The 68,992-nt window shown below is 47.5% G+C and overlaps 3 protein-coding genes and 1 long non-coding RNA gene across 4 annotated transcripts; all 4 read left to right on the top strand.

Annotated features, from left to right (window-relative positions):
- Nucleotides 1-15,632: 15,632 nt before the first annotated feature.
- LOC144179965 (neprilysin-1-like) lies at nucleotides 15,633-18,062 on the top strand. Its single transcript, XM_077708381.1, has one exon. It carries the CDS (start codon nucleotides 15,633-15,635, stop codon nucleotides 18,060-18,062), a length of 2,430 nt encoding a protein of 809 aa, XP_077564507.1.
- Nucleotides 18,063-42,574: 24,512 nt separating this feature from the next.
- On the top strand, nucleotides 42,575-49,752 carry LOC144180526 (uncharacterized). The gene is made up of 3 exons (XM_077708855.1): nucleotides 42,575-43,513; nucleotides 46,050-46,198; nucleotides 49,397-49,752. Exons 1-3 carry the CDS (start codon nucleotides 42,861-42,863, stop codon nucleotides 49,549-49,551), a joined length of 957 nt encoding a protein of 318 aa, XP_077564981.1. The 5' UTR covers nucleotides 42,575-42,860; the 3' UTR covers nucleotides 49,552-49,752.
- Nucleotides 49,753-53,069: 3,317 nt separating this feature from the next.
- LOC144180525 (oplophorus-luciferin 2-monooxygenase non-catalytic subunit-like) lies at nucleotides 53,070-67,760 on the top strand. Its single transcript, XM_077708854.1, has 3 exons — nucleotides 53,070-54,321; nucleotides 65,653-65,801; nucleotides 67,017-67,760. Exons 1-3 carry the CDS (start codon nucleotides 53,666-53,668, stop codon nucleotides 67,283-67,285), a joined length of 1,074 nt encoding a protein of 357 aa, XP_077564980.1. The 5' UTR covers nucleotides 53,070-53,665; the 3' UTR covers nucleotides 67,286-67,760.
- Nucleotides 57,116-59,173, top strand: LOC144180524 (uncharacterized). The gene is made up of 3 exons (XR_013324451.1): nucleotides 57,116-57,169; nucleotides 57,609-57,695; nucleotides 58,374-59,173. It is a non-coding gene; the product is annotated as an uncharacterized LOC144180524 (long non-coding RNA).
- Nucleotides 67,761-68,992: the final 1,232 nt, after the last annotated feature.

Genomic DNA, 68,992 nt, shown 5'->3' with positions numbered 1-68,992 from the left:
TACCCTCCTTCTCTCAAGGCCATGAGAACATTCTACCTGCAGTGCTTGGACCACTAGGGTTCACTGAGTACCTGGGTGTTTGCTAGTCACTTCTTTACAGAGTAGAAGGGTCCACGGCCGAAATGACCAAATGTAGTTGCGCGTGCGCCCCCTTCCGCCACAAGCGAATTCTGAAAGAGCCATTCTTTCAAAAGTAAGATTCATTCACTTATCCAGCGATTTCGTTCTTTTCTCATACAGTGCAGTAGACGATTCTGTCTCCACGGTTAATGTTGTTTACATAGGGTTCGAATGTGCACAATTAGGAATTTTCCGCTGCCCTCAATACATGGCTGTATAAACCTTAAAAAGAAGCGGGATTTTATTGAATAAAATACAAATTGCATCGCTTTTTCCGATACTAAACGAAAAAAAAAAAAGAAAACGCGTTAAAAAGTCGTGTTAATGAGTCGCATACTGTCCCAACAGATATGGCGTGAGAGCAGTGTGATCGCGGGAAAATTGAACTGAATTGAGTAAAACTTTATTGCATTCATCACGGTAGTTGGAAGAGGAACATAAAATTTGTAATTTTTGCTGCTCGTGCCTGTGCTTAGCTTCCTCAACTTCCTAATCCATAACAACAGAATGGCTCGCGCTCACGCTTCACTTTATCTACGCTTACGTGCGTACGCGTCAAATTAAATATTTCGTTCTGCCCTCATTGCTTCGAGGTTTGCGTTGAACATATAACATATATTCAAATTGTGACCCCGCTTCTGTGTCTGCGCGAGCTAACAGCAACTAGAACGGCACCAATCAGAGACTGACATTGGGCATAAACCATCGTAAATTTCATATGCTAGCCTCCTCATTTAAAAAGCTGGTATGCAACCAGTCTGTACTTGTGGTAATGAGACATGGCGCCGAAGTGTGTGGTATTACTAAACCCCTTGAAAGGAAACCTAGATAGGCCCAATTGGGCATGGAAAGAAGAATGCCGCGGATCACACTTAGGAATAAGAGAACAGCAGCGTGTATTAGGCAACGAAGAACGGATTGAGGTGGAAGACACTCTAGCTCAAATTAAGCGGAAAATGGCAGCATCTCCACTCCGTGGATGATGGTGAAGGCGCGGAGTACGAGGACTCAAAATGACATCAAAGTTGCGCCCCGAGTGGCATTCGATTTGCGCCCCGACCGTCATTCGATTTGAGCCGTGAGTTGCACCTTGATTATTCCCTAAAGGAAACTGCAACTCAAGGCTCAAATCGAATTTCGCTTGATTTTCGCTTGATGGTGGTGTGCGCACGGATGGACGCGGACGGACACTGGGAGGTACTAATGCATTCCACACCGTTACAGCCGAGGGAGTAAGCCGTTTGACCCTCGGGCACTAACTCATGGTCGTAGCCCAATGGGTCAGACGACTTACACTAACTCTGTCTGGTCGACGAGACACAGGCTCGAATCCTGCTGGTGCCTGTGTGATTTTTTGCAATTGTAAATGCTATACGCACGGATGCGGACGGACATTGTGCGTTCCTAAGGTACTCCGCACCTAAAAGTGGGGTTGGCTAGGACAGGTTATGCGTATGAAAAAAGACTAGCAAAGTGCAAACTAAACGAACACGTAACCGCAAAAATGGCTCGTAATAAAAAAAAAAAAAACGAGCAATTATGTAGACATTTTAGCGGTTACTGTAGGACTATAGCTAAGCCGTAGCTAGCACGAGGCAGAAATACCATATATATTGAGGACTGTAGTCCGGCTTAGATGGTAATGAAGGTCTGGGCTTCGGCATAACTACGCTTTATCACACATAAACGGCCGATTTCCAGTAGGACGGATGGCAGGGCATCGCGCCTAGAAAGTTCTAGCCCCCAACCCGCCGAACGCTTTCGCTATCTCAGCCATTAATCACGTCCTGCATCTTCCACAAGACTGGACGGCGAACGAACCAGCCGACCACGACTGATGGACATGAACCGGACCCAAATACACCAAGTTTAATTTTTAACCCAATGACCTCAGCTTCTTTATAAATGCTTTTGTGCTTTTGTTAGGAGTTCGACGACCCTCCGAGAATTCTTTCATCTGTTTTCCTTTATTCGCTGAGCCTTCTGTCGTTCCGTAGGCCATCTGAATTTTCAACCGACGAGAGGGCGAGTATGTTTTTTACCAAATAAATGTTGTCTTTGCTTAATTTACGTATCTACCTCCTCATTTCTATTATGCCTAGGTCATCTGTAATTTTCGATGAATGCGTGAACACTGCTATCAATTTTGATTCTTTTCGCTTTTTCATGCTAGTCTAATGAGCATTTAGGCTTTTTAACCACATTTCGGCAATTTTTTAGTTTTATCGAGGAGCGACCTACAGTGCTTCATAGGGGCGTGTCTATAACAACTCGCGCAGTAAAATGTCAGTGTTGCGTCATTGACGGCAAAAATGTGCAGAAATTTAGAGAATTGTGTACTTATGCGTAGCATTCTTATGCTGCTTGTCTTGAGCGAGAGTTCTTTACAGCCAAATATTTTGTTTTTTCTAAATCCTATCCGACCAATTATCTCCATTTACGTTATTATAACAATTACATGTCAAATCTCCGCAGAATGCGCATTATTGTGGAAATGCAGGGCGTTACACGCTTCGCCATTTTCCATCTTTTTTTTTAACTTTTCCTGTGTTTCAGTTTTCCGAAATTTTCTTGGACCAATTTGTCCTATTTACGCTACTATAACGATTACAGGTGGAACTCGCGAGAAATATGCATTATTGTGGAAATGCAGGGCGTTAAACCGTTCGCCATTTTTCGTTTTTTTTTTTTTACATTTTTCTTGTTTTTTCAGTTTTTCAGAATTTCTGTCGACCAATGTAGAACTTCTGCGATTATTGTGGCCATGCAGGGCGTTATACGGTTCGCCATTTTCCGCAATTTCTTTTACATTTTTCTTATTTATTACTTTTTCAAAATTTTGTTTGACCAATTATCTCCGTTTACGCCGTTATAAAGATTACAGGTGGAACTTCAGCGAAATCTTCATTATTGTGAATACGAAGGGTGTCACAGGGGTCGCCATTTTCCCCAATTTTTGTTATATTTTTCTTATTATTTTGTTTCGTTTTTCAAAATTTCGGTCGACCAATTGCCTCCATTTACGCTATTATAACGGTTACAGGTGGAATGCCCGCGATATCTGCATTTTTGTGGAAATGCAGGGCGTTACACAGTCCTGGCTGGGGGGGAGGGTACTCGGCAAAGAATGCTAAGCATTAATAACCTATGCCGTATCGTATTAAACTAATGCCCCACCATTAAGCCCGTCGCCGTTGCTACTATACTCCTGCTACTCCATATAGTACGGGTACACCAATATACCCTACATTTTCACCGCAATCAAGCAATAAAGGGAATTCCTGCCAGCGCGGACTTCAATATCCAGCCCAACCTGCTGTCCCGTGCGAGGACAGCCAGTCGAAGCCAAGACAATCCAGGCAAGGAGTACCTTCACTGGGGGAGGCCCGTACAAGGTGTTTCAGGGAAGACTCAGTAATTTTTAAAAAATAGGTTGTCGCATGTAAAATTGTTTTTATTGAGCGAAGTGACCAGGGGCCGTGGTGGAAGCAATAAAACGTGTTGGCGTAATTCAGAGCACACCGCGCTACTTCCCGTTCTAGCCCGGCCGTGATAAAGCTTGGCGCGCGTATGTGTTAGGCCGGGTTCAGACTGTTGCCGCGACTGTCGTAATAACTTTAAAGAATGACGTCATTTCACGTCTTAGCCAACCGAACTGCGTGACACGCCATTTTTTCACGTCCATAGATCACGATATGGCTTTGCGTCGGTAGCCTGAACATGGCCTAACATGTGCAGCTCGTAGTTACGTCAGCAAGTGGGATGGCTTTGCGGCACGTTGCAGCCGCCGAGCTCTAGATGCGCGCGTCCGGAGGACTGCAGTACTCAGCCTATAGGTCGGCGGGCAATTACATTTCCGCAAATCTAACGCTAGATATCGGGTTGACTGGTGATCCTCTACAATTTCCGCATTGCAATTAGACGCCTAACAGCAATAACTGAAAAGTTAATTAACAAGTGTCAGCCAATTGTTGCCCTAAATGGCAATTGCAACTCGTTTTGTTTCGTCCGCCACGGCCCCTGACCACTTCGCGCAAAAAAAGAGAGAAAATTTTACTTCCGAAAACCTTTTTTTTTTTTACAATTACTTCGTCACCTGTTTATGCTGCAGTCCTTTTGCTCCATCAGTAAAGATTGATGCTTCACCTCTGTGCGTGTCTCTTTACCTATCTCTCTCACTATCTCCCTCTCTATACTTGTTAACTTTTTACTGTATTCAGGATAACAGAAAATGTAAAAAATAACATTTCGGGAAAGACATGTTGTCTTGTACAAACTGACGGTATCTTAAACAAAGCCCGGTAAAAGGCAAGGAAATCATGACAGGTATAGAGCCCGAAGAACTATGGCGCCCAGCTGGGCAGCAAAGACCTGGTGAAGTTGGACAGGTCGGTCCGGCGCACAAGATCATGCAGGTCGCTCAGGTGATATTTGCACTTATCTACCTGCTTGACTATAGTGTCAGCGATGTCGGACGTACTTCTCGATGCTCCCGAAAAAAGGTAGGCACATGTCGTTGTAGAGGTCTAGCTTCAGCTTTTTGAAGAGCTCAAGATGGTCGGGAACGATAGGACGTAGGCAACGTGACTATATTAAACATGAGGCGATGTGCAGGCTGGTCCAAGCTGTGAAACGGCTACACTTTTCTGTCTATGGGATCGAAGCGCTTGACATTAGAGAGTTTTAGCTTACCGTGTGTACCGTGTGCTTCATGTGTACCGTGTGTAAAGAGACCCGAGTGGGCATGTGCGCATTTGTTCCGGTATGGTGATTTCGTTCCGCTAACGGGTGGCCGGCCCTCGGCGTGCCCGCGCATTCGTTCTGCTGAGGGATAGCCCACCTCTAAAAGTCCCCGCGCGCATGCGAAGTCGGGTCCCGGTACACACGGAAGACATCGTACACCCGACAAGCTAAAACTCTCTATTGTCGGGCGTGAGTCCCGTCTCTGGGGACCACGCCTTTCAACACACCTCCCGGAATCTTGGGTAAGTGACTGTCTCACAAGTTGAACCTTGCAGGAAAAAATTTCGCAGTGACCATCACTGGCGATTGCTTGGAAGTATTAAAAGGGGTGGCAACTCCTCCTTTTGAAAGGAAATAAAGCTGTTTGATTTGATTTGATTTGTGACATCTGGAGGGACGATAGCGCTAGGTCTTGGCTACTTTCCACGAAGACGCAGACGTTCTGGCTGCTGGTCAGTAAGGAAAAATAATTAGTGTACTGTGCAAACCAGAACCGCACGTGGGTTACGTTGTGCGCCGTAGTGGAGGGCTACGGATTAATTTAGACCGCTGAGGATCTTAAAAGGGGTGTAAATCTCGCCACACGGGCGTTTTCGTTTTTCGTCTAGGTGAGACGAACAGCCACAACGCCTCGGTACGTGAGCCGCTGAACCACCACGAGTGTTTTAAAACATAGTACACCAATCAATTGGCCACATGTCTGTCCGAAACAGCTCCTGTAATCGTATGTTGGTTACCAGGTGCAGAGAACTTGAACCTACCCTTTAATCATGGGGGTGTTCGCTTTATGACGTGTTTCTGGTGTAGCGGCGTCAGTGTCTGCTAATGCACCACGAGAAAGCAGCATTACATTACGATGTAGGTGTAAGCCAGGAACTGATGATGATGATGCTTAGCGGCTTCCCCTTTATAACGGGGTGGCGGTGCACAGCGACCTTAGTCTTAACGCCACTGTACAATCACCTCGCCAGAAAAAAAAAAAAAAAAAAAAAAACTTTATAGAATTTTTGTGCTAGTCTGACTTCAATGTTCCCATGTCTTCCCAGATTGTTCTCTGTCCTTTTCCTACCAAAATTCTAACTTTCTTTTACTAATTTTTACTGCTGTCCAATTCACCTTCCCGTTAACCTCAAAGCCAAGGGCTCCCGAAAGCTGGATGTCTCCTTCACCGAGGACTGGACGGATACATTTGCCCTCCGTATAATATGTCGCATAATTTCTGGCTTTCTGCCGCCACCTGCGCACAGTTACTCCTGTACCGGCTCCCGTATAAGCGTTTTTGTCTGCAAGCAAACCGCCCGGGCTTTAAAAAGCAGTGCACTCCCTTTGGCATTATCGAATAACTTTCCCCTCGTGGTCTCCCGCTTCCCGATTTTGTATATATCTAAGGACTTTTTTTTTAAAACCTTCCTTTAAAACTTAGCGCCATCTACTTATTCTCTTTGAAAGCGTACTTTATTGCCTTCAGCAGTTGTTACAACGAGCTTGCAATTAGCTCTCGTGGGATCGAGGTAAAGTGGCGGTTGCTAACGCCAAACGCCTGGTTCCGAGTCCAAATGGGTTTTACAATTCTTTTGCTTTCTATTTGAAAAAAAAAATCCTAAATCAATTCTACGCTCTTTTTCAGTGTATAAAGGTGGTTTGGTAACATTTAGATCAGTTTAGTGGCGGAGCATAGCCGATCGCCACGTTTCATTGACGTTCTGCGTCTTGCCGGAAGTGTTGCGGGCTTGTTTGTACGCCGTGGTTTGTACCTGCATGCGCACGGAATATCACCACAAGAAACCCGGTCGCCTGTTGCAAGCGGTAGACGGTAGCTTAGCTTAGGGCCTGATATTATCTGGGTTCCGTGCCTTGATAAAAAGTTAAAGCCGTTCCACTCAACGTGAAAGCTGTCAATTGCGGAGCAGTGGTTTGCCACCGGGGCTGTGGCGCCGTTTTACGCTCTTTGATACCACCCCTCACTGTCTGGTGAAAGGTTCCACTAGATAGGTTCCACGTTCTGCTTGGAGCGCTCGTGGAGTAGGGCAACGTGGTTCTGTAAACGTTGTAGTAGGGTTACTCGATTCACGCGCGTCTCCGCCGTACGGCAGCGCTGGCATCGAGGCACCCGACTTGGAGCAGTAGAACGCGTTAAATTTAAATTGACATGAGCAAACCTCTAGCGTGTTATTTTGGGAGGAACGATAGAGGAGGGAAACAGCACGAGAGGTGAGCGGGAAAGAGAAGGGAGGCATTTACTTGCCAGGGGTGACAGTCGACTATCGTCTTTCTTCGACATTTGCAACGAAAGGAGCGGAAACGCGGCCAATTTTTTAAATGCAGAGCATTTCAGTAACTCACGATGTCACCCGCGTTGACGTCCGTCGTAGTCCGCACCGTCGTTGTCCGCACCCCTCCCCCTACACTATATAAAAAAAAGCATAAAGAAGGGCGATGATCCCGCGCCGGCGCCGGTGCCCGCGGAGGCCGCAGACGCGGCCGCGGAGACGCCAGCGCCATCTCTCGCCCCCGCCGCGGATCCTCCCGCGGCGAAGTGCGAGGAGGTGGCGCCGCTCGTCGGCACCCCAGCAGAGAAAGAACTGAAACTAAAGCGTGGCAAACTGTTCGCATGGCGACGCAGTGAAACATCCCCCTCGCGAGGGGCACGATCAAATGCAGAGCATTTCCTGGGGCGCACGACGTTAAGTAGTTTGCGTTACGTTAATGTCGTTGCACTTGTGGCAACTGCTGACGAGAGAGCGCTCGTCAGCAGTAATTTGAATGAGTCAACAAAATAAGGCGCGTTCGTGCGTCCCATTCTGTGTCGGCTTTGTGGCGCAGTGGGTAGAGCACCATGTACATTGCGTTCCGCCCGCAGGGTCGAGGAATCGAAACCAGGCGCCGGATAGTATTTTCTTTTATATAGTGTAGGGGGAGGGGTGCGGACAACGACGGTGCGGACTACGACGGGACAACGCGGGTGACATCGTGAGTTACTGAAATTCTCTGCATTTAAAAATACTATCCGGCGCCTGGTTTCGATCCCTCGACCCTGCGGGCGGAACGCAATGTACATGGTGCTCTACCCACTGCGCCACAAAGCCGACACAGAATGGGAGGCTACGAACGCGCCTTATATCCTTGACTCATTCAAACTACGTCAAGAAGCTGCTGATATAACGCATTCACTACCACCAACTCCCCAAAAACTAAACGTTAACGCAATACACCCACCCCCTATGCGACGCATTTACTCGAGTCCCCCTCGCGGGGAGATGGGCTCAATTTTTTGTTTTCGGTGACCACTTTTTTCGCTTACTATCGTAGAAACCAACGCAACGAGCATTCCTTACTAAATGAACGCGGGGACTGTCGGTTAAGTACAGATATTTTACCCCAAATGAACCTACAGTATTTTTTTGCCTAAATAATAGGGACATGTATGACCAGGGTCAGCGGTTCCAGGAGTTTCGAATGGTTCTGGCCTGTATATATCGCTTGTTCAAGTATCCTGTTAACTTTTGGACGGAAGGCTGAATAGAGGGACAAGCGGGTATCTTTTCGCACTCTCGTTAACCCTCACCGAGCTGCTCGTTGTCACCCGCTTCCGGAGATTGCGGCGCGAGCCGCAATGTCCGTACGCCTCCGAGCGTACTATCGTGCAGCGCGTGCAACGTCGTCCGAGCTTATGCGAATACTATGCAAACACTTCTACGTAGCCTTCCTTTCCGACAGCTTGGTATCATTCAACGCGTTCCCGGTATCAGCCGGCACAGCGGTCCTATTTCTTTCAAAGCTACAGGCTTCGAATATAGGGCGAAAGTAATCGGAGCTGGCAGGCGCAATCAGCACTGAGATAAAATGAGGGATTCAAATGGCATAGTAACCGGCACGTATCTGGTTACTCAAGCTCTCGTAGTCTGATTCGAGAGAGGGCTGGCAGTGTGAATTGTATGCGAGCATAGATTTCAGGTTGCAACAATATTTAAGATTATCCAAAGTCATATTTCATGTGCGATTTAAAAGTGCCCTTGACCGAAAAAAAAATGAGTAACGTCGTTAGGATTCCTAAACACATTTTTGCCTTTTAGCCGTGCTCCATCAATTAGCGACTCTGATCTCCAAGTTCGAGTTTGTCCAAGGTTTATGTTCGTTCTTCAGAATGACAGCCTATACCTCAATACAAACTTTCTGCTGATTAACAGCGGAGCTGTTGTTACTGGCCGTAAGTTCGCCGTTCCAGGAAAAAATACAAAAAAAAATGCGAGCGCTCGTGAGCACGTGTATCGCGGCGGCCGCCGAGCGTACTCGGCACGCGCAGTGGCTTAAGCAAAAAAAATAATAATAACTGGCAAAAACCCCGAAGAGCGACAAAATGGCGAGCGCTCGTGAGCGTGTGCTTCGCGGCCACCGCCGAGCCCCCGGCTCGTGCAGTGGCTTTAGCAGAAAAAGAACTCCAGCGCTGTCGTCAAGCGTTACCGCACAAGTAAGAAACTCCAGCGCTAATGCTAAACATGAAAAGACAACCTGCATGGGAAAGGTCACCGCGGCCGCCGAATTCTCGAGAAACCATTGCGGGTAATTGCAGACATGGCTACGGCTGTGCCAGTCCTTCCCGAGACGACTTGAAGATCCCGCCAACGCTGCCTCGAGTCGATGACGGAAAGCTGGTGGAAGTCTTGAATGCTGAGGATCACTTGGCATCCACCACTCGCTGCGAAGACGCTGACGACCTCTTCGATGCCTATGGCGACGATTACTAGCACCGCAACTATGCAAATAAACAACGATACTGAAACAACTGCGCAATGCAATGCTCACCTGCACAACAGTTTCGTTGTTCAAGTCTCATGCGTGAGTGCAAGCTTCCCTAAATTTTTCTGGGGAATGACAGCCAAAACTTAAGAAAAGAAGCTTCTTTCAAGAACACACTGACTTAAGAAATTCACAGTTCACAGCGGTACTGTCAGGTATTCATACTGTCTTCAAGTTACCAGATGATTAAGTGTGTTGCTATACAATGTTAGTGCTTATGATAAGTGGTACCACCTGGCAGCAATACGTGGTTTAATTTTTTTTATCAAAACTGTTTAACTGTAACCATCGTTAACAATAGCAATATTCTTATGTTAGTTAATGCCGCTTGGACCCCGAGCACGAGTCCTGTATTAGTGTCATCGACGTCAAAGGCGCCTTTGACAATGTCAAGCACGGCCAGATTTCCGAAATTCTAAATATTTTCACTGTTGGCCTCTAAGCTTACAACTACGTCCGAAGCTTCCTCACGAATTACACCGCGACAGTGTGCATTGGTAACTTCCATGGCGATAAATTCCACCTACCCTACAAGGGCATGGATCAAGGCTCAATGGTCTCACCGTTCTTTTTGTAAGTTCAAGTTCGAGTTTGTTGAATTTAAAGTTTTATATTGCACATTGAGTGCATATACCGCAGAGGCCCCACAGTTGCGAATTGTCGGGGGTCACCGCTGATCTCTATGTTCGAGTTTGTTCAATTTCAAGTTCATTTCGTATTGCGCATTGAGTGCAAATGCAGCCGAGGTCCCAGAGTTGAGAATTCTCGGTGGAACCTCGTTAGATAGTGTAAATAATATTAATGACGAAAATGCAGCAAGAAATATACGACCTGTTAGTAGAACGTACGAAATCATGATAAGGTAACGCAAAAGAATAACATGAAACAAGATCTATGGAATCCCCCTCCACCGAATACACAAAGATAAATATCTCAAGCGGCAATGATACGAATAAAAATGGGATTAAACATCTACTTTTGCATGTAGTTCTTTAATGCGGTGCATTTTAAATAGATAAAGAAAGGAATTTAATATCCAACCTAATTTCAGAAGCAATGTTTCTTAACTTACTTTCACAAACAAACACACCAGGAAATTTCGAGGTCAGTTCGCCTTCGTTTGCGAGTGCGTTTGGTGTCAGAAAACTCCGGGGAGCACAATGGGATGTGATTAGTGTCTATCTGGTTCTTCCGTAACAACCCTTCGATGTAGAGATGGTTATGAACAAGTCGATACACAAATACAGCAAGATTTAAAGGAAATTGTTAGTTTACAGTGAGCACGCCAAGGGAATGTAAAGGCACATGGAAGGAGATCGTAAAAGTTAAAAGTAATGAGTCAGAGTGCATAATTTTGAAGAATGGCTCTAGATAGGTGGCGTGTTTCTTGCCTCATGAGGGCATGCAGTAAGAAAGACCACTGTGAATATATGCGCAGATAATGATAAAACTTCGCCAGTCTCACACCTGCCCAAGAAACGTGAGACACTCGAAGTTCTAAAGCATGCTCTTTACGCGGACGATCTCACGCTATGAATGAGGGCACCTACAACTGAACAGCAACCGGAGCAAAGTACTTAAACCACTGCTGCTCCCACTGCGCTCAGTTGAAGCCCGCACATCTTGTGCTGAAGGCTCGAACTCGAGGACAACCCCCCAAACTTTTATGTTCGGATCCCTATGCCACTCATTACAGAGTAAAATTACCATGGCGGACTATCTTCGTGTAACCGGCCTTGCCATACACAAGGATGGATCGAGCGCAGCCATTGTGCCCGAGCCGCAGGAAACAGTAACGCAAGTCACCTACCTCGCCAGCAGCATCGCGAAGTAACGAAGGGGCTCAAAGAACATGACACCTTATGTATCATTGCTACCCAACAGGATCACATACGGCACCGCATCCCAAGCGTTTAAAAACGCCGAAATAAAAAAAATTAACATGATTAGGAAAGCAACCCAGACCGCTGTGGGCCGTACTTCCATGGTATCGGCAACCAAGCTGCTCCATTTAGGTGTACAACTCAAATGGGTAAGAATGACCGAAGCCGAAAGAGCCAGTCAACTCGAATATCTCAAACTCAAAGGCTTAGAGGCAGCGTAGCATCCACTGTGTCAACCAAAGCGACATGTACATCGCGGGAGCATAAAATGAAACAGACTTCATACTATGCGATGAACCTGGCGTCGTGCAGGATGTGGAAGTGCTCGAAAGGGTGAGGTGTAGTGAACACAGGATGGCAAGATCTCGAATTAGGGTAGACTGGAAGAGGAACCGTAACAAGCTAATACGAAAGAGGCCAATCAATGAGCTAACAGTAAGACGAAAAGTTGAAGAATTCAGGATCGCGCTGCAGAACCGATATTCAGCTCTAACAACGGAAGCAGAGGAAGCGAGCGACAATCTTACACGCATTATCAAGAATTTCGCAATACAAGTGGGAGGTATACGATCTCCAGACAGGATACTGCTAGACTTTCCCAGGAGACGAAATATTTAATTTGGAAACGGAAAAGCATGACAGTCCGCATCCCAGCTGACAGAATAGAACTCGCGGAGCTTTCCAAGTTAATAAATAAGCGTAAGAGAGCTAACGTACGGGCATATAGTATGGAGAGAATTGTACATGCTCTAATAGAACGGAGGCAGCCTCAAACCAGGGAAGAGGCGTCTAAGCATGGGGAAAAATTAGATTCATGCACTAAAAGGCAAGAAAGGCAACGGCATCACAAAAAGGGATAAAATATTATCCGAGGAGTTCTATAGAGATCTGTACAGTAGCCGTGACATTCAGGATAATGCCGAACGAGGAAGTACCGTAGTTCAGAGAACGTAGACATCCCCAACAGTAACGACAGAAGAAGTAAAAAAAGGCTTTGAAAGAAATGAAAGCGGGCAAAGCACCTGGTCAGGGTCAGATAACAGGAGACCTCTTGAAGGATGGCGGGCAAATTATACTAGAAAAACTGGCAAACCTGTATACGCAATGCCTAATGACCGCGAGTGTATCCGAATCTTGGAAGAACGCGAACATCATCCTAATCCATAAAAAAATGTGACATGAAGGACTTGAAAAATTACAGGCCGATCAGCTTACTGTCAGTCGTGTATACAAGGTATTTACCAACGTAATCGCTAACAGAATTTCTTCAACCTTAGATTTCAGTCAACCTAAAGAACAAGCAGGGTTCCGTAAAGGTTATTCAACAATGGACCTTATTCACACGATCAATCAGGTGATAGAGAAGTGCACTGAATAACCTGAACCCCTATATATAGCCGTCATAGATTATGCGAAAGCATTTGACTCGGTCGAAACCCTAGCAGTTATTCAGACATTACGGAACCAGGGAGTAGATGAGCATTATGTAAGAATCCTAGATGATATCTACAATGGGTCCACAGCTAACATCATCCTCCATAAGCAAAGCAGTAAAGTACCTATAAGGAAGGGCGTCAGACAAGGAGACACAATCGGTCCAATGTTATTCACAGCATGTTTACAAGAGGTATTCAGAACATTGGATTGGGAACAGTTGGGAGTAAGGGTTAATGGAGAATACCTCAGTAACCTCAGATTTGTTGATGACGTTGCCTTGCTAAGTACCTCGGGGGATGAATTGCAAAGCATGCTTACCGCACTGGACAAACAGAGTAGAAACGTGGGCCTGAAAATTAATATGCAGAAAACTAAAGTAATAATCAACAACCTCGGGACAGCACAGCGGTTTGAGATAAGTGGCGAGGAAGTGGAAGTGGTAAACGAGTATATCTACTTAGGCCAAGTTGTGACCCCAGATGCCAACCATGAGGCAGAGATAATTAGAAGGATAAGTGTTTGGTAGAGTCCACTCGGCACGCATTCTCAGATAATGAATAGCAGCCTACCATCGTCCCTGAAGAGGAAAAAAATGTAGAAGAGCTGCATCTTACCGGCACTCACCTACGTGGTAGAAATTTCGAGGCTCACTAAAATGGTTCAACTTAAGTTTAGTACGACTCAGTGAGCAATGGAACGGAAGAATATAGGTGTAACGCTAAGGTACAAGAAGAAAGCGGAGTGAGTCAGGGAAAAAAACCGGTGTTAAGGACATATTAGTAAAAATTAAGAAGAAATGGTCGTTGGCAGGGCTTGTAACACGAAGGTAAGATAACCATCGGTCATTAAAAGTAGCATAGTGGATTCCTAGAGAAGGCAAGCGTGGCAGGGGCTGATAGAAAGTTAGGTGGGCAGATAAGTCACCGAGCCACCGCAGCGGGTAATTATAAAAAGGGTGCCGCCGTATAACGAGCAATGACAAACACTGATACGTTACGTGGGGGATTGGCCAGAAATCTGGCGTGAGGAGGGCTAATGCGCCCGCTTAAAACACCTGAAAATTATGAACGTAGTGATTTATACGCAGAAAAAGAGCATTATTACAAAATAGAATTGGCTGAAAGTTGAAAGTAGAGTTTGGGATAAAAAAAAATGAGCTTTTTGAGCCGGAAAAACTACATTCAAGAATCAAAGTTAACAGGGAAGGTGCCTGGTTTCGGAAACGTATGCATGAACGGCTGCAGCCACCCCTTGGTCACAATATCCGAGTGACGTGGCCCCAAAAGATAGCAGTACGGGCATGGAAACTGGAAGACCAATTCGTCACAATGGCGTGGCAAGGTGTCGTTGCCTCACCATTGAAAGACCGCACCGGTGTAAACGCCAAAGGTAGGATCTGGCTCTCTCTTACCCCCGTTGACCACCCTCGAGGTGTTCCCATGGAGTCCCCGATGTTTACACCGCTTTAGGGGCGCCATAGACTCGGTTCCGTCACGGGGATGTATATTCGGTTCCCGAGATTCCCTCTAGATTCAAGACGACCCCTTAACTTATTTTTTTCTCATTACGATTATGTCTAGTTTAGTTCCGCCACCGCTTCCTATATTATCAGTGGGGCTGTTTAGCCAGCCGTAAGTTGCCTAAAGCGAACAGAAAAGCTCTAATTGGAAAGACAGAAACGCTTCCCATGGTGGGAATCGAACGTTGGCTCCTCGCGTTATAAAACCGAAAAAAAAAAAAAGAGCTATCATAGCATTCAGGGCACGCAGCATTATTTCCTTTGGGTTATTCGTATCGTTGGCTTCGAACAGCCAGGTCTCTGAAGGAAGAAGGGCCGCGATCTGTTTCTCCAGCTTTGAATGACTAGTGCAAGCTGCGCTAATTCTTTCGATAATTTTTGTAGCAGGAGCTACAATGGCCGTATTCTCGCCGTTTCTCTTTGACCGGGGGCCGCACCTTGGTTCCCTATCTGGCAGCGGTTGCTAGGGAAACTGCGGCGGCTGGGGAACCTCGCGGTTCCCTAGCCACCGTAGCTGGCAGAGCCGCTCTCCGCGCAAAAAAAAAAAGATAAGAAACATAATAAATAAAATAAAATAATAAATATAGAAAGTAAAAAAGCAATACAAATTGAAAGTAAAAATACAACAATTAAAAATAAAAATAAAGGGACCAAAGGAATAAAAAAATCGTATATTTAGGAGGGGCGGCTCGGTGGGATTCGTCGTCAGGCTTTGTCGTCGGAATAAAACCAAGAGGAGGCAGCAAGCAGAAGAGACGGAGGGAGTACGAGCCGCACGCCCCGAGAAGCGTCGTAACCATTCAGAAAATCGGGCTAAACAATAACACAAACCGTACCTCTCGACACGCACACCCACGCACAACTGAGTTAAGCCATGGCCAATTTTTTTACCTTTTTTTCTCCTTTTAATTCACTGTTCAGGATTCACTCTTTTCCATCGGCTATTCCAAGTGTCATTTCAGCTGAGAATAATATTTTTGAACCATGCTTATTAACCGATGGATCCCTTTTTTTGTTCAACGAGCTACATAATCACCGTCGTCCTCACCACAATAATCATCGTCATCACTGAAAATTGGGTGGCCCGGATGTGTGGAGGACGAAGCTCTAGGAGGAAGACCGCACCGTCAGTTATGTCACGCAGAACCACGTCCCGGGAAGTCGACCTGCAGGAGGGCCTGTCCGAGACCGCCGTTTCGGACGAGAGCGTGGGGAGGCGTCCGGGCTCCCTCTCGTCGCCCGCCACAGGCATGCCTCGATCAGAAATACAGCTGCCCCGACCACCCAGCCGCATGCCGTACCTGGCAGTTTGCAGCGTTGGCGTACTCATGATCGTCGTTGGCATCGCTGTGACAACCTACAAGCTGCACGCAGGCGAAGCAGTCGTCACACTTTTCAACCGCTCTATGGGACTCATGCGGGTAACCAACCGGTCGCTGGCTTACAGCGTTGATTCAGGAGCCGACCGCTGGCATCTTACCAAGCGTGAGAAGAAAGTGTTCCTCACTGAGCAAAGCTGCAAGAACGACGTATGTGTATGGATTGAAAACTACCTGCGTGGACGGCTGAATTCGAGTGCGAACCCTTGCAATGACTTCCACGCCTACGTCTGCTCCCGGCACTGGGCGTCCCGTGACCTGGACGTGCAGTCGAGGGCATACCGGGAGAGAGCCTCCGGCGTGATGATGATGGACGTAGAGAAGTTCTTCCGGAATTACCTGAAGCAGAACGAAGAGCACTACCACAAATACCCCGGAGTGTTCTTACACCAGGCCATCTCGCTATTTCCCAAGTGCCAATCTGAAGAGAAAAATGACAGGAACCTTACCTCCATGCGGAACCTGCTGCGAGAGTATAATCTAGGCAACTGGCCCTTCAAGAAAGCCCCTCGTGGCGCTAACATCGTCGCTGTGTCGGCTTTTCTGGACCGAGACATGGGAGTCTTCCCATTCGCGAGGGTGTTCCTACAGAAACCCTTCGAGGATGACCGCAGTTACACTATACATATCGACGCACCAAGCCTGACGATGAAGAGGTACAACCTGGCGTATCTTGACGAATCACCGGAGAACTTCACACAGAAGGTGGCCTTAGCGTTGTCTCTCTTCGATGCTAAGCAGGACGTACTTGAACAAGCGGAAGCCATCGTGCTTTTTGAAAAGCAGCTGCACAATGTGGCGACTGTACCCCACTTTATCGAGTTTCCGGCCAGGGTTAAGCGGTTGGGACAGCTGATCCACAAAGGAAAGTGGGACTGGAAAAAATATCTAACAATACTGTTCCAAGACATCGAGACATTCGAGAACGACAAGCCTGTCGCCATTATGGATCCCGACTACATCAGCAAAATGCCTACGATTCTCGATGAAACAGACACCGTAACTCTGTTAAATTATGTTGGCTACCGCCTTGTTGTGCACGTGTCTCCGCTGCTGGCAAAAGTTGCCAGCCCACTTCTGCGCCTCAGCCACGACCACTACCTCGAATTTGTCCCTGAACGGCTGCAAGCTTGCATGCATATGCTCGAACGAGTCTACAAACACGGTATGCGCTTCTTTGGTCGGATGACATTCAGCAGAAGCAACTCTACGCTGATGTTGAAGCACTATGACTACAGCATGGCCAGTCTCGAGAGGCAACTTAAAAGCAGTATCACAGATCGCCTTCTCTCCTCATCATCGTGGCTGGATCGCTCCGCGATCGGTGTTGGCGTCGACAAACTGGAAAACATGCGCCTCATCTTCCTGGGCAGCGCCGACGACATCAACACTCTCGCGAGCTACTACAACTTCAACGCCCAACCTCTGGACCCCAGCCACCTCGTCGAAAGTTTTCGAGAGATCCAGTCGGGAACAATGAACGTCTACTGGGAGACCAAACCGCCGAAGGATGACCTGGACGCGAGATACGACCACACCGCACTGTCACCCGGACATGAGTACTTCTTCGGCCGAAACGTTCTTTTTATCCCGCACTCGAACATTGCCTTCCTGAACGACATCACCGAAACCATCGACCCTCTCCTGTTCCCCCTCATCTTGGCGGAAGTCTTCCGAGGCATGTTTGCCGCTGTGGACAGGCGCGGCTCCTCTGTGGACCACAACCTCGCTGTCGCGACTTGGTGGAACAACGACGAGATGAGCAAGTTCTCACAGTTGGAACTTTGCTTCCAGGACCAGTATTACGTAGTGATACGCGAATTGATCGGCGACAATTTTGAGGCGCGGATAAGGTTGGACGAAAATATTGCGGACAATGCCATCCTTGGCCCGCTGTACGACATGTATATGAAGACACTGACGTCTCAAGATGGTGCGGACCGGCTCAAGGTGTCCGTCGATGGACGTCAGCTAGACATGCAGCAATTATTTTTCGTTTTGTACGCAGTTGGACTTTGCGATAACCCTAACCGGGACGCCTGGGTACGGAAGCTCAAGTTCGGCGAGATTCCAGGCAGGCTCAGGATCAATATCCCGCTGATGAACTTCGCCAAGTTTTCGGTTGCCTTCAGCTGCGCAAAGGGCATGCCAATGAACCCCGTTTGGAAATGCACGATCTGGTGAAGTGTCCTGCCGTTCTTCTAAGACAGCGCATACAGAATCTAACTTGCGCTTATGTTTAAAAAGTGGCATCACTTGCTACTCTTATTGTCTGTTGCTGAAAATATATTTCATGATTTTTCTCCAACTTATGTGGTTCATTATGGGTCCCATTAAAAACCGTCAATCCTTGAGAAGCATGTCTGCTGAAGAGGCCTCGTGTCTCTCTTCTATGCCTCTGCGTATCAAAAAAGTGTTACACCATGTATATCCATTCTTTGAGGAGAACGTATGAAGAAATATAACACGTTGATGTTACTGTTCGAGTGCCCGAGTCAACTAACAAAGTTGCAAATAATGTGGTATTGCAAACCCAGAGGAAATTCGAAGTCATTTCAGGTGAAGAGGCTGTTTTGCGAGTGACACGCCTTTTTTTTTTTAAAGAGAAGTGCCGCGTACCGCCAGAGGTTTTTTCCGCGCTGTGTCGATTTCCGTTTTACGCTAAGAGTGGGAATCACACGCGTACGCGAGAGAAGCCGAGGGAGTGACCACCCCCCACACCGCATAAAAAATTAGCAGTGGCTTAACTCGGCTACGCCAGGATATACTTTGCGTGAGCTAAGTTTCAACTGGTTATTCTTAGGTTTCCTGGTTGTCTAGGATTAGCTGATTATCATGCTTACTGCTGCTAAAACGATTTCAAATCCAGTCCAGTCCAGTCCAATCTAATCCAGTCCAGTTCGGTCCACTCTAGTCGCTGCTCCTCGCGCATGCGCAGCACGGCTCTCCAGGAGCCACGTGAAATGGCTATCAAGCGGATACTGCGCAGCCTCAGACTTGGCTACTGCTCAACGGAGGCGCACAGCTGGGCACGCGCCGGCACCAGTGCGCCTGCGCGCGGCAATGACGCCACTCCTCTGGAATGCGCAGACCATCGAATGTGCATACCCAGTTCTCTACACAACCGTACTCCAATTGGATTGGATTTCCAATCCAATTCAATTCAATTTAATTGAATCAAATCCAATCCAATCCAAATCCAATCCAATGGTCCTCGCGCTTGCCCAGCACGGCCCTTCAAGGTACGCGCGAAACTGCTCCATTTCGGCCAGTGTAGCTTACGCCACAAAAATGATAAATTCGGGCCCCGTTTAGGAATTGGGCAATGTCACTAACTTTGCCTAACCTAAAATGACGACTATAGATAAGTATGTTTTTTTTTTACTTTAGAAGCAACGCACCAAATATATCGGCTTTCGATATCGAGGCAACATTTTTTTCAATTCTGCCAAAAAACATAAACAAAACAATAGAAAGGTATTATGTAGAGTATACGCTACGGCTTGCTGAAGATCTTTATTTTAAATATTTAATCGATGCCGTTCTTTCATTTTTTTCTTTAGTTTTCTTCTTTGTTGCTGTCTTACTTTTTTCATCGTCTTCCTTTCCCTTCCTGCCCCCCTTGAACAAACGAGATCATGCGTACGCAACCGGTGGGAACCGAGGTAGATAATAAGAGATCTGATTGGTTGTAGGGTTTAACGCGCTGACGCAACGCAGGCGATGAGGCGCGCCGTAGTGGAGGCCTCCGGATTGATTTTTACCACCTCGGGATCTTTAGCGTGCGCCAGATAATAAGAGATACCCACAGAGAAAGCAGGCACACCAAAAGTGAAAATAAATGTCCCAAAGCGTGCTGAAAGTGGGGCCGATACCCAAACAGTGCGTCCCTGCAGTTCCCTGCTGTATTGTCTTTAGCTTATGTGCGAGACGGTTACTTCACCTGAAACCAGATGTCCCCGCGACAGGGACACCCGTAACGGTTTCGGTATAAAAGGCCAAAAGCACTTCTATTACATAAGCTCAATGGTTCAGAATACCTGTTATGACACTTCAATGGCCAAAAATATTACTGGGGGAACTGAACTTATCTTATGTGATTTGAATGTGAGAGCACTATGGTAACGCGGTTATGACAGCCGCTGACGTCTTCGCGGGTCCATTCTCCTTAGTGGTCCGTGGCGTGGGAATTGTGCGCGAGAATGTTGACATTGCTTCCAAATAGGGAATTGGTGAATTGGCCCTGAGCTTCATTCAGGTACGCTACCTTCCGAACACCGTTCGGAACTCTACACTGAGAAGGTAGGAATCTGTATTAAGATAGCTTCGTGGGAACAAGCATGACACCTTCGCGATGTAGCTGAAATACCGCCGCCAACGGCCGCGAGATTCCATGACGCTTTCTTATTCAAGACACTATTAAAATAGATTCAAGTGTAGTTCTCAAGCCGTGTTCGTTGTTGCATTAAAGTGGTAAAATCACTCTCCTGTCCCCGCGCGTCCCTTTGTTCTATTCGAGTTCCTGCCCATGACGGCAGTTGTTCTCCTCACTGGCCAATCTTTTTGAGCGGGTGTGTGACGAATCCGAAGATAACTCGGAACTTCTATGGAAAAGGCAACAGATATTCAGCCCCATTTGCCCCGAACTTGCAAGTGGTGCACCCAGCGAGCCACACTTACACACATGATCTGGGCTTGCGATGCTCAGCCACGAAGTCTACTAGCACACTTACGCACAACCAGTGCGGAGCAGTGGGAGACCCTTTCGCTCAGCTCCGACCCCGAAATACAGATCAAGGTCGTCCAACTGGCCGAAGATGCCGCTTGCGCCCAGGGGCTGCTGGCTGAAATCTGAGATTATGACATCCAGGAAGACTCCCACTTCCCCTCCCTCTTTTCACCCATTTTTGGGCAAAATCAATTTTTATCATCATCGTCGTCATCATCATCGGTATTAGCGTAAATTCACGGAACAAGTGCAGCACACGCAATGTCGCACGAAGTTATCGCCAGGAGGAAGCCAGCTTTCGCATTCGAAGCCCGTAGGTAGACTTTTAGGGGCCATGAATATGAAATAGAAGTTCATTTCGTTGAAAAGGCTGCTTTGTCTCGATAACGGTGGCACCAGTTTTATCGTAAATGAAGCAGTGGCGACTCTTAAAGGGACACTCAAGTGAATTTGTCAAGCTCCCGTTTTTGCTTGCACTGCGTAGACTGGCTCAAATTAGCACACTTTTCATCGTTTATCCGGTTGACAAATAGGTAATTATTTTACAAAGCGCGAAAGAAGAAAAACTACCATGCGTGGTTTGCGGCGGCCGCACCAACTAAAGCTGTGACGTTGGGAGGAGCGGGCACCGTGATTGGACGATGCCCAAGGTGAGCAACCAAACAAGTTTCGGTTTCGGTTTCGGTTCTGTAAAACACAACCGGTGGCGTTGTTAGATGGGCATTCTCAATAACTCAGTAATCATCGTACCGCGCTTCTGCCATGTTGTCAGCTGTGAAAATGCATAAAGATAAGCCTCCCAGGACGGCTTGGAATCGTAGCATTCACTAGCCGAGACCTACGCAGTACATGAACGCCCTCCGCGTACCCGCAAACGCCCAAATGCAATGCGCTTTTCCCCCATATTTCGAGCTTGCCTCCCTCATGCCTGTATCGTAAAAAGCGTGTTCGCACCAGGCCAAGGGTCTGTTCATTCTGGCCTGTACCCATTGCCTGCAAGCAGTCGGTGCTTATGGCAACAGCACGCCAACGAGAACTCGCTAGCGCGCCAGTGCCAGCCTGCGCGCGTTCTGTGAACTAGTTCGTGGAGCCATGAACGTTGCGGCCCAAAAAAAGGTGAACTCAATGTAGAAAACATCGGCGGCAAACGAAAAAGTTAACTACAAGTTAACTTACAAAAAAAAAAGCACGTACTCGTGGGGATTCGAACTCGTGACTTGCAAAATACTCACGGTGACATACCTAGCCACCTAGCACGCCAGGCCACTCGTCCACGGGCCGGGATCTGCTGGCCTTGGTAATATAGGGTATATATTGTACAACCAGTGTACACATTTATTTAGTTTTGGCATTTCAAGCAGCTTAGGTGACTATTTGTTGTATTGCGCTCGTGCAGTAAGCGTCGCCCGAGTTTCCACAATAGCTCACGTCTAGCAATTGCATTTCGTAGACGGAAAAGCGTTCGCAGATGCGTAGTCGTGCTGCTGACCGCTGTGCTTGTTCGCCCAGCGCAAAAAAAGTGCTTCCCGCACCCTAGTTTTACGCTGTACGGTAAAAATATCAGTTGATTTTATTTCCTTAGTACCTATATTGACTTCGCTGACTCTTCTCCCGCCTTCAAGAGGCCTTATATTTTCCTACTGGCGTACCAGTCAGCGAAGCGTCGCATGTGCGCTTGTGCAGCGCTTGTGTGAAGCGACCTTGACTTGGAGCTAGATACAGTGTACAAACTAACCAAGTAAAGAAAGGCACATTCTTCCATTCACAAACGTGTCCTGGCTTCGTTTCAACTGAACGAACGAATTGCGACGACCCGTCGTTTGCCGGCGGACGAAACGCTGGGCCGACTGACTCTGTCTGAAGGCCGGGGAGCCGTGTAGTAGCGTAGCCAATTGCGAGCTCGGCTCCTCTCGACGTCGCACGAAAACGCCGCAGAAAATGGGCGAGCGTAAAGAGAGGAGGACAGCATTTTCGAATTAATTTTTCTACTAAATAAAATCGCGTAAACGCGCCCAGGGTGGTCGAAACATGGCCTGGGGACTCCGGACTACAATTTGCGGTAGTAATCCCGCAATGTTTACATATCACTTCAGTGTCCCTTTAAGACACTTTCCAGAGGTGTCAGAGAATCTTGTTTCTGCGACTGGTGGCCGCCCATCTAAGCCACTGCCAAGAAATTATGACTGGGTGAAAGTTCAGTTTGATTGTACCACTGTTATGCGAACGTATTGTTCAAACACTAAAAAAGCATGTTTTAGTGCTTATACATGCATTACTTCACTTCTGCCCATATTCCGTCACTGTAACGCGGAATTTGAAAGATTTGATATATCTCTTCTGGAGTGGAGCTGTATGTGTTACCAAAAGCTAGTTCTTTCAAACTGAACAAAATTATGTTTTGTCCTTTTGGGTGTACCTCGAAAGCCATGTGTCGTGTGGCGTTGGTGTCGTTAACGGGGACTACAAAATCCTAATTATGCATCGTATCTTTCTCAGCCATTAGGGCAAATATATATCCTCGGGGAATTTGTTTTGACCAGCAAAGAGTTGCTTAAGTTCTTCCTCTATTTGCGGGCAGGGTTTGTCTGGTCATATCCGCAAAAAAGCAACGTACAGGTGCCATCAAAATAATGGGAACACGGTCTCGTAAATTTACAGGAATCTCTTGTTTTGGAAACTTCCTGGCTGCATCGGTGTGCGTTTGAAGGAGTCCTCCCTAACAGAAAAAAACTTCCTGCAAACCGCTAATTGTTGTCATAAAGCCAGTAAGACAAATATTTTGTGATATTCACCAATACGTGAAAAATCCCAAGGCGGTCAAAATTAATCCGGAGCCCTGCACTACCGCGCGCCTCATCGCCTGCGTTGCGTTGGCGCGTTAAACCCTACAATCAATCGATATTCACCAGTCCTTGTTCCAATGACTTATGACGGAACCTGTACATAGACAGGTACATACATCATGTAAAAGGTTGAGAGATTGGTACGGGCACGGCAAGACAAAAAACGTCGATAATTGCTCTTAGTACTGCTGCAGTAGGCACAAACCTAGGAAAATAAGAAGACCGGCTTGTTATGCCACACGCCTGCTGTCCGTCCGCCGTGCCCACTGAAGGTGAAATCCTGCAGGTGGCCGAGTTTCAAAGGGGCGGTACTTGACGTCACATGGTGAGGAGACGGTGCACTTAGCAAATCGTCGATTGCTCGAATGACGGGGCACCAGCCACGTGGACAGTCCTTGATTACACGCGAATCCGGTGTGTAGATCCGCTTGAACGAATGCACTGGCAAGACAAAGCATAAAAACATAGGCAAATGTTCGTGTGGACAGCAGTGAAGTCCACTTCAAAGGACTAAGTGTAAAGCTTTTTCTAGCAATACATAAGGTGCAATGAAGGTATACAATGAAAACAGATTTGAGACATCTTACTTTGACATTGAACCTTATATTAACCACCGTGCAGCGTTGCCAAAAATAAATACCAAGAAAAAATATCGAGTACACGTAAGCGTGCGGCTCGTGAGGAGCGCCCGGCGTCGACCAGCTCAACCTTTGAGAGCCCTTTGTCCAGCGTTGTGGCGTGATCACTCACGTGCTGTTCTCCTCTTCAGTTTACGTGCGTCCGCGCCTGAAGTGGGGAGCACGCCGATTTCACGCTACAGACGCTGAGCTCACGAAACTGGTTGCCGCGGGTCCTAGCGGGTGCTAACGCGGTCTACTTTCGGATAAATGTGAAAGTCTGCGTACAAAATGATCTGGGCCTTCCAGTCACGAAGAACTTTCATGGGCAAGTTCGGATATCCATGTGAGGGGCAACAGACGCGACTCCGACGAAGGGAGCGGGACCGCCAGCTCTGCTGTTTCTCCAGCCTTGCAGCACTTGTGCAAGCTGCGCCAATTTTTCTTGGCCCTGAAAAAAATGTCTTCGCAGCATTGTGTTTGGTAGTGAAGCCAACTTCAAAGGTACTCGTTGTATAGCGCCCCTCGGGATACATGGGGTTTATGGAGTTAGTTAGTATAGGGTCCTAAGACATTTACATTTTCATACAGGACCTTTACTATTCTTGTAGCAAAATGTCCTCCCAGCAAGGCAAACATATTGTGAGCGCTGTCTTCACATTGATTGCTTGAGCGGTCACTCTCTCTATTGTGTCCAAACACACTATCATCAGCATCGTCTCGCCCACGCATCGTTTGGTGTCATCATCGTATCGCTGGGCTCACGCGATCGTAATCATCATCGGAGTTCGCTGGTTCGGCTGGCTGCTGAGTAACGACCGCCGGAATAAACACCGCCCTGCATTAGGCCTGCTTTCCTGCTTCCCTCTCTCAATATATGTATCCAAGCCCAGTTTAGAGTAGCTCGGTATAAAGCATTTCATAGCCCCTTACATCCTCCCCCTGAGACACATTCCACATTGCCCTGGCCATCCACTTCAAGTGTCCCGTTATCACATCAGAACTGTTACTTTTTCCGCTATCTTTCCCCTGCGCAGCAAAAGATCTGAACGACCTTCCCTGCTTCATTGTTCCAGTCACCTGTCCATCAAACGTTATAGCAAGTGTTACAACTCACATTCGCTGCTAAAACCAATGCGATCATTTTTTTTTGCCTGTTTGTCTACCCCTTATGTGGGGTCTTTAAGAAAATACAAGAACTTCCCCATCTCTTCCTAAAGAAAGTTGAGAGAGGCCCGAAAGATTTCTGTCATCAAAACTGCGTGAAAAATGCGTCGAACCGTCGCTGAGATACCGTCCATTCGATCTCCAAACATCCAAATCCCCGAATTCCAAATAAAGAACGAACGCATGCGGCAATGCCTCGCGCACTAAGTAAACGCATCTATGGTGAATCTAAATATATAGCGATACGTGGCTCATGAGATAAAAGTATACCATTATACTCCTTCTTCTTGGTCCGATGCGTGTACTCTCTTATCAAGAACCGTCTTTTAGGGGCGAAGCTCCTAAAGCCATGGGTCTGTCCATCCCTTGTGTCTCGTGGTACGTGACCGCCGCATGCTTTCGGAGATGTCGCAAAGTGGGCCGCGTTGCACGCGCAAGAACCGGCTGCAACCGGCAGCGCAAACTCTGCACCGGGAGCGCGAACTTGTCTGTGTTCGCCAACGGAGGCGCGAGCGCACGTGCACTGCGAGGGGGAGATCACGCAAGAGATCACGCCACGAACGCAGGCAGTCGTTCTCGGAGATCGAACGAGACGCAAGGACCTTTGCTCGTTTCGTCTCGTCTTGTTCGGGCACAAGTTCGCCCTAAATAAAAGTTCTTTCTTTACCGTTGTGTCCCATCCTACGTGACAAATTGTGGTGGAGGTGCGGCCTCGATAGCGTGGGGTCTTTCACCAGGTCTGGGCCTGGGAGCATTGACTCCGAAGCCCCGTAGCCCGAGTTCCCTGTAGGGACACCGACCGTACATGTGTCCTGCCTCGCCACAGTGGTAACAGAGGGGGAGTTGATCGGGCAACGAGTCACCGGATGGAGGAGGTGGTTGTTGACAAGGCTGCGGAGCGGAGGGCGCGCAGGGCGGCGGCAGCGCGCGCTCGCCGACAGGATCCCGCCGTGCGCGAGAGAGAGGCCGAAGCATCTCGTCTAGAAAGTCGCGCTTAAACCGCGCGTCGGCAGCTTCGGGCTGAGCTCGCTTGATGCGTTTTGCAGCCGCCTCGCGAGCTCTCACTGCATCGGGGTTTGCCTGCCGATACGAGCGCTTGCTTGCAGCCTCACGAACCCTACAACAACAACAACAACAAACGAACAAGAACAAAATAAAACAACCAAATAAAAGTTGATTTGTACAATGTACGCACACAGTCTTACGTCTTTCTTAATGATGTAATGGGCGAAGTTTTACGGGAGAGTTACGGTTACCGATGATCTCCCCCTCTCGAGCTTCGCCCCACTTATCATCATTCATTCCGTGGATATGGCGTGATTTTTTTTTTCGTGTTTTTAATGTAACCATTTTGGCACACTGGGAGCCAGATTTCACGCACACGCCGTGTGCGCAAAGATCTTACCAGAGCTTTTCCGTCGACCAACTCAGCGTATGGGGAAATGCATTAGTTTTTTTGACAGGGCGCTATCGGTCCTGCTTAGAAAGCTTTCGCCTTAGTAGAAATGAAATGAAATGAAATGTGCAGGGTCTTATGGGGGTAAGAATGGGGAATCTGGGCTAGTTCGTTAGGCGTCATTTTTTAATATCGCAAAAGGGCGAACCGAGACGGAGAAGATACGCTGGTCCTGTGTCTTCTCTGCCTCGTCTCGCGCTGTTAAATATGATGTTATGGAGGAGCTAATTAGGAGGCCCTAATGCCTTCGATAAGACCGTAACGCACTTTGATATCACACTGCTTGTATGGCGGCCGGAAAAATGTCGTTCGTCTCATCAATGCATGCGTTTGTTTGTTTGTTTGTTTGTTTGTTTGTTTGTTTGTTTGTTTGTTTGTTTGTTTGTTTGTTTGTTTGTTTGTTTGTTTGTTTGTTTGTTTGTTTGTTTGTTTGTTTGTTTGTTTGTTTGTTTGTTTGTTTGTTTGTTTGTTTGTTTGTTTGTTTGTTTGTTTGTTTGTTTGTTTGTTTGTTTGTTTGTTTGTTTGTTTGTTTGTTTGTTTGTTTGTTTGTTTGTTTGCAACCTTCAGGGTCTCGGTTGATAGTAGAGAGTCTTAAGCATTGATACAGAAATTCCCACATGTGAGGCGTTTCGACACATTTTATTTATTATTTTCTAGGTCAATCCAGCCCCGTGCTGCATACGTGCGTTGAAGCTGTGGTAACAAGCGAGAGCTCAGGCGATTCAGGATCGATAAAAACAGACAAAATATTCCTGGTCGTCTTCCCGACGAACGCGAAAAAAGAATATGGGGCGACATCAAAACAGCAAACAATAAAGCAGCACAGAGAAGCGCAAATTATCAGAACAGTCGCTAAAGTGTAATACATACGACAAGACATATGCAATGCTGCCAATAACCACACTGACGTCGTTAATTTGCATGGAATTACGAACTGTGCGTCGGTTAGCAAAAGGTTGACCTGGGTTCAAACCTTTTGTCGTATGTATACAGCATTTACGGACTGTTCTGATAATTTGTTCTGTTGAAGTTACAATGAAGTGAGTGATTAAAATATATCTTCGTAAGGTATACTCAACGTTAAAAGTATTTTCTAATAGCTGTTTGGCCTGGCGATCGCAGACGATAAGTGTTCATGTAAACCCTTTGTTTAAAAATGAAAGAATACATGAAATGGAAGAAAAGGCACAATGTCTCTCTTCTTCTTTCATACTGTGCGTTATTATTACCCGCCTACGCAAATAAAAACTTTTATCGTCGATATTGCTGCCTTTTACGGGTTTTCATATACGCTAAATTGTTACATGCCAAGCCAATTACGAAGACAAATTGAAATCCATACGCTCATAATTCTCACGCGAACACGGATGACCTCCAGCAAGCCGCATGTACGCTAACGCCAGACACCTCTATATAGTACATATAAGAGGAGGAGGAGGAAATACTCTTATTCAGATTTCTGAACGGCCCAGAGGGCAGCCGAGGGGAGTGGTTTTTTCTTTACTGTAGCCCTTATGCAGTTCGCGCCACCTGTGCTCTGTCCACCAGCTGAAGCTGGGTAGGCAGAGGGGGGCGGACAGCAACATCTCCCATTGCTCTACTTGGGAAGTCGGTGCCGCACACCCCGATTATGTGGTGGAGTGTTCCTACTTCAGAGCAAAATTTACATGCAGCGTCGTAGCGATTTGGGTGCGTTAAGTGAAGACGCGTCGGGGGTGGGAAGGAGCCGTATTGTATGAGCCGTAGGGTAGTTTGTTGTTCCCTGGAAAGGTCAAGGTGGGGGAGGGGGTAGTGTCTGTCTCTGAAGGCAATAATGCTGGGTTATGTTCCTCAACGTGACAAGTGGGTGACTGACCTCGTGCAGTTCCATAGCCTTGGGAAGCTCTATGCCCTAAACATGGGGAAAAAATTACACCATCTTCCCGTGGGCAACCCTGAGGAGATGCGAAGCATCATGGGGGTTCCGTGTGCCGCATTGTGTTGTTTCATTTATCGGAGCACGAATGGGAACGTAATGTGCCACCCCCCATGCTGACGGGACTGTTGGTTCCGGTCGAACTCATCATGGCGATCTCTCTGAGAAGACTGAACGGCGCGCGCAGAGCGCACCTGCTTTATTCGCTGGCGAGGGGGAGAGAATGAGACAGGGTGCGTGCAGCGCGCACCTGCTTATCGCTGGTGAGGGAGAGTGAGAGAGGAGGAGAGGGCTACGGACGGGGCACGCAGAAGTGACATACCCCCGAGCAAGAGATGCTCTGCATCTAAAAGTACAATTGGTTTGGTTGCCTTAGCAATTCTATTGAGCACGTCCTTAAGTTACGCAGTCGTTATAAGTAAAAATAGGGTTACAACTGCAACTTTGTGAGTTAACCTTTCATTTTATCATATTGGTTGCTTTGAACAACCTTGAGATAATATAGAGAAGATCGCAGCCTGATGCGCAGTAGGGTTAATGCCGGTGTCGGTTCCGACTAGTTTGATCTCATGGATTGGGAAGCAACGGGGTGCTTCTCATACGCACTGCAAATCATCGCGAGCACTTTTGTTTATTCTCTGCTGTCACTCTGTTTTTGTCATGATTAGCTTCCGCGCCTAGACTTAACATCGTGTATAACCTAGCGCTAAAGACGGGAACTCAACAATTTTAAAATCGCTGGCTCTTCCACCTCCACGCGGTAGCGGCCGTCGATTATCTCCGCAGAAAATATATGAATCTTATTCAGCTATTTGGCTCATGGGGTTTCATAGCTGTCCTTTATTCAAACTTCGTTCACACCTTCCCGAAATAAAGCGCGCAGAGGAAAGTTTTAGACTAACGAAGGACGGGCATGGCTAACACTGCCCTGGGACCATAGGCTTATCGGGCCACCTAACCCTATGTTCACCTCCATCTGATGTTGCAAGTCCCGCCGTTTGTGGGGCTAACCTCTTCATTATTCATTAAATCTCTCTCTTTCTCTCTCTCTCTCTCTCTAGGCGGATGGGTAGGTAGGTAAGCAACACGCTTATAGAGCAAAAAAAAAAAACATGGTCGGGGGCCTGCGCTGCTCCTGCAGGTCCGAGCTCGTAAACGCGCGTTACCGCTGCTCAGTGGTAGGGGAAGGGAGAGGAACAGGGTGTTGAGGGCACAGGAAGACGAGGTGGGCAGGGGTGGCTGGAAATTGACAGTGTGGGCAGTTATACTGGAAGCGTGATGGGGAGATGTGGGAGAGGCGGGTGGCGCTACACTATGTGTAGGTTTGTAGCCGTCGCCAGACTCGCGATCCTTCGACAGAGAGGGAAGGGTGGGGCGGGGGACACCTTCGGCATGTATGACGGTAGTGAGATAGGATGTCGGTGAAGCAGGGGGGAGGAGGGTGTAGAGTGGCCGTCGTAGAAGCCGAGCCACCTGGCCCTGTAGGGAACAACCGCAAGTGAAGCTCGCGGGCCGCAGCATGGGCTGCTTTATTCCCAGGTAGTGCCATGTCCTGGGGTCCATACGGGGGCGATTGTAGGTAGGTTGGGAACGGCACCGAGGATCCTGAGCGCCGCCGGGGGTACTGTTCTCAGGAGGCAATGTACAAACGCAACATTTTGAGCTGCCTACTTTCCCGCCCACACGAGCAGGATTGACGAGGCAAGGCGCACAGTGCCGTGCGTCGCCAATCCTGAGTGAGTGAGTGAGTGAGTGAGTGAGTGAGTGAGTGAGTGAGTGAGTGAGTGAGTGAGTGAGTGAGTGAGTGAGTGAGTGAGTGAGTGAGTGAGTGAGTGAGTGAGTGAGTGAGTGAATGAGTGAGTGAGTTGTTAGCAAACGGTTGTACCTAACCTTGCAAGCAAGCTGGAAATAACTCCGCCAGAGTGTCACCTTTTAAAACTATTCGCAGCCCATCCCCAAGAGTCAACGAGGTTAGTGTCTTTCAAGAAGTTCAGGACAAGGCGTAAGATGTCCCTCATACAGACCCAGCGTCCATGTTGGAATAGTATGTCGCCGAAGAAGGAATGCGGGGCGACTCTTCCAAGAAGCTCTTTAAACAAAGCTGAGCGCTCCATCTCATGCACTGGGCTGTCCACGAAAAATATCTGGCGTCAACAAGCACACCACACGTCGGACATCGCGGCGATGAGTTCACCACGAGGCTTCAAACATCAAAGTTTCCGCCCTTCCGCTTGGTGGCGTCTCAGAGGCTGCAGTTTGAACTCTTCCGTCTGGGAGAGTCTCATTCCGGGAGAGAATTGCTCAGAAGAATAACGGTGTACTCGCACATACCATACACATGGCTCAAAATACTGCGCAATTTCTTTGCCCAGGGTGGCAAAAAACACGACTGACCTCGGAACCACCTTGGTCTTTTGAGAGCTTCGAGTGCGCACTAGCCATTCCTGACATCTGATGGAAGTAATTTTCCCCCGTTACTGAGGCCAGATCGCTAGTACGTGAGCACTTGTACCGAACGTATGGAGACATTCTTCGTGTACTTACGGGCGGCTCTGTCCACAGAAGACTGAAGACAAGCGCTGCGGACTTTGTGGTCTCCGCCTTGAATGTTTCCTGGCCTCGTCGTCTCGACCACATGAAGTCATCCCCAATGGCCGAGTGTGTTGCGATTGAGGCAGGCCTTGAGAAGATCAAGTCGCTTGGAGTACGACACGCGGTAGTTCTAACATACTCTAGAGCAGCGCAACAAATTTTGATTGCCTGGAGTTCAAATAGACCGAACGCGCCAATGCTCCTTACGTCTTGTTCAGAAGCTCAAGGGAAACGGCCACAGTGTTCGCTTCCAGTGGCTCCCCTCCCACCTAGGTCTGCGATGAAACCAGGCCACTAATAAGCTGGCCCGAGAAGCTTTTTTACGTACTCGATCGTTGAGATTGATACCAGGCCACCACAGCATTCTAAGACAGGCAATAACCGATCATTTCAGGTCGCTCTGGAGCCCATGGTACCAACATTCTGTTACTAAAAAGGTGAAAAGAGCACAGGCGTCAGTAACATTCCGCATCCGGACAAATTCCGCCCGAAAACCGGTCTGGCTTTATAACCTGATTCGTCAATCCTGTTTGTTTTTCGGGCGCACAAACTATTGGCTGACGCGTATGTAAATTACTACGCTCCAACTATCTCAGATTCTGCCTTTTACAAGGACGAATACTTGCAAATTGCTAAGCAGCTTCCGAATTTGACGAGATCAGGCATGTTAAAAGGGCAACAGTGGATTTCAGGAAGCAATAGATGGCTTGGTGAAAGTATTATAAAAACTAAAACGTTGAAGTTCTTTCCAGCGAAGCTTGTATTGGAATTTCGCTGAGTTGCGCCGTCACTTGTGGCGTAATCCGAAACGCCTTGCGGTCAAGCTAACTTAATCCGCGTGCTGTAATTACGATGACGACGACGACGACGACGACGATGATGATGATGATGGGCCAGGGAATGTGCCTCTGTTGTAGCTTATATATTTAATTACAGATTGAAGCCCCCAGTGATTCCCTTCAATTCAATTCATTTCCATGCCGAGACTGAGGGCGATCCACCCCACCAAGTGAGGGGTCAACCCCACGGTTTTCTGGAAATAACGTTTATTCTCTCTCTCCCTCCGTCAAGATATTGGCCACCGGAAGACCCTCCCCTTTTGATATGTTCCTTCCTTAATTTCCTTTCTCGCCCTGTGCATTGTATGTGGTTCTTTCTCTTTTGCTCTTTGTTATTACATTACCTAAACACTTTAAAATGAATAGTGTATTCACAAACACTGGCCAATCCCCCACGTGGGTTTGTAAAATCCCGCAGAGGAAGAACAACAACATTCGTATTCCGGCGCGTGACGCGCGCGAAGGCGAAGAACCAATTCCATTTTCTTTCTTTCTGCGTATAAATAGCGAGGTGTATAAGTTTCCGGTGTTTTAAGCGGGCGCATTAGCCCTTCTCACGCCCGATTCCTGGCCGATCCCCCACGTGGGTATGAGCCAAGTCACCAGGAACAACAACAATAACAACAAGAAGTACCCGCCCGCCATCGCCCCGACCATGGAGTCGAGGCTCTCCAGGTCGACTCCGAGCGCCCAACGCGATCAGCACAGCGACCACCCTCATCCGTTCGGCCACAGGCGATACCAGCTCGTGGCGCTCTACAACTCTGTGGTAACGGGAGACAGCTTCCTGGGCATCGTCTTCTGCGTCCGGCTCGCGTCCCGCGTCATGGACCACTGGTGCCAGCCTCCGGACAGCTTCGCCAACCGAAGCGCCACTGAGTGGAAGGAGACGGCCATCCCGATCCTGGACGATGGCAGCTACAGCCAGTGCACCGCGCGAGACCCCCCGGACGCTGGGGCCGTTCGCGCGTGTTGTGCCGTGCGTCAGCTGGACCTTCGACACCGACGAATACGGCGACAACATCGTGAGTGAGTGGCTGCTGGTCTCCGACCGCGGATGGCAGCTGAACGCGAGTTTCGGCATCTACGGAGTGGCTTCGGTCATCTGGCTGCCTATCCTGGGCAGCGCTGCTACTCGCGGGTTTCGCCAGCACCACCACTCGTTCTTTCGTGCTGTTTGTCGCGCTGCGACTCGTCGTGCTCGGAGCAGCGGCCGCCACGACGCTCATCTTCCTCGTGCTCCTCTACGAGGCAGCGGTGCCAGCCTGAAAGACTCCCATCTGCTTCCTGGCCTCCTCGGTCATACACGTGAGCACCGCCTTCCTGTTTTCTACCATCGGGCCACTCAAGCTCGGCTGGAGGGTCGTCTTTGTCGTGGCCATGCTGCCGACGGTGCTGCAAATCTCCATGCCTTGCACGGTTTCCGAATCGTACGCGTGGCTGTCGGCCTCTTGCAGAACTGAGGAAGCCGAGAACGTGGCACTGCGCGCAGCCCAGATCAACGGCGTCTCAGCCGATGTCTGCTGGGCAGCGCTGAACAAAGTAGCACAACTGAACCAAAGCCGATACGCTGGATTCGTGTGCAGAAAAAAATTCTCTGTCTTCTCATCTTGGGATGCACTCATTTCTTCTCTGTGCTGTTTGGATCTCGGTCCATTAATGCTACAGCCAGCTGTGTCTGACCGATGCGATTCCCCTGGATGGACACGCGGCGCTCGCGGGTGTCTTCTGCCTCCCGCCTGTCTGCGCGCTGTACTACGCCCTCGTTCTCCGCTTCGGTACGAGGCGCACCACCGTAGCTGCGGCCCTCGTGTTCAGCGGGGCGTCCTCATTCCTGTCGGGATTCTATAACCGTCTAGAAAACATGGTGGCGGTAGATGCTTTGTTTGCGTTCCTGCAGGCCGAGTCGCCATCGTTTCGATCTCGATGTGCCTCCCCCTTCAAGCCTATCCCCCTACGACCCGATGCACTGGCGTGAGCCTGGGCTTCGCCATTGGCTGGGTGGCTGGCACCACGGCACATTTGGCCCTCTTCCACTTTCCAAAGCAAAGGCGGGACATTGCACTCTTTTCCTTGCCTTTTATGATGTCTGTGGTGGCCGTGGCTATCCAGCAGCTGCCCTATATCACCGGCGACGATCCGGGATCTTCACGGCCGACTGGAGTGGCCGGCAGAGAGGACGTCAGGCGCAGCTTTTCGGGCACTCTGGTGCCCCTTCCCAAGGGTCCAATCGTGTGCCGGAGGAGGAGAACACAGATGGATGACTTACCCGAGCAGTTTGCTTTGCGACTGTCGAGGCTGTCGTTTGGTTCCACAACGGAACGCTCGAGTTACTGTGAAGTTTGGGAAGTTTGTAATGAGTACTATTAACTAATATGGCGCCCAAGAACACGGGAGAATGAGAGCCATTGTAATCCGTTTCTTTAAAATAACCGAGTACGTTTGGCTGGCACAAAGAATGAACATGATTTCTTCTTGCGGTGACGCACCCGTACCGGGACCCAAATTATCTTGACAAACTAGTAATACGCAAATATTTTTGCGAACATTCCATATAATTCTATACTCGCTGCAACCAGTTTCAGAGAAAAAAAAAAGATTTGAGACGTCTCAGGTGTGATAAGTGCGAAAGTATGTGTGTGGGTGGGTATGTCTGTGTCCCGCCACATGTTATTTGGGGAGCTGCTTACGGCAGCTATATCATTATGGATCAATTCACCTAAGTGGGTGTGTTATGCCTAAAAACAAATTGACCTTAATGGTACATTAGGGTGTCATGATTACAAATGTTACACAGTCCCGCAACAATTCAGGCCACCTCGAGAAGCGTTACGGCAATGACCCGCAGACCCGTTACACGGATGTTGCGCATCCCTTCCCAAATTCTCCGGCTACGCTTGTCACCCTGGACACTTCTGGCAACACCCTTACTGCGGCAACTTACCGAAATATGCCTACACCCGAAGTCGAAGCCCTGGCCATCGCCCATGCCATTACTACACATCGAAATCAGCCTTATCTCACCATCATTAGCGATTCACAGCAAGCCTGCCGCCTTTACCAGTCCGGTCTCGCCCCACAGCAAGCCTTACCAATGCTACGCTGCCTGCCTCCAGACCTAGAAGTGACCATTGTATGGACTCCTGGCCATGCCGGCCTGGTTGGGAATAAAGCGGCTCATGCCGCAGCCCACGATCTGCACTACCGGGCACTCCCAACTTCAAGGACCGACACCGGGTGCTACCCTCCCACCACTGAAGACACGCTCCCTGCCCTTGATTCCACCTTCTATTCCATACCGTCCCACTACAGGCACACACGAAGAATATACCCCCCGCCCCACCCCTCCCTCCCAACACACCACGCCACCCTTTACCGCCGCCTGCAAACTGAAACCTTCTATAATCACCCCATCCTACACCACATCTCGCCGTCCCTTTTCCACTACAACTGCCCGCACTGTCACATACGTCTTACGACATACCACCTTGTTTTCTCTTGTCCTCACCACCCTAACCCCATCCCAGCCCCCAACCCTGAGCAGTGGGAGTCCGAGCTGACCAGCTCAGCACCAGAGCGACAGCAAGCCCTGGTGCAACGAGCTCTGGACGCAGCTCGGACTCGCAGCCTCCTGGACTCGGGAGGCTGAGCACATCGTGGTGTGCACAATAAAAGTTTATTCCTCCTCCTTCACTGTTTCCTTGGGACTCTGCAACACTTTCGATAAGCGCTTTCACTCTTTTCTTCGCGTCTGGCCACATTGCGAAAGCTATAGTTATTGCCAGCACGGAGCGGCAATGCGTGATTTTCTCGTCGCAGCATAAACGCTTTCCGTTTCCCCTTTGCTCTTGTGGCTTTGTTTTTGAAGTGGCGTCGAAGAGTGTTCATTGCTGCAACTGAAGGAAATCCAGCCAACAGGAAAACCGCTACATGGCCTTAGTGACGTAATTCGAGAGCACAAAGAACGCCAAGACCGGGAAAGAGGGGAAAGTTTCTTGAGCAAGTTTCTGAGTCATCTGATGGGCATAGAGCAGTCATTTTTGGCTGAGGTACTTTGAGACTTCCTAATCTAAGTACTGGAAGTGTTGGTTGACTACGTATTGCAAGCACTTAAGATATCGAAAAACTAAAAAAAAAATGCTGCACGGTCGGTCTCCTTAATCATTTTTTCCTCAACAAGGAAGGCATCGTTGGCCGTCATACAAAACAAAATAACGAGAGAGCTACGAAGCGCGTAGTATATCAGCCCAAACAAGAATTTATTCTGCCTTCAGTGTCCTTTGAAGGAGCAAAGCTTAAACAGGTCTTGTTTGGCCTTTCACCTCATGCGTCCGCTCATCTTACATAAACCCGCGGTTGGAAAAGCTTCGTGCAGCTTTGGCTGAAATATAAAGATAACACTATTCATCAGTTCATATCACTACATCGAAATACCCTAGGGTTAGTAAAAAACTAAGAAACGATGCGGTCCCGAATTCAACACGGAGAGACATAAAGTGGTCGAACTGCGCATTTATACGTTCAAATTTTGAACAGCAGTCATCTTTGGGCTTTACTGCCGTGAGCGCGTTTGCAACAGTTCTTGCTCCCCTCGCTTAGTGAATTTTTAAAATTTCTGGTATGCCTAAGCACTCGTCATGATACGGTGAATGAGAAAGCATTACTGGTGAATTTCGGAACGAATGCCGCTATTGTGTACACCTTCACGTTTCAAGGTTGCTGTTGACGTAGACGGTTCACGAGCCCATCACCGCATACACCGCAGCCATGAAATTCGTAGCACAAGTGCCACGCTAAAGGCAGCGTGTTCATTTCATATACGTGGTGGGGTGCCTAGAGTGACACGCGTCCAGTAGCGCGCACATGTCTTCCCATTATCATAATCATCCTTTTCTTTTTACGACGTTATCTTCTTCCGGTTACTAGGAATGAGGGGCTGGGCCGATCGCTCGCTTTTGTTAGCACTGAATATAAGCTTTCAGCGTGAAAGGCTTGACTACTCAACCAGTTACCTCTTGTATAATTACCATGCTGAAAGTTCTCCAGTAGTACGACTGAAAAAGTGTCTGCAACACCAATTTCTACGTCGAAATCTACGACCCGTTATTTTCCGCAATTTTTTAATATTTTTCTTATTTTTTAGTGTTTCAAAATCGCTTTCCATCACTTGTCTCATTTAAGCTAATATAACGAATATAGGTGGAACTTCCGCAACATCTGCGTTATTGTGGAAATGCAGGTCGTTATACGATTTGCCGTTTTTCGCATTCTTTTCATATTTTTGTTGTTTATTATTTTAAAAAATTTTGTTGGACCAATTACTTCCACTTACGCTATTATAACGACTACAGGTGGAACTTGCCCGAAATCCGCATTATTGTGAAAATGCAGGGCGTTAAACGGTTTGCCATTTTCCGTAGTTAATAAATATTTGGGTTATTTTTTTACTTTTTCAAAATTTCGTTCAACCAATCATCTCCATTTACGCTATTATAACGATTACAGGTGAAACTTTCGGAAATCTGCATTAGTGTGGAAATTCTGTGCGTTATATGTTTTGCCATTTTCCGTAATATGTTATTCTTCTTCTTATTTTTTTTAGTTTTTCAGAATTTCCTGCGACCAGTTATCCCCATTTACACTATCATAACGATTACAGGCGAAACTTTCGCGAAATCTGCGCCACTGTGGAAATGCAGGTCGTTACACGGTTCATCATTTCCCTTAATTTTTTTTATATTTTTCTTATTTTTTAGTTTTTCAAAAGAGCAGTTAACCCCGTTTACGCCACTATAGCGATTACAGATAGAATTTCTGCGATATCTCCACTTTTGTGGAAATGCAGGGGGTTACACGGTCCTGGCTGCGGGGGTACACGGCAAAGAATGCTCCGCCTTAAAATAGAAAACAACCCAAGCAGTTTCCAAGTACTCCGGGCATTCAACACTGTGCACAAAAAAATGTCTGTGGTGGTGAAACAAGCTACTGCAGAATCAATCCACAGAAAGTTCACAGGTGTTCACAGAAAGAGTTGGAAGTTGTTGCGTGAATTGCTGCCAGTCCGCCTGTTTGGGTAATTCACGCCAAAGTGCGCTGAACGAGAGATACTCTGGCTGATCTCAGCCTACTACAGTGGCTCAGCTGTGGAACCGTCAGGGTTTTGCGATTTTTGTTTCGCAAAATAAACTATCATAATCATCATCATCAGCCTATCTACGCCCACTGCAGGGCAAAGGCCTCTCCCATTAATCTCCGATTATCCCAGGCCTGTACCAACAGCGACCAATTTATCCCTGCAAACCCCTTGATCTCATCTGCCCACCTAACCTTCTGCCGCCCCGCCACGCTTGCCTTCTCTGGGGATCCACTCTGTTGCCCTTAATGACCAACGGTTATCTTGCCTTCGCCTTACATGCCCTTCGCACGTCCATTTCTTCTAATTAATTTCTACGAATATATTCTTAACATGCGTTTGTTCCCTGACCCACTCCGCTCTCTTCTTGTCCCTTAATTAACGTTATACCTATCACCTCCGTTCCATTGCGAAACTGTATTGGCCTGAATTGGGTGTTCAGTTGGCACATTACACGTGTCTCTATTCTCTGGTCGCTGTTGCAACCACCGTTGTTTTACTCACTCCCTTAAGTGTTCCTGGCTTTAATTTTTTGTCACTGGGGGCAACCCTCCCAGTAAATCACTTTTCTCTCTCTGCGCACGCACGCACGCACGCACGCACGCACACGCACACGCACGTGCGTGTGTGTATGTGTGTATTGGAAACTCTAGCTATTCCGTCTCGTCTGCATAATTTAGTACCTCTAGAATATCTGCCAAACTTGGTGGCCAAAAATATTATCCAGCAAATGTTTTTTCGTGTTTAAGGAACTGTTTGTGCCGAGGGAACCATGGGCGACCCGCCGCGGTGGCTCAGTGGCTAAGGCGTTGCGCTGCTGAGCACGAGTTCGCGGGTTCGATTCCCGGCCGCGGCGGCCGCTTTTCTGAGGGAGGCGAAAAGCAAAAACGCGTGTGTGTACGAGATTTCGGCGCACGTCAAAGATCCCGAGGTGGTCGAAATTAATCCGGAGCCCTCCACTACGGCGCGCCTCATCGCCTGCGTTGCGTCGGCGCGTTAAACCCTACAATCAATCAGGAAACTATGGGCGTCTGCACGTTTTAAATTGTTATAAGAAAGTACTGGATATAACTTTGACACAAAAAACAAGGTAATGTGCGTAGGAAAGAAATAAAATTCAGCTGGCTGGCATAAAAATAGATGCGTCTTGTTGCCGCCCGATTGTCTCAAAGGCGATCATTCCTATAGTCTCAGCAATCCGTTTTTCGTAAGAGACAAGAGTATTAAAACCCACTGGTATGGCACCACACCGCATGGAATACAGAGAGAAACTAAGCTTGATATCATGGTGACGGGCTTATCTTCTCAAATATGGGCTTCTTGGTCACGTTAGATGTAATAGCTTGACACGAAACAGATTCTTGCGAATTTCCCTTGAAATATTTAGTGCATTCGGTACGCTACGCCAGCGAACTCGTTAAGAAGTTACATGGACAGACTCCGGTGTAAAACAGCGAATTAAGATTTCCCAATTGCGCGTTGAGTCACGCGTTTGAATAATGCGCTGAACGCATGGTACCTGGTGGAGTGCTACCCCGCATTCCGTGACGTCTCTCTCCTGACGCATTATCGCGAACACGATAGATTAACGAGACTTGGATAACTTTGGCACATTTCGTTTCGCCCGACTGCGACGAATCCTACCTTCAGATAAGCGGCTACAACCGCATCATGCGACGATTGCGTATATGATGACTAGAGACCAGACCTTTAGGCTAAATGCCTATTTTTTCCTTGAGTCCGTGTCAAGCCTATTTAGCATATAAGCATGAACCAAGGGAAGGGGAGCATTTTAAGCAATACTTTATTGTGCCTATGATGCTTATTTTGACTATATGGGCTTTTTAGCGCCTATTTTGACTATGTATAAGCCTATACGGGCTTTTTGATCCCTAAAAATGCCTTTTTGTGTTATATCTGCTTTTCTATTTTATTTTTCGAATCGGTGGTCTGCACGGACTGTTCTCGCTTCAGAGGACCACAACGGAGTGTTCGTCGCACCCCGTTTGCAAAAAAAAAAAATCTGAGAGCAGTGCCAAACAAGCCCAGAAACGCAAACCATGCACAAGCCACCGCCACCTAGACCTCGTCACATCGGCCGAGCCGCCAGAGGCCCGCACGCGGCGAACCGCAGACAACCTCACCGACGTCACCGTTGTCCACACGAGCTGTTTTGTTCTGTGTCCTTCTGACGCGCTCTATCCGCGGACCAATGGCGAGAATTTTAAAGACGATAGTCTTTCTTGGGCTACTTAAACCCAGAAATTTTGGTCTGTCTGTCCGTCTGTCTGTCTGTGACCCGATTCAGCCACCCGGCCAAAGCAAAACAATGCCTGCGCAATAGTCTTATATAGTCACAGCTAAATCTACCCGTCTATGTCCGGTGGAAGGTTCATTCTTGTCAACATTGTTGAAGAAGAACAAGACATTACGCAAATATGAGACAACAAATCAATACAGAAGTGATATTTGCAGTGTTCCTTTATAAAAAAATCAAACATGCTTGAATTTTGCGAAATTAAATACTTCATCAACTGCAGAAAAAGAATTCACTCTGCCGTCGCCTGCTGTCGCCCGCGCCACTATAGCTTCTGGCGCCATTTTAAGAAATCAACCCGCAACAGTTACGCAAGGTTCCACTAGGTAGGTTCCACGTTCTGCTTGCAACGCACGTGGAGTAGAGAAACGCGGTTCTATAAACGCTGAAGTAGGGCGCCTCGAATAACGCGCGTCTTCGCCGTACGGCAGCGTTCGCATCGAGTCACCGGGTTTCGAACAGTGGAACGCGGTAAATTTAAAATGATTTAAGCAAACCTTTGGCATCTTTACCTTGGGAGGAGCGCGACGCAAGAGGAACAACATGAGAGGTGAGCGGGAAAGCGAAAGGAGGCATTTACTTCGCAAAAGCCGATAAAGACTATCGTCTTTTGACGGCATTTGCAACGAAAGGAGCAGATACGCGGCCAATGTTTTGCCCATATGCCCCATCCACTGCTAACGCAATAAAAACCACGGCACCGATGAATCTATGGGATCCAACGGTACTGTGAAGAGCTGAGAGGTCGTTCTGCTCTGTCAACGAATAAATACCTGAAGTTAAGATCTTTCTTCGATTTGCAGTTGTGTCTTCAAGCAGCAGTTACTGTTTGTCCCTCTTCCACCACAGCCCATTGCTACGACTTAAAAACTCGGCTAAGGGCGGAAAAATACTACAAATACACTCGCCCGTGCTACTAACAGCATTGCAGACGACAAAAGCATCGCAGCCGAAATTGCTAACACCACGGTGCACTGGAACGTGACTTGGCACATTTATGTGCTTATTTCACACTCTTAGCAAAAAGCATTTCCGCAGCTGATAGCTTGGGCGCCACTCTACTAAGAATGCTGAGCTGATTTCGAAGGTCCTGGACTTACGTACCCGCCACAATACCCAAAGAATCGGTTCCTGATAGAGCCATACCTGTCTGACAATCTACCATTCTGTCTGACATAAAATTCCGGGATTCCCTGTGCTAAAAGAGCTACCGAAGATTCTGAGCACCAAACATAATTATATTTCAGATGGAATTAGGTCATGAAGCGTCCCTAAGAACAAGCACGCTCCTCCAACGTTCAGTGTTGTTGTTTTTTTCGCACACAATTATTGACCGAAATGAGGTACAACTTCAAGCAGCAAATAATTGCGATGGGTGCGGCTTGTCACTTCTTTAATTAAGCTTTTCTTCTGTTGTCGAATCACGCTGCATTTCACGTAAATCTGTTAAAATAGCAACTCTTGTGTGACCTATTTTCACTAATAAAATAAAATTACTTTCCCACACTACAATGCTTGTCCGCAGTTTTTGCTGCAACTCATAAATTTGTAGCAAGATATGTGGCTCAAGTATACACGGATTGAGCCTATAGTGCCTAAAAGACAATATTTGGTGCCTATAAATGCCTAAATGGCACTTTTCAGTGCCTATTATAGGCGCCAAAAACCGTAATTTTTCGTGCCTAAAGTTCCGGTCTCTAATGATGACTTTCCTTACGGGGATGTTGACGCATCGTAGCGAAGGCCAGATGGTGTAATGTACGACTGCTGAAATCTAATTCCTTGGATGGCCATTATCATCCGCGCTTTCCGAGCTGGCGCGCACGATGAGCGGTTGTGTGAAGCCCACTCCTAGTTGCTGATCTTCTGCGAATAATTGTTATCAGGCCATACTTGTGCCAACTGTGACCCCCGTTACGACGCCGCTCGCCGTTATCCGCGACAAAATCGCAGCGTTATACCCTTCCGTTCCGTGAACTGTCCTGCTTAGAAGAGGAACAAAATTTGAGGCGCTTTCCGAGTCGGCTGAAAACACGTCTGTGGTGTGGTTTCTAGGCAGAGCGCGTCCTTATACGTAGAATGGAAGCACAGGAACTTAAACAGACAGTCGCATAAAAGGCCGTTATCCGCGGCAAAGTCGCAACGTTATACACTTCCGTTCCGTGAACGGTCCTGCTTAGAAGAGGAACAAAATTTGAGGCGCTTTCCGAGTGGTGTGGTTTCTAGGCAGAGCGCGTTCTTATACGTGGAATGGGAGCACAGGACCTTCAACAGACAGTCGCATAAAAGGCCCAACGTTCGCCTTCTGAGGCCCGCAAGCAACGTCGCTCTTCCGACTGTAGTTTTAGACGTGGATGTTCAGCTTCCTGCAACGATGATGAAGAAGGGAAAGTTGCTGGTACCGTTTGCTGTCATCTCGCTGCTAGGCCTGTCGACGACGGGTTCTTCATCGCGCTGCCGTTCGGTTAGGGGATTCGTCCTCCACTACTACATCTGCGAAGGCTTTACAAGCATCCGTGATTTCGCCCTAATAGACCCCACCAGAGTGCGGAGGGACACCTACTTCGTCCTCAAGGACAGTTCCCTGGACTACCTTCCATCCACCGCGTTCGCTAGAACAAAGATGTCAGTGTTGGAAATCAGTAACGTCAGTCTTACAACGTATGCTGACCCAAGGCCCAACTCCTCAAGCCCGTTCGAACCCGTCAAGAACTCCTTGCGCAAGTTCATCTTGAATAAACAGCAGAAGCCTCTCGAGAACTGGGATCTTTTGGGAAGCGTTGGAGCACTTGAAACGCTGAAGTTGCAGAAGATCGAAAATCTGAATCTGACGTCCGACTTCAACAAGCTTCCACTCGGCATCCATGAGATCCAGATTGAAGAAGCGTCAATCGACCGAGTGGACCAGGACTGGGTCTCCGAACTCAGTTCGCTGCGGGCTATCGGTGTCAAGCGAACCACGCTGAGGACAATAACGAGGTCGATGCTGCCGACGTTTGCGCCGAAATTGGCTGCTATCGACTTGACGTGAGTTGCAGTCGCATTTTAAACCACTTTCTTGCTTCGCACTCTACATATGCACTCTGAAAACTAGCCACTCTACGGAAGAGACTTTTAAGCAAATAGAATGATGGCAGGAGTGACGCAATTTCCAGACAACTGTGACGAACTTTCGGTGCTATCTCCCTGCCATCACTTAATGGTAATTTATAGATAATAAGTGATTACTTCACGCACAATCCTTTCACGTAAAAGCTGGCTTCAGGGCCCCCGCAATCGACCGATTGTATCTTGCGATTAATACAGCGCTTATTTATTGCCGATCAGCTTTTAAATAACTGATGATGGATTAAAGTAGCATGACGTTTGTGAGTAGAGCAGGTTGTCTTTAAATTCTGCATGCCAAGATTCTACATGCCTTTCAGTAAAGTCACTCACCCTTAAAATATGAGGTACTGCTTCCAACCCGTCCACATAATGATAGTGGAAAGTCAAGAATAAAGCTGTATTTTAAATAGAATTACAATGTGATCTAAAAAAAGTTGAACCCCCGGGTATGTACAATGTGTATTCAGGCCCGTATAAACGCTCAAAGTACGCGCGGTAGTTATTGAAACATTGGCGGGACAGCGGGGATGCCGTAAAATGTGTCGAAATCAACTTGCTGCGTTCCAGAAAACAGTTATGCAGTTTATTTACCAGCAGTTTTCCAAGCCTAATAATTCCCACTCCGCGGTGGCTCAGTTAGCCCTAAAGTGTTCACGTGCTGAGCACCTCACGTGCTGAGCCCGAGGATGCGTCTTCGATCCTTGTAGATTTTTGTATGGAGGCAAAGACAAAAACGCCCGCATGTCGAGATTTCGGAGCGCGTTAAATATTCCTATGAGGTGGTTTAAACTAATTTACCTCCCTCCTAACTGCACGTCTTATACACCATCCGGGGGAACTCCACGGGTAAAACACCTAGAATTGTCAGAAGATTCGAATTTTCCGAAAAGGAATTCGATACCTAGCAGATGCCTAAGCGAGCGACGCATAAGCAACGCATAAGCGAGCGAAGGGCGCTGTTGTTGGGGTCTAGAACCTCTACTCCAAGAAAATTTTCGTGATCGCGTCAGCATAAAACGCCAGTCTAAATGAAATAAATTACTGGCCCCGCCAGGAATCGAACCTCAACCCGCAATGAGAAACGGAGCGACAGCCGGTCGTCTTACCGACAAGCTACGCCCACACGACGAGACGGGGAGGCAGACGATGTATTTAGCGAGCGCAGCGGCGGGTCTACCACCTGCACTCATTCAAAGCCCTCGTTTAAACCGCATAATGCATGATAACGGCGTTGACGTGGTTCGGATTAGCGGCGAACGGAACAGCGTTTGAGGGGGGGAGGGCGGGGAAGACGTTTTTTTTTTATGGCGGCGACGCATGAAATAAAAGTGGGGGAGGCAGTGAGAGAGATGACGCCATAGCCGTGCGTGCCGCCGTCCTTCTCACCCTTCGCTAAACGGTCCTCTCCGTTATTTTTTTTTCGCAGTCACTTCTGCGTTCGGTCGTTCCTGATTTCCCTCTTTGTAGAGACACGTGTGTGAATTCAAGTGACGTCGCATGGGTAATCGTTGCCGGTGTCGTTTACAAGCTTCGCAGTCCAACCACTTTCACAGCGTGGATTGAAGCCAATTTCTTTTGACGTTTGCGGCCTATAGAGGACAATTACCGGTTATATGATAAAATATTGAAATAAACGATCAAACACTGATCAGTTGGTGCAATTTTATTTTACAGAACTACTAAATTTAGTGCACACCAGCATCAGCGATGTCATTCCCCTCCGTGCACCGTATACAAGCTCGAGCCAAGCACATATAGCAAGCAGCCAGGCCCTTGTGAGGGAGTAATAACGACGGCTCTCCGTATATATGCATCAATGTCTCCACAGCACGCGCACGAGCACGTATGGGCTTTTTTTTTTTATTGCGCCATTTTGCCGAAGGGCATCAAAACATGAAGAAGCTATTTACAGAACAGTTGAAACAGATAAGAAACAGACGGAAAAGAGATAATAAACAGAGGCATGTTGCGGGTGGTTTCATGTGCCACACAAAAATGTAGAGGCCGGTTTCCGGAATTGACTCCACCAGTTTCTCGTACAGGACCCATGCGTACGCCACTTATTGTAGAGAGGGCGGCCTGGTAAATGTCCTGTGGCCCCCACGTGTCGGTTCGGGCTGCGTTGTAGCCCTGGACACGCTCCTAGGAGGCGTTCCAATGTCCCTTCCTGCAACAGGAGCAGGGCAGTAGGGGTAGGCCGAAGAGGGGACTGCATGGCTTGAAGTCCACGTCGCTCGGACAACAGGGCGTCACTGCGATGCCCAGGCGGATTCTCCGAAGCGCGATCTCCTCACGGCGAGTTAAGCCGGAAGGTCAGGCCCACGCAGAGGAAGAAGGGCACGCGTGGAGTGCCGGGGAATATTTTTTTTATAGTTGACTCGTGACTTGAGAAGTCAAAAGTACGTACCCCGGTTCTTCAGACGCTGCGATGGCCCTTTCTTCATCTCCAACGCAGGGAAAACAAGCTCTCGTCGCTCCCTGGTGACCTCACATCCAACATGCCTGCACTGAAGATACTGGACGTCTCTTTCAACGAGATCTCGACTCTTCACGAAGGAACCTTAGCCCCGGTGAAGAGGAACGGCGGGTTTGCCAACACGATGGGTGAGAGAAAAAATCCCAACTGGAACATATATGCGCGTTCCAAACTTGAGGGTTACGCACAATACTGTGTCTGCAGCCGCGTTGGCATAACTCTGACAGAAGTGCAATGAGATCAGTATCTGTCACATCGACTTCATGTAAATATCAGCATTAGCTCGTAAGGCGTAGCAAAATGGTCACTGAGCGAGCAGTCTGGGACGCTCTTCCTTGCCGATTCACCTCTGTCGCGGCCAACTAGCCGCCACTTATAATAGTGGTGGATTGCACATTAATTTAGACAACCTGTGGTTATCGAACGCCTTGCCATGTTTTGTACGCCCGGAAGTTTTCATATTTTCACTCCGTGAGGAAGGGAGAATCCAACACAGCGAATTGAACCCGCCATATCTTTTGAACTAGTGCAACGCCTATACGCCCCTTCTCGGCGTTCGTGTTAAGTGCGATGAACCACAGAATTCTTTCCTTTATTTGTATCGCAACTACATTACTGAAAGCTACTATATCGATAACTATGTCGAAGGCATCGGCAGAGGACTCGCCGAGGAACGTAGCTAGAAAAGCGCTGCCTTCGCTCTCTCACCTCATAATATTGTGCGTAGTGATCCTTCGCAACTTTTCTCACTGCATTGGCTCCATCCGTTCGCCAGGATTTAATATCGTTTTTGGAACACAAGCTCGTTCTTATCAAGTTCTTTAACTTTCAAGGCTTGTGCGTTCGTTGACTATGTAAATGTTTTGCATACAATTTTTTTTACATTATATATTATGTGTATTATGGGGTCCCAGTATATCCGGCTACATTTACTATTCTGGCTGTTCCCGCAATTGCTAGATTACGATGAGACTGAGGACTACCGTTTCCTACTCGGCTTGGAAGTCTCAGCTGCACTTGAAGTGGCTGTGTACAAGAACCCAAAACGCACTGGGATGAATAAGGATTTTGGAAGATGGCCGTTGGAATTGCCTGGGAAGAGAAAAATTATTGGTTCAACTTGTTCCCCATGTTTTCTCGCCAGTGCAATGAATGATGCAGCTGATGTGGAAAAGCATAGAAAAGTGTGGAAACTAATTCCACGCTAGCTTGTTCAGGGAGGTAATTGATGAGGGCGCAGCTTTGCTATTCCTAAAACTAATTCCAAGGTTCGAGCTATAGCTGGTGAACCGTTCGGGAAAAGCTTTGCCCTGAAAACTACACAAAAGTTAGAGGGACGTTTCGCGTGTTTCTTTCATTTCGTCTCCGCTATTTCGCACAATTTTGCGAAGTTTGGTCCCAGTTCGATTATTAGTTCAATAATATAACTTTTCGAACTACGGCGATAAAAATGAAAGCGGCATACCTCATATCACTTTGTTTTTCACTCCTCATCCTATCATTAAAGGGGAGAAGCAGACGAAACACGTTCGGTTCATTCAAAAGATTGCCTCGTTAGAATCACACTGACACCACTTTCAGCGTGAACTTCGCTAAATTAGCTGCATAATTACGAAAAAAATGGAATGGCCATGCGACTCACCAGCTCATTTCCCGCAACAGAACCTATGATGCAATATGCTCAGCTGTGCGATTGGCTGCGGCCGGCAAAAGCAAACGCAAGTTAGTCAGGGCTTATAAGCTTGCCGAACGGCCTATTTGCGCTTAAATTTCAGGCACAGTATTTTTATAGCAGAAAGAATTGTGGGGTGAACAATTAAAGTTACGAACGAACACGTAAACACGGAAGCAGTCAGTGCGGCACTTTGCCGGCTGACACTGGCAGCCCTCGGAAGCGTGGGACTTGTCTGACGCAACACTGACCGACTTAAGGGGCACGGTCACTTACATAACCATGTTTGTCAAGTCATAACTTCCATTTTAGGAAACGATTAGTATTAACCCTAATAAAAATACCGCAGATGTAGAAGTTCGGCCAGAAGCAAAGCGCGAACACTGGCACTTCAGCTAAGGCCCCTAAGAATTTTACGGGTCTTAACCTCAGCGGTATTGCAGCGCCATCTTTGAAAGTGGGCGATAAACAAGATATCCAAACAGCCGTATGTGACATGGTAGCAGCCCTGGTCAACAGTGAATGTTTAGTTTTAAGGCCCTGCTGTGGATGCGTTATTGTCGACATCACGAAAACAGGCGATTTAGCGGGAGAATTGAAATTTTGGCTTAAAATGTTTAATTTCGTAGTGAATAAAGCGTCGTTTGCTGCCGTACAAGCTCTTAGGACACTATAAAACACTAAATCTTTCGAATAAAACAAACTCTTATTTTTTCTGCATGACCCCTTCAAGAAATTGTGACCTTTCGTCAACCCTCATTATTATTTATTTTCGTTTTCTGCTGAACAGTTTGAGTACGGAGATTTTCTTCCCTGCGTACCCACTTAAAATATTTCTTATTATGAGGCCAATGTTTTATTTCTCTCAGGCACAATGCGCTGAGTTTAGTGACAACGGCGCAGTATACACGAACAAAATTTTCTGCAAGGCGCACGCAGATAGAGAAGCGTTTTTGGACGAACCAGGCTCGTGGTCGTTAGTGAAAGCGTTAATGTCTACGCAATGAATTATGCAGAATAAATAATACCAACCGCACGCGGTTTGTTAGAGGGACCATTGAGACAAAATACAAGTTTGGTTGATTCATAAGGCTGCTTTTTTCCAACAAGAAGTCCCAATTTTACCGCAAACTTCGAACAATGAATTTACGTATTAAGGAACACAGGCGAAAGAGTGGCCTCTCACCAGCCCCTCCACTCCCCCCCCCCCCCCCACCCCCAGTCCTTATGACGTCACCGGTACTTGTGTGGTTGGTGGCCTCCCGACATGACTGCGCTTTTAGTGGTGAATCTGTAGTTCCATTTCATCATACAGCTAAGGTGCTAACATATATAGTTAACACACTCATAGTTCTGTTTTAACACTATCCCTGCTCCGTTATAGCTGACGTTGTGTACCGGGAAGTTTAAATTATTTCTATATTATCTACTTTTCTCGTTTTCTTTTTCTGTGTGTTTGTTTGAGTGTGAAAACAACGTCTTTCGTTGCCGAAATAAGGAACTGGGTTAGTAAACAAGGACTAGTTCTCTCAAATTAAACAAGATTGTATTTTACGTTTTAAAACAGTTGTTAACAAGTTTTCTAACCAGTTTTCTCAATCATTTGTTTAAACCAGCATATCTAATCTGCTCGATCCTTTACCTTGTCCTGCAGGGAACCCATTAATATGCGACTGTGGCCTGGCCTTTCTCCTCGCCTATCCGCGAAGCTGGTACAACTCGTGCTATGATCGCGAGTCCCTGGAGTCCATTCCCATCGAGTCGCTCACGGAACAAGACCTCTGCGGGGGCGCGCGCCATTCTGTGTGACACGTATACGAGCAAAACTTACGTTCAGCTGTTCATCTCCACATCATTAAAAGGCCTCCGAGGAGTTCTACAAGCTTCTATCCCTTTTGTGACATAGAATATTGTTACACGTTATTTATAAGTTACAATAAAAAATTTGGCTTCAATCCACCCTGTGAAGGTGGTCGGAAAGCAAGGCTTTAAACGACACCCACAACAATTGCCCATGCGACATTACTCGAATTCACACACGTGGCTCTACAAAGAGTGAAACCAGACATTCTGGCAGCCGTTACCCGGAATTCGCGGAAGCGGCGTCCCGAACGCAGCTGCAGCGTCGGCCACGGCCAGGCTAGAGCGGTGGACGACGCCGCCGCTGTAGCCCGGCCGTGAGTCGCAAGTGAGAAGAACGGAGAGGAGCGTCTTTCGAAGGGTGAGACAGCGGAACCTAGCCATCCTGATGTGCTAGTTTGGGGCTACACCCCCGCGCGACACATAGCGCAGACATAGAAACAACTCGGCATGCGAACTTAGTGATTCCCATTTATACCGATTTAAAGTAGTTACTTTAGTAAGTCTCAGAATTGCGAGAAAGCTGAGGGATTTTTTTATAGTCTATTTACCAGAACCAGTTGCTACTTTCGCCTTTTGTAATACCTCTTAAAACGCAACCGAATTGGTGTTCACAAATTCAGAAAACGGATTTCCATTTGTGGCCAGCAGAGCGCAAAAGGTAGAGTTTCTCTAACGGCCAGATGTCTGTATGTGGTATGTAAATTTTGTTTTCCCGCCCTGAAAACCAATCCTTAAAGTACGTTTGCCGTACGACCACTTAATTACGTTGGGTCAGGATTACCCAGGAGGTGCTGTCGAACAAGTTAATCCAGCCGTGCGAAGGCAGACCTCAGTGGGCGCGAAGCTGCGCCAAAACAGGCGCAACACAACCGTCGCTAAAGCAGACGACAAAGCCGTACCGCCGACGACGCCGCCGGCAAGCAGGCACTTCCGCGCGGGGAACGCTGGGTAAATTCGCCGCGCCATCTATAGTGTTCTCCGTGAGTGAAACCCTTCGCACCCCGATGATGATGATGATGATGATGATGATTCCTATTGGTTTCCCCTTTGAAGCGGGGTAATGACATGTCATTTTACCAAAAAGGACTAATATAACCATGTTTGACACTTCTGGTTTAATACTAGCGCTGCTTAGGGCAGGCACTAGCTTATTAGGCCCGAAATACTTTCTTTTCCCTGTTACAGGTGGTAACTGTCCTAGGCAATATTCCCCTCTCTGCTTTTCGTCCACCAGCATTCTAATCTTCTATTCGTCCCCTCGACAGCCTTGAAGTTAACTTCCTCTCTGATACCCTTAAATCCTAGGGCTTCTGAAAGCCCAATATTCCCTTCATGTAGATTTGGATGGATACCCCCCCCCCCCCCTTCCCCCTTCGGCCCCCGCCTCCGCCGCGTTGACTTTGTTGTACCACATGCCGCGAAAGAACCGTTGTCTGGTAGAGCTAGAAAGCGTTGTTTTAACATAATAATACAACGCTTACCGGCATTTCTGGGTGCCTGCACACAAGAGTGGCTTGTGTTGTAGCAGACACATAAATACAAAAAATTCGGACAGCAACTACATGAATGTAATTCATCTATTATCCACCGTTGGAAGAGCAACTGCATGAACGTAATTCAGCGATTCATTGGAACAGCGATCTATGCATCTATCAGCGGAGCAAGCGCTTTAAGTTCCGTAAAGGTATGGCAGGCCGCCTCACAGATGGAAAACAGGGGTTGAATCGGCCCCGTCAGTTCGTGTTTTTTGGAGATTTACATAATTCGCTGTTTGGCATTGGCTTGGTTTTTGTTCTCTGTCTTGTCCTTGTGTTCACTGCTATGCAACTTCCATAATGCACTGTGGGGGTGTCCAACAAAAAAACCTGGTTAGCCGGAACAGGGACGTGCGGTGGTCCGCGCGGTCTTGCCTTCTCTAACGCTTGAGAGCGCTGCCAGGAAACTGGAGGAGCTCCGTGGTCGGAGCGCTTCATCAAAAAGTGTCATAAGGCATTATCTTTATCGCTTAGCCGACAACACGGAACCAATGATGGTGATAGGGGCACAAACACGACGAACAGCCAACGTCTTTCTTTACCACCACTGTAAAATACAGCGGTGGTACAGCTGTGTTTTACAGCGGTGGTACAGCCACCGCTGTAAAATAAATGTGTACAAAAATTGTAAGATGCCTGTGTCACGCCCGGGTCATTATGAGCCACGTCAGCTGTCAAGTTGTTACAGTCTTCAAAAATTGTCTGGCGACGATACTAGCTAATGCGATATTTGGCCGCGGCAGCAGTGCGCTGAGGCAGCACTTACTCGCGGGTTCTCTCGACGGCAGCAACGATAAGCCTCGCGAAGTGCGTCTCAGGAAGGGACCACGAACTCCGTCTTAGGAAGTGAACGCACATCATAGTCACACGCACGCCCACCTCACGCGTTCCCCGAGATGGCGCTGTCGAGCGCCTCGTGCGGGCACGGCATACTGCCCCCTCCCCTCCCCCACCGCACACTTTCGGAGAGCGCTGGCTCGCGCCGCCACGGCGAACCGCCCTCTCCTCCCAATTTCGCGACACTGTTCTCCTTTGCTTTCTATCATCGTTCGCTCCTTTGTTCTTCGTTCTCGTCGCATCGTTCTCCTTTGCTTTCTATCATCGTTCACTCGTCGGTCTAGCCATCATTCACTCAAAAATTACGACGGCGACGCGACTCAGCCCAGAGAGGGCCGACAAAAGGCTGCGCCCTAAAAGAGCTGTGATACGGGGAGAAAACAACACGTAGCAACAAAAATTTTATAATTTTATATTGTTTAGTGGCCGCTTGTACTTGTACGTGCAATAACTTGAAGAAACTGAAAAAAAAGTGTACAGCTTCAAAGAAATGCCTTTTGGCGCCTAGAAATACACGTGATAGAAATCTTTTTTTTTTTTGCGTATGTGTGCCAACTTTTACCGCAAAACGACCTTAAGGCAAGCTGTAAATTTACTTGCGTGAAGGTGAGTTTGCTTTCGAATTATTCAGTTAATGCAAGCCACCGCCAACACGGAAGGTCCCGAATTTGACGCAGGCATACAGACTGCGCACAAACGACAAGGAATGGCACGTAATGTTGGTTTTTAAAGCACCCACCTAATCACTTTTTAAAATAAACGCGATATAAAACAAATACAGGCAGCAATTTTCGCATTGAGCGCCCAGTGCATCGGCAAAGAGAAAATTAAACAAAATGAGACACTGCATCTCCTCTCATTGCGTTGAACTCCGCAACCTCACCAGACGCAAGCGCCCGGTGATTCAGCGCGGCACGGTTGGCTCGCATAAGTGATCATCCCCCGAGGCGGTCCACGATTCCCTCGGCTTCTTACCTTTGGCCCGTCCCCTCGGATGCGGAAGAAGTGACAGCGCGTGCGAGATGCTGGCCCGCAGCACGCAACGGCGAGGCATCCGAGAGCCCAACGAGGAGGGCTGCCGTGACATCGTAGTTTATGTCGAGCCCCCGCGGTAGGGAGCATTTCTTTTCCTCCACCGGCGGCTTGTCTAGCCGCGCTGCTCGGATAAAAATAAAATCGCAATCGAGTGTCCCTGGAGGGACAGCATCGCAAAGTTCAGGAGGCCGCAGACAACCCCCGACAGCGGTGACCCGTCCTGTTCCGTGAAGGCTCATTAAGAGGAGCGCTGTAGCCTTGCCCGTCCTCGGACCGACGTCCTTCGTCGAACGCACCATACTTCCGCGCTGTCTAAGCACCGTGGCAGCGCGTCCTTGCTTGTAGATGCGAAGAACGAAAGAGAAAGGCGGGCGAAAAACAAAGAAGGCAATAAAACGGCGAACAAACGCGCGTGAGTACAGAACGGGCAGCGGCAAAGGAAAAGCGCGAAGTTGCAGCACTGCGTGCTGCACGGGGGAACGTTTTCTCTTGTTCATCTTGTTCGCTTCGGACGGGGCCGCATTTATAAAGACGCCTCCGGTAAGCGGCCTCTTATAACCGAGAGCCGACGACGCAGAAACGGTGCCGCCCGGACGCAATCTGCGGCGATCCTCGAATAAGTTTCCCTTTAACTTGCCGAATAACTTGCCGACATGACGGACTCGGCAGAACGGTCACTGAGGTTAGCCCTAGCACTGAGCTTCATCTTGTCGTGGGCGTCGGCGGAGCCTTTCTGCGAGCGGATCGACGGCCACAAGTACCGGCGCTACGTGTGTCGAGGATTCGAATCCCCCGAGGACTTCAAGAAGCACGTGCCGCGCAATGACTCCTCCAGGGATACGTGGTTCCTGCTGCTGGACAGCGCGATGGACCGCCTGCCCCCTGGAGCGTTCGCTGGACTGAACATATCGGTTCTTGTCCTGAGTAATGTGACTTTGGGCTCGTTTGATGTTTCGCAGACGGGCGAGGGAAGCCCTTTCAGCGGCTTGGAAGAGTCGCTACGGAAGATGATCTTCCGTCGAGACAGCACGCTGCCGTCGTCGTGGTCCTCACTGGCCAAAATGGCCAGTCTGGAGGAACTGCACTTGCAGCGGTACCTGAACCTGAACCTGACGAGGGATTTCGGAAAGCTTCCGCAGAGCCTTAAGGTCCTGTTCGTATTCGACTCCAGCGTGAACAAGATGGACGACGACTGGCTGGTGGACCTGAGTGGACTGGAGGCCCTCATCATCCGGGTGACTAATATGGCCGTGTTCTCGCGGTCAATGCTGCCGAAGCCTGCACCGAAGCTGACAACGCTGGACTTGGCGTGAGTTGTTTGAAACGTTCAGTAAAATCTAAGGAAATGCGGAACAAACGGAAGTTTGTAAAGCGTTTTAAACACTGGCTGTGCAATTCTGGGAAGTTTTGCGGACAATGTTTTGCAAAGTCCAGATTTGCCACCATAACTCAAGGGTTCTAGTCATTGGTTCATATAGATGGAAGGCGTAGGCTGAAAGATGAAACATTGTAAATCTCTCATGCGATTGTTCCAGCTTGAAAAGTACTTGTAAAGTTGACGCCTAAGCAGAAGGTTGTACGCTAGCTACGGCAAGTTTCGCGTACCGACTTTGCATTGAGACTTCCAAAAAAGTCTCAGCTCGACAAAGCTAAACGAGAAAGACTTTTGAACGGCAATTTGGTGTCCTCTAACAGGCACAGAAAGGTCGTACACATGAGTGCTGCTTTCTTTACAGTGTCTTTACAAACATTTACGATTAAATTAGCGCCAGCAATTGTGACAATAACAAAAAGAAAGCTAACAACAGCGCTGAAGGCCTTCTGTTATACTCCGAGTATCGCATTTCCTCTACCGGCTTTCATCGCTTGGCGCTACTTGTTTTATCGGTCACGCTTCAGCATATATAGTTTTGTGCACACAATGAGATTTCCCTGCTTAGGGCGAAATTTATAGAGCGAAACTTTTATCCATTGGAAGTCTACGCTGTTAGAAGAAGGGCGCTCTGTTTCTTCCGTCCGACCTATCAGCGTACTCATTGATGCCTTGTTTTTGTATATAACAAGAAACGTTTCTACAAAAAATTACATCTGATCTCCCCTTTAAGGAAACAAGCAGGCAAGCAGAAAGAAAGAAAGCCGCCATGCCTTCTATGGTGTGCGGCATAGAGCTTTTTACAAAATATTTTATAGAGAGGAACATGTCACTGGCGTCTACAAGACTCACTTCCAAGCCGTCCGTGCAAGCATCGGCCTTACAGGAAGAGTAAATGCTTACTTTAGCTTCGTCGACTTGCCTTGGAGAAATATAGGGGGACGAAAATGCTCCAAACGCAGCTATAACACCGTGAAGGTTGCTTCATTTACATTGGTAGGACATAAAAATACGCTTTAGAAATAGGAAAACGAAACTTTCATCCACACTTTTTTTTTTTTTGTCAATCGAGCAGGAAGGGTAAGGCGAACATTTTTCGCCGGTGATTCTTCTGAGGTTCGGCCGGATCCAGAAGGTGTGATGGAACCTTTATAACTTTCGAGAAATCCAAGATACTACACTCTAATCCTGGTAACCCATAATGTAACTTCTAAAGGGATGTAACCTGTAAAATAAAGGTTACAATAGATCCATTTTGATGTTTTCTTCATCCCAGTCCATTCTAAGGGTTACAAGTGGGAAGTTAGAAGCGGTTTATAGGTTACATTAATGATTTATAGGTTACATCAACAAAATCTGTCATGTAACCTTTACGTTGTAACGTATAAAACGCCCTGTAACCTATAAGAGATGCTCGTCGCGCCTTCTCTCCAGGCGGCCGTTGATTTCTCTGTTGCATGACGGGATATAGAGAAATGGCGGCGCCCGCAGGTCCGGTGGCCGCGTTTTCGCGCCACTCGAGCCTTTTTACCGCTGTGATACCCCTACGATGAAGCGACGATGGCTGTTACAAGACTTATTTGTCGGCGTGAGTCGCGGAGGCTGCGGCGAGCCCATTTGTGACTGGCAGCGCTACACGGCCCGTTCTTCTACGACCAGCGTCAAGTTCGCATGTTGGACCAATGCCCCGGCGCCAGTGAAAGCGAACTCGGTGAGTATATTCCCGCAACGGTTTCCGTGTTTTCATTGGATGTATCTTTTCGCTGAGGGATTTTCAATTTGAAATTGCAGCATTTGAGAGGGATTTTCGTTACCCGACTGGTTGCTTCGCTGGACGTTTTCTGTTGCCCGCGACGGCAATTGAATGAAATCACGGGCTTGCGTTCGTTGCGCAGATTAGAGCGGACGATCGTGAAAGCCCGTACATTATAACAGATAACGGCGCTCGTGACCTGTTTCTGCTCTGCGCGCCTTCGTCATGTGTTGAGCGTTTTGTTTACGCTGTTGGCTGCATCGGGCGCACTTTTTTCCCAATAAAGTCTTATATTATCGCGCTATTCTCTGGGTATTATCATTTTGTTTCAGCCATCGGGAAATATTCATTTTTCTCGCTGCATATATTCGGAATGGTGTCTAGTTTATTGGTCTTGTAGTAATACATCCGGATAAACACAAGGTGTGTGCTGCAGAAAAGTAGCCCACTAAATGCTGCCCGAAATTTCTAAACTCACTTCTGTCCAGCACAAGCCTCTTTTTTTGTGAAAGTTTGCCTTACCGCACAATAAAAAGTTTTTATATCTACAACATTCTTCATTTTTGTCCTTCTTTTCCTTGAGTGGGTAAATTTGGTGTTAGTCATTTTGAGGTAGCGGGGCATTGTCACCATGTTAAGTGGATTTATTATTCCCATTCGCACAAATCAGTCGTTTATTTATTCGCGTGGTATTGCAGGGCAAATGGTTGTCTCGCGTTATACTAGTGTAGTGCAGTAAAGCGATTTACAGAATGGTGGTATGTATGAGCCAGCATGCAGGCTGCTTGATTGTTGTTTTTTGATGATACAGAAATTGTGACGAATTACACAGAGACAAGTGCAGGTGTAAAAGTGGGTGCTGCACCCTCATCGATTCCTGGCTGTTGGAAAAGTGTGGTTGCATCTGGCTACCTATGCTATGACTTATGAGCACTATTGTTTTTCTTGCAGGCAGTGTTCCTTTAGCTGACAATCAGGCTCCCCTGCGTATGACACAAGTTGAAATGAAGTCTGATTTCCGTGGAAACAACGGTATGAAAATGCAATAACTAAAACTCATTCATTCAAATATTCTTTGTAAAGATGGCACCCAAGCCTGCGCAGACAAAAGTACGATTCACTTGTAAAAATGCGATGCCTTACTTCAAGTGTTATGATGTTATATTTCGTATCTTATTTCGCCTCATGTTTAATGACTCTTTCTATCAGTTCGTTACTACATGAACTTTATGAATTCACATAACGATTTCCCCAGCATGGAGCTTTGTAGTTTTTCAGTTTTTGCAGAGCCAACAAGAACTTTTTCGAAAAGAGCTCTTTAAGAAAGCTCCAGCTGTTAGTGAGGGCTTGTGCTGTGTTCTTTTCTTCGTCTTGTCAAGTTTGAGGTCTTCTTTCATTATGAATGTATACCAACCGCCCAGCTCTAAAGCCTATTAAATTTTAACCCAAGTAACCCTTTGAGTCATTACAGGTACAGACCTCCCGGGAATGCCACTTGAAGATCGGTGCAAGTTCTAGATGTATCCTATCCCACAACACATTTGAACGAAGAAAAAATGTAAGTTGTCGATTCCTTTTTACGAATAGCCGAGGAAGAAACCACCGGTAGAAGAACACCTTACTGAAGTGAAAAACGTTTCGGCTTCCACGTGGGATCCTCGTTTAAAATGAAACTGCCAGTACAAGGGGGGGGGGGGGGGGGGGAGGGGGGGGCGGAGGCAGATGTTTAAGTACAGCCAAAAATGTGACGCAGACGGCGTCAGCATCGTGAAAGCACGTTTCCTGGGTTTAGTGCGACGTTCGCTCTGTTGCGTGTAGTAGTGATTCCACATGAAGGCGCGGAAATGTTTTTGCTTTCTCTTTTGCAAACGTATGTCAGTTTATCTCGTAGCCCAAAGTTTCTGCCTGTTCTGGATGAGCATGCATAAACATTTCGCGAGATAAACAGGAACACGGATCCACGATTAAAATTCGGGAAGGTTGGCCGATATGACTATAGTGGCTTCGCGTTGTTGTGAACAATGCGGCCAAATTACTCTGTGTAACGATTACTGAAATGATGGGAAATTATTTGAAAGGCCCTAAATCACTCCTTCTCTGGTGTGGCGTTTCATTTCATTCTCTGGTCTCCGTATTCATTTTCGTGCAATATAGTTTTCGTACTTCACATGCCTGTGATTTGGTTGAGGGGCTTATGGTACACTGGATTTTGTTCTTTTTCTGAAATTTTCTGTAGATGGCTCTTCAAGGTGGGGAAATCCAAGTGACAGCCCCTCACATATATACCTCCATCTGCGGCAGCAGGGAACAAGTCATTCAGATGACCTCGGGGAAATCTTCAGCGTGCCCTGATTTTGTGCCCGCTTGTGTACTACGTAAATTGCGAAGCTTATCTCTGAATGTTTCCAAGCGCATTTTTTCATGCAGGAAATTATAGATCCCATTTAAAGTTTGTCCAAAAGACAGATTGCAAATGGCCTAGAAACTTGTTAGTGCTGCATAAAAAACGATAACTTGGCGTGGGAATCACAACTCAGGTGGAACTGTAAAGAGGTACCTAAGAGGGAAGTGTAAAGATGGATTCGTAAAGACAAGTTAATTCCAGTGTAATATTAGACTCTCAGTGAAACAGAGAATGCAGGGAACATAGCCATAAACACTGCTTTGTATAAACAGTGAATTTGTAATAAATGTTCTTTCTACTTTCCCACATTCTGTGTTTTTTTCTGTGGGGAACCATGACAATAACGCTGTACTGGGAAAGTGCACCTCTGAGAACCATCTTATAAATGTAGCTCAAACTCGAATTCGTCTGAAATTGTTCAATTGCAGTACCAAACAATTTGAAATACTTTGCATACATCTGTGCAAATATTGAGGTAAAGAATATGTATATTTGGCCATGTTTGTGAAGCTGTTCACGCAACATTTATTAAATAGGTTAAATAAGGATATATGAATAAACCGAGTTTTACCTGGAAGTCTAAAGCAATATAGGAAACACCAGTTCGCCCAGGAATCCGCACTCGTCTAATATTCATTAAGGAACGATAATTACATTAGGGTGGTTCGCAGCTTTGCTTTTTAATAAATAGCCCACAGGTGTTTCATAATAATAAATGTGAATGTTCAAAACTACTGATGCCAAACTTTTTAAACTGTGCTCCTGTTAAATGCGCAAATATGTGTGCATGTACTGCAATTCTCTTTTGATAATCATGGCCTAAGTTGTCAGACAAGAATTTTGGGCTTAAGGCTATGTTATAACTTTGGCGTCCTTTTGAAGTATGCTATCAAGTGCATGTTTCCACTAAAGCTTGGTTTCACTAAAGCCTAATGTTGTTTAACTAAAGCTAAAATTCATACCCGCAATTTATTAAAAGACCTATCATGCATGTTTGATTCTGGTTTCTTAAACGGCACAAAGCTGATGCGGACATTAAATTTAGTTATGCCTGTTTATAAGACTTAAGCGTTTCCAATACTCACAAAGACTTTTGGGTGACAACCTTGGTAACGATTATCGAACAGGTAATGCAATGCATATATATTAAGACAACATTTTCAAGCTTTTTAGTACCGCAATTTTAGGAATTATAAAAGTAACTTTTCTTTTAGCCGCAGCCATGTGGCCGGCAGTTTGTTCAAGGGACGGACAAAAGACACCCGACGCAAAAGTTTAGACGGCGCAATGGACAGCATGGTCGCACATATCGTCTTCCACTAACGCGATATTTGTTTACCACGCGGGAAATGCGCCTTTGGGGCGCCGCCTCAACGGCGCCGGCGAAAGCGCGCCTGGCGCGCAACATGACACCTTCCAGGTGTGTGGCCTTGGACGGCGGTAGATGTAACTTATATAAAGGTATACATGCTGAAAGCGGCAAAGTAACCGATAACTGAGTAACCCTTACGTGTATACGTATATAAGGGTTACGAAGATATAGGTTACATTTGTACCTTATAAATTATAGGTTACAAAAATTCGAAAATGTATACCTCTATAAGGGTTACCCAGCTTAGAGTGTAGCTCTTGACCATTTCGCCGTTATGTACACACTAAACTTTTTTACACCCTTTTGGGCCAAAAAGGGTGTAAAAATCTTGTCCCATGGCTAACACCCTTAAAAGGTGTTTCGGCAAAAAAAGGGTGTATGGATGAAAAAAGGGTGTTGAGCTCAACACCTTTAAAAAAGGGTGTTGAGGATGCTCAACACCATAAAAAAAAGGGTGTGGAGTCTCACACCCTTTTTTTTGAGGTGATGGCATGCGCAGAGGCAATGTCAAACGGCGGAGCGCGCAGCATTCAACACAAACAGCCAATACGTACAAGTTACAGTTGGAACACGGGATGCAAGCGGTACAGGGAGTGCATACTTACTTAGCAATACATGTGCTGTTCTTGCTTTTATACCCAGCAGAGGAAAGCCCCCAGATGGAGTCGGTGGGCTTGTCGCAAAAAACTGATATTTTAGCGCTAATTTTGGAAGTATGGATTTTATTACGAGAATATACAAATTAACACGTGGATTTGCAAAAACTTTTTAATTACGCGGTAGTTTTTCTGATCCGTAACTTAAATAATTTTATTAAATATCATACAAATCTTCCCTGCCACCTCAACACCCTTCAAAAAGGGTGTTCGTTATTTCAACACCATTTTCCCCAGAAGGGTGTAAAGCTACAAATTAGGGTGTTCGAAACTAAGAAACAGGGCGTAAAGAAAAAAAGGGTGTGAGAAAAGACCGCCAACGAAGAAAAAATGTGGAGACCTCCAATTTTGGAGGCATTTTGTACATGTTTACACGGGTGGACTGAACATTCTCTACAAGCGGGCGGGGGGGGGGTTGTGCCTCACGATGTTTACAGCAATATGAATTGGCCTAATTTATTACCAGTGAAGCTCTTTAAGCTTCAGGAGGTAGTTTCGGCAACATTAGCAAAAACATACAAAGAAAAACTGGGGCGCCTGTAAAGGGTGCACCACCGCAGATAGGGTATTATGACAGTGAAGTCGGCTTTCGAGCTTGTTAGAGTGTGAGCACAAGGGGCGTATGCGTATCCGCACCTCTTACTGTACCATTTCAAAGGTACTAGTCTTTTTTGGATTCTAAAAGGTAAAAAAATTCGGGCAGCTTGCAATAGTGGTGCAAGACTGGAGAAACAGCAACGCTGGGGGCCGACCTACCTTGTTTCCCTCTTGGATCTCCTGGAAATGTGGAGGGGGGGGGAGGCGGGCACACTGGAACAGCCTTGTATAATCTGGTTAAATTTGGCCTCATCCCTGAGCGGTCATCCTGGCTTAGCAAGAACATTGTAAACCTTAGCAAACATAACAAAACCTAGCAACACCGGAAGAAACTAGGTCGACCCCTGGCTCCGCTGTTCTTTTTTAAGTGCGAATGCACTTTATAAGCGACCCCAAACCTTCCACCGCCGGCGGCGCCGTCCGTCCGCAGTCCTCCTCTCCCTAGCAATGGCGCGGAGCGGAGGGAAAGCGTCCGTAGCAACGGCGCGGTGACGTCACTTCACCACGTGACCGCGCTCGCTCCGCCTCCTCGCCGTGGCTGCGCGGGTGCGCGCCGCTCCCCGCACCGCTCCTCGCGCCGTGACGTCATGGTATGACGTCACAGCGCGCCTCCTCTCCCCAGCAGCTGCCGCGCGCCTCTCTCTCCACCGTGACGTCACACTCTCTCCTCTCCCCCTCGCTCGGCTGCAGCTGCCGTGCGCCGCTGTCCCTCTCCCCTTGCGCTCGCCTCCTCTCTCAGCCACCTGGCTCGGCGCGGCGTACCCCCCTATATATGCAGCGATAAACTGCCAGACCTCCGTGGGTCGGCTCGCGCGCGCTCACGGGCGAATGCCAACGGATTTTAACTTTACTCCCCCTCATAGCATCACCCCGTGCATTCACACTTAACCATGTTCACCCTCGGGGAAATGCTTGGGAGTTTTTTTTTTGCAACTGAACACCTATTTCACACCGTTTCAACAACCTACAGAAAGCCAAGCGTGTTGCAGTTCGTAAACATCCTTTTCGCCACACGACTAGTCTTCTTAATTTTGAAGGTTCAAATTGGTGTTTCACGTGCCAAAGCTAAACTTGGGGCATGAGGTGCACCCAATAAGGAAACGAGCGATCATTGCATAAGAGCAATTATTTTTTTTTGTTGCGTTTGGAAATTTCTTGCGAGTAGAGGAGTATATGAGGGGATGTCTTCTTCTTTACAGTGCTATTATGCATCCGAACATGGCCTTATTCAATGAACAGCTGCACACCTTTTCCACACCCTTTCAACACCCTAAGAAAAACCAAGGGTGTTGAAGTTGATCAACACCCTTATTTTCAAACAAAAAGGGCGTAGAGCTAGAAAAAGGGTGTTGAGACTCAAGAAAAAGGGTGTAAAGGCCTCCCAACACCCTTTTTCCACCTATGCTACGCCCTTTTTGGCTAAAAGGGTGTAAAAAAGTTTAGTGTGTACGAAGAATAGGAGTTCGAGGGGTGACAAGTTGCACAGCAACCTACGCATTCATCCGCAGCAGCAGGTGACTGCCCTTCAGTTACCTTGGGTTCACGACAAATGCTGATGCTTTTTTTTTTCATTCTACTTTCGTAGGCGATTCTGATCTTTTATTCCTTTAAAATAACTCCCAAACGTTTAAATTTAAAGCAGTAGCACCTGGGTTTTCGCTAATGTAGGAATTCTTGGTTAAGGCCAGCTTGACTTGGCAGAACCGTACAGGAATCGCGGACTGAAAAGTTCACGCGGTCCTCGTAATCAAAAAGTAAAAAGGGCGAGTAAACGCACATTCTGCCTATTCTTCTTTTCTACGTCCTTCTTTTTCTTTCCAACCCATGTAAACAATCACCTTTCTCGATGATTTTTCTGCAGTTGGTGTATTCTTAAAAACGTTCTAAGCCTATCCGAGAATAAAGCCAATGCAAATGCAGGTTGACGTGCAATCGCAGCTCCTATTTCTTCTTTGTTGCACGGAAATTCGTGGTGCGCGGAGCAATTTCTTGGCCAATCCCCCCGTGGCCGTGTATCTTGTAACCGTGTAGAGCAGTCCTCGTTTTCACCGGAAGACCCTCTTTAATTCGTGTGGCAAGAGATACGTATTAGCCAATTCTTTGCCTAACAAGATTGGCGAGTCCCGTAAGTGAGTACGGGACTGAGACACGGGTGTAGGCAAGATTTAATTTCAGGGGGAAGGGGCAGACACCTAGAAAAAAGAGAGAGGAGAAAGGGAAAGTAGGAAGACAGTAAGCGAGACTAACCAAACGTCTAAAAAAGAATCATTTAAAAATTAAAAATACAGAAGAACTATTTTTGACGTGATCGTACTATACCTGGCATTTTGATTGTTTGGTCCGTTTGGTTTTGCTTCAGGGACGATGCAAAATGGCTGATGATCGTTGATGTTCAATGGCGCCAGCTCAACTATGGCAAAGGGCGCCAAAAATATTATTTAATGGCAGTGGTAGCAAAATGACTGATCGTTGTGGTTGCAGACGGTATCGTAGCCGCGTAAGATTGGTGCGGAGCTGGCGACGGAATAAAACATAGATATCATTAGTATTTCCTTTGATGGTAGGTAGTTGTAGTGACCTCGTCGGTCCACCCCTTCTCGAGCTCAGAAGTAAAAAGGGGCGATTGGGGCTAACGCCAGCGGCCAGCGGCCAGAGACAACAAATGACCCTCTAGATTATTTAGCAGCGGCTCGTAATTTAACTTGAGATATCCTTAGGCTACTTGGAAAGCAATACGTGTTCGTTCATCGTCGTTCCTCACGGCGGAGGGAGCGGGGAAAACATGAGAGAAGGAAAGATTCGGATAGGGAAGGAGAGGCAGGTCGCGGATATTATTGGTTTGAATTGGATTGAACTGGATGAAGCAAACTGACCAACCAATCCAATGCATAGCATTGCGGTTGAAGTTCCACGCGAGCAACACTACTGCCGAGTTAATCCTTTGGCGCTAATTTTCGCCATTTCTTGCTTCAGTTTGGGCACATCATGAGAATACCGATAAATTTTTTGCTCGCCTCGGTCTGAAAAGGTTCTCTTACGCGTCAAGCAAGTGCTAAGGTCCTAACGCACGCATAAAATGTAAATGCGGTTAGGCAATGCGAACGGCAGTTTATGCCTAATGCCACAACTTCATCAGGCGCGAAATCTGCACCAGCCCCACGTGTCCCGCACCCCAAACCAAGAGATCACGGAGAGCAACCAGAAATGCCTCGCATTAACAAAAATTTAGCTTCAAAAACATTAGGATGTTTCTAGATACCATTGAAATTTGTAACTCTCGTGAGCTCACACTAGTGATACAAAAACAACGGCCCCGTATCTGCTCCTTTCGTTGCAAATGTCGACAAAAGACGATAGTCGACTGGCACCCCTGGCAAATAAATGCCTCCCTTCTCTTTCCTGCTCATCTCTCATGCTGTTCCTCTCCCGTCTCGTTCCTCCCTAGATGACACGCTAGAGGTTTGCTCAAGTAAATTTAAATTTACCGCGTTCCCCTACTCCAAGTCGGGCGCCTCTATGCAAGCGCTGCCATACGGCGGAGACGCGCGTGAATCGAGGCACCCTACTACAACGTTTATAGAACCACGTTGTCCTACTCCACGAGCGTTCCAAGCGGTATGCAGAACCTGTCTAGTGAAACCTTCCGTGGGTGTTGCCGTTTGTTTTTTGTTTTTTTAATGCCGCCAAGTAGCGCGGGCAACAGCAGGGGACAGTTTTCTGCAGTTGATGTAGTATTTTGTTTGCTATCGCTAAAACCAAGCATCCGTAATTTTTTTTAATAAAGGACCACTGCACGTATCACTCATGTATTGATTTCCTGCCTTATACTTGCGCAATGTCTTGTTCTTGTTCAAGAATATTGAAAAGTGTGAACATTAACACCTGGCTGATACGTTTAGATTTGGCTGTAAGTATATAAAACTATTGCGCAGCATCTGCGTCACTTAAACCGGCTGGCTGAATCGAGTGACAGACAGACAGACGGGCCAAAATTTCTGCGTTTAAGTAGCCCAAGAAAGACTAGCGTCACTAGCGTCTTTAAAAAGCCGTCCTGTTCGGCTACTTAGCTCCCTGCTTCCCTCTCAAACGTTAACAAACAATAAGCACAAGAGAGGAGGAAGCGCTGGCAGCATTCACAGGTCCCTTTTACGTCACACACCAGCAAGAAAGTAAAAAATGAAAGGTCCCCCTTGTTGCAAAGCTCGACGCGCATGGTGCAGTTTCCCACGGACCACTTCTTATCTCTAAACCGTCTTTTGGTTTTTGTTCGCCGTGCTTACAAGTAGTGGTCATCAGCACACTTGCGATTCCGCAAGGTTGCGTTCCTGCATATGGTGCCTAGAATACAAATGAAGTAGGTTTTTAGCTTTACATCAGGTTCATGAATTGGTCGCCGGAACGCTGCAGTGGGACGGGTATCCAAGTCGGGTCACGTACTAACCGAGATAACGCCAGTGTGCGCGCGTCTGTCTGCTCTTGTTTACAGCGAGAACCATCTGAGCGCATTTCCGCAAGGGCTCGGCGAAGACTTGCCCGCACTGCAGTTCGTCAACCTCGAAGACAACCGAATAACGACCCTCGATGAAAAGGACGTTGAACCGCTGCACAAGGGCTCCATCATAGTGCGGCTGATCGGTGAGAAACTTTCTCTAAACGGTGCGATTTTTCGATTTGGTGAATGAACAAAGGCCAGCAATTCGGTTACGAACGATAAATTTCTGCCTCTTTCTGTGTACGTTAGGAGACAAAACAGATAAAAGCCAATACCAATTCCCGTAAAGTGAAAGGGCGGCTAAATGCTTACCAAGTGCACGCAGAAGCCCCGGATCAAGGAATCGCTCTTGATTTTAATTTATCAAATTTTAGACGGCGAAAAAAGTAACTCGCCTGGCTGATTTCAGCGAATCGGGGGACAGCACTGGCGACGTGTCTCTTTTTCTGTGTCCCCGTTTTATGGACGCAGTTTCTCGGCCATTACTTGGAACTTTACGCTGGTAGTTCCTTCCGTTCCTTTTAGTCAATAGGAAGTTTTAGCACTCGGTGTGTTCCCTGTTGCACGTGGTTACCGTGTTGACCGGGACCCGTCTTGGGCACTTGCGCATTCTTCGTGGTAGGGGATTAGTTCCGCGGCCAGCCCTCGCCATGCCCGTTCATTAGTCACGATGGGCTGCGCCTCCTCGCCCTTCCGCGCGCGCAGGCGCCTTCGGGTCCCGGTCAGTACGGTAACTACGTAAACAATGGAACAGACGGACTGCTCTCTAGTAACCAAACCGTCCTTTTTTCTTTCCACTTGTTCGGCGGATTTGCGTACGAACTTCCGCTTGCGAACCTGATCTTCGGTCCGTTTCAACGAGACCTTCGTTGCGTTCACGTCATTTTTGGCGCGTCGACACTGTGTCCCTTTAAATAACCACGTGGAGCGATTTTTCTAAGTGAGGCGACAAGCGTGAGTCAGTACTTTATAGTGTACTATGTAGTGTGGGTGAGAGCGACCAGCTGTCTCCCACACTACACTGTACACTGCCGCAGGGCGCCTCCGTCACTGTCGTTTGCTTCTGACCAGCCAGAAGCAGCCCAGAAGCAAGCGACAGCGACAGAGGCGCCCGGAAGCAGTGTATTGTGTAGTGTGGGTAGTCCATTGTAGACTATTGATTTACGCTTGACGCGTCGCTCACAAAAATCGCCCTCGCGGTTACCCCTTTGCTCTCTCTGTCCTGCGCTACGGCATTTGTCTTTCGTCGAGACAGGCGGAAGTGTCAGCCTCCAGCCGTCAACCGCCAGTCTCGCGGTGTAACGCAATCTCGCCACCCACACCCGTCTCCCGTTCACTTTGTTTTTCTCGCGGCGCAGGCAACCCGATGCACTGCGACTGCAAGCTGTGGTTTCTGCTGGACTACACGGACAGATGGCACTACTTCCTGTGCCGGTCGCCCGTCTTCCACCGGGGCCGCTATATCAAGATGCTCTCGGAACCCGAGCTGCCCTGCGATTACGATACGCCAGCACCGCCCGGCGCCGCTGCTCAGTCCTCCCTAGACGGGCCCGACGCACCCGTGGCTCAGCCGCCGGAAGTCACGAAAGCCCCGTCAGAAACAGCTGCCAAAGCGGCGTCTCCGTGACGAAACGCGCGAAGTCTGTGAACTCACTGGGCCTGGTCAACGCTTTTTCATCGCACATTGCCAGTAGAAGGATGTGTCTAAAAGGGCTGCTCCCCCATGTCACGTTGTCTTTGCAGGAACGGGCTTCTTCATACTTGCACAGTAAAATTCATTTCCTCGCCAAGTGTGCGTCGTTATATACGCGAGCGCTCGTTGCAGAGTGCATGTTCTCGACAGCGTGCCGTCTATATCGCTAATCACACAGACTACATCTAACACGGTGAATCTGAAGGACGGGAATCTTTTAAAAAGTGACTATACCGAAGCGCATTTCGACGAACCACTTCTTCTGATGTAATCAATGTGAACGAGGCTTCCGTGCTGGAAGCGGAAACGTAATGAACGGTTTTTTTAACGGTCGGTGTCTTCCTTGTTTCACATTTTAAGGTCAAGTTCTCGAATAGTCTCCCTATCTCTAGCAAAAAAAAAAAAAAATTGGAGCAATGGGAACATAGGCTGACCAGCTTCCAGCTCGAGGATCAGGAGTACCTGATCTCCCGGGCGAGGGCTGCTGGGGTGCCTGAAGGCGGCCTGGAATGAGGCCACCACCCACTCTCCTATCCCTCTCCCCTTTCTCTTAGAAAAATAAATGTTATTCCTCCTCCTCCTTGACGGAGTCAGTTTTTCAGGGCATGAATTGGTAGTAAACCTTAGGGGTTCATCGGTTTATATAGCTTTATTGTTTTATTGGCGTTTCCTGCCCCGCATAAGACATTTTATTTTATTTTATTTTATTTTAATTTCCGCGAATGAAAGGAACTAAGAATTGTCCAGTCGGGATGTGGCTAAGTGAGTGTGGAAAATCAAACAAGGATCATTTTCAGTTGACGACTTCGTGTACTTCATAGTTAATTACCTCAATTAAATATAGTACGATTATATTCCCGCCCCATCAAACAAAACCGGCACTATGATGTGTTTCGGGGCTCCTTTAAAAATCCTAAAACCGCCTAAGAAGCAGCGGCGTCATCGTTAAAAGGAATAAAATGGCGACCTAAAATGGCGACATAATTTGCTATGATACCGACTGAGGCAAAACTGCCCGCAGTCGTGGCATTTGAAGCTTTAAAAACAGCGGCAAAAACTTGAACGGAGTAGAAGACAACCACAAGCGCTGTGGTAGGCACTTGAACCTCGTACAACTTATTTTAGGATGAATATTTTAGAATAACTAGCTGCAGCCTTTCTTCGTCAATAAAGCTTCTCCCGTAGCATGCAGACATGGACAGCAGGCGGCAATTCCCAAACATTTACAACACCCACTCTAAACTTGTTAAAATATGCTGGTCTGTCTCAGCGCTCAAACATGCTGCACTTTTTTTTTTCCCTGCGCGTACCTCAAACCATCAACGTGCCTCTTGAAGTTCCCGTTTTCTGAACCTTCAGATCCCGGAAGGAACCGAAACGGCTGAAGCCACGGCCCACATTCATTCACTCCTGGCATTTTCCAAAAGGGTGACTCGTCGGATCAAGCACTCACAACCCACGCACTGCCGACTCATTACCATGATATCCTGGCAAACTATCACCACGAACAAAGGAAGTTCCAACCTCCGTCTCCAACCTTACTCAGGCCGAGGTGGCAACCTTTTGGGTGGTTCCAAACTAATCCTTGTCGTCATGGCACCCCACACCACATCAAGTACAGTGCACTTCCCACCCCTCCAT

Source organism: Haemaphysalis longicornis, unplaced genomic scaffold (assembly GCF_048455015.1).
Source record: "Haemaphysalis longicornis isolate Haplotype H1 unplaced genomic scaffold, Haemaphysalis longicornis Haplotype H1 scaffold_4, whole genome shotgun sequence".
Lineage (NCBI taxonomy): Eukaryota > Metazoa > Arthropoda > Arachnida > Ixodida > Ixodidae > Haemaphysalis > Haemaphysalis longicornis.
This window is presented reverse-complemented; position numbering and strand designations above follow the sequence as displayed.

Bases quoted from the DNA above. Each gene is read 5' to 3' on its own strand.
- LOC144179965 (XM_077708381.1), top strand. From the start codon at position 15,633: ATGTCACGCAGAACCACGTCCCGGGAAGTCGACCTGCAGGAGGGCCTG.
- LOC144180526 (XM_077708855.1), top strand. From the start codon at position 42,861: ATGATGAAGAAGGGAAAGTTGCTGGTACCGTTTGCTGTCATCTCGCTG. The intron at 43,514-46,049 runs GTGAGTTGCAGT...TCTCCAACGCAG, and splicing joins TTGGCTGCTATCGACTTGAC to GGAAAACAAGCTCTCGTCGC. The intron at 46,199-49,396 runs GTGAGAGAAAAA...CTTGTCCTGCAG, and splicing joins CGGGTTTGCCAACACGATGG to GGAACCCATTAATATGCGAC.
- LOC144180525 (XM_077708854.1), top strand. From the start codon at position 53,666: ATGACGGACTCGGCAGAACGGTCACTGAGGTTAGCCCTAGCACTGAGC. The intron at 54,322-65,652 runs GTGAGTTGTTTG...TCTTGTTTACAG, and splicing joins CTGACAACGCTGGACTTGGC to CGAGAACCATCTGAGCGCAT. The intron at 65,802-67,016 runs GTGAGAAACTTT...CTCGCGGCGCAG, and splicing joins CATCATAGTGCGGCTGATCG to GCAACCCGATGCACTGCGAC.